Here is a 60,569-nt window from a genome sequence, read left to right as displayed (position 1 = left end):
GTGAGATTCTTATCTCCAATTAACCACTCAAAAACCAGAAGTAGAGCTGTGGCTCAAAGTGGTAGAGCACTAGCCTTGAACAAAAGAATTCTAGCTTCATCACACACACACACACACACACACACACACACACACACACACACACACCAGGAATCAGAGGCTGTCCTCCCCACTAATTTATTGTGACTTTGCCAAATCCTTTTACCACGGTGAGCCTCAGTTTCTCTACCTGAAATATCAGGAGACTAAGCCCCATGTCATCTTGAAGCTCATAACCTTCCCTGTGTGCTGTCTCCAGTGTTCCCTTGGTTCAGTCAAGCATCTGGGTGGTCACAGAAAACTCTGCCTCACTTCCCCATGTCATTCAGGGCCCCACACCATGACACCATCTTAGGGATTGTCCCTTTTCTGCAGACTGGATTCCACAGAGGTCATCAGTGGCTTCTTACACCAATGAGACCCAAACCAGTGGCCTCTATGCTGCCTTCCTTCTGTCCCCATGTCCTCTCTGTGTCCCTCATGGTCTCTCAGCATCGTTGTCTGAGTGTTCCCTCTTCTTGCATCTTTCTGCATTACCCCATCTTGGTTTCCTCATCCCCTCTGGCTGCTGTTTCCCCTGGGGTTCTGGCCTTGCAAAAGGTAGCTTCGGGGGCCTTTCCTCTGTCTTTAGTCTTGTTGGGATGATCTCACCACATCAACAACTTCAAGCACCACATAGGTGAGTGGGTCTTGTTCCCACGTCCAGTCCAAATCTGCCCTTGCAGCCCTAGGTAAAACCCAGGCTAGGCCTCCCCTGCACTAAGTTCATAGAGAACTGAGCCTCTCTTCTTCTCAGGCCTCTCTCATCCCACCCCACCAATCCTTCTCCACTGTCCACCCCAAGCATGGCTTTCCAGGTGTTGATAACCCAGGACCAAAACCCTCAGCCACTCAGTGAGATGATTCTTCCTGCAACACCCAAACCTTTCTGAAGACCCCACTGGCCCCTTATTCATTCAAGGGATCTCCTCATGGACCTCTAGGCCTTGCATGGCTTCCATGAACTCCCTACAGACCTCCTTGCCTTTACTCTTTCCTTCCAGGGTGGCTTCAAATATGGGTCAACATCAGGGTCATCATTGGTATCACTGAGCAGTTACCATGTGTCAGGCCTGGAGGGTGTTAGCTGGATCTTCACTTATACATGTCTTCCTCACACCAACCATGTGGAAAAGGTCACAGCTGAGGAAAGTGAGGTGTAGAGTTGAAGTGATCCAATTGCAGTTATGCAGTTCCATAGTTAGCAAAATCTTAGAGCTGAGATTTGCCTGCATCATCTGGTCCAGCTACAGAGCATCTGCCCGGAATCACTCGCCACATTGCTGTTTGGGCTCCAAGCAGAACTAGCCATAAGATGAAGTCACTCCCCTTCCATCTGGCCTCTGAGGACCCTGCGGCATAGCTCAGACACATCTTTTCAGTCCTATCACCCCCTGTGCCCACCTGCCTCCCTTCTGCTTCTCCGTTCTCCCTGCCCCTGCTTGTACTTTAACAATACCAGCTTGAATGCCCATCCGCTCAACCCAACTTCCTCAAGCCCCCACACTCCATCCTTCACGCCACCTCCAGTGCTTTGTCCTTCGTGCAAGAGCAGAGGGTGCTATAAGCAGCCACCACCCTAGGAGATGGACTCGGGACTATGAGACAGGGGACCTGAGAACTTGCTTCTTGCCCTTTTGGACTGGAAGTAGGGAGTGCAGACCTCTCACTGTGAGCCTCAGATTCACCATGAGCAAGATGGAGAAGAAAGAATCAGATCATTTTGAGAAGCCTTTCTTGCCCTAAAAGTCCCTGTGTTTTCGAGAGGCCCTGAAATGGAGGTGAAATTGCCCTTTTAGGAATCCTTTTAACATTTACAGAATGAAGAAAATGTCAGGTCTGGGAAGAAGTTCAGAGGAAAAAAAGAAACCCGAATCCCACCCACTCCCTTTGCCCCCAGGGATGGCAACACCCAGGGAGGAGCAGAGGCCTGGCCAGCAGCTGGGGAGTGGTGAGAGGAAGGCCTCCTTGCTGCCCAGTGGAAGTCCCATCTCAGCAGGTCCCCAGCCTGCAGAGAATAGAGTAGGAGGAGCCCAGAAGGGCAAAAGCTGCCGAGCCTGGCTCTGGGCCTGGCGTGGCCTGTTCAGCTCAGGGAGGCCTCAGTAGTTTTCCATCACCAGCAGGCTAGCAGTCCTGGACATGTGCTCTTGTCTCCTCTTGCCCTCCACATTCCTCGGCACATTCAGGCAGCAAAGTGGCATTCAGGGGCCCAGTATGAGGGTGAAAGAAGATGAGGGCATAGGGGCAGAGACCTAGATAAACACAAAGACTTCCCGATAAGGGTCCCGCTGAAAACATACAGGCTGGGAGAGATTCTTCAGATCCTGATAAAGTGAAGGATCCCAGATAGCAACCACACACAGATACAATACAGCCACCCTCCCAGAGAGATCCCAGAGCCCTCGGAGGCATGTACACATTCCGTAGACAGAGATAGTCGCCTATGTGCAGACACGCAGGCACATTCCCACCTTGGGTCTGGGTAAGCAACCAGCAGATCCCTCTCAGGGCCCCCTGCCATGCTTTCTCCTGCTCCCGAGTTCCTGCTCGGCATAGCAATCACTGATGAGGGAATGGGGAGAAGTCCTCAGCTGCGAAGTCCTGCAGGCAGGACAAGAGTCAGACAACACCCAGGAGCCAGACACATACTTAGAGCACCAAGATGTCATTTTTTTTTTTAAATTCCAAAGAATCCACTGACAATCCCTACTCTGTTCCCAGGAGACCAGGAGCATATGACACACACACACACACACACACACACACACACACACACACACACACACACACACAGAGCCCTGTCTCCAGTGTTGTTCAGGCAGAGTAGAGGGGCATCAATAAAGTCATCTCCTTCATTCATGACCCTTCCAATTCCCGATGCACCTCCCCTGAACCCCTACCCATTTGCCCCCTCTAACCTCACCCCATTCCATGGCCTGCCTTCAGCCATACAGTAGTCATCTGAGAGAGTGATGAACATTTCTACTGGTGCCCCCATCTACAAAGCACCAGACACAAACCCTAAGCACCCTGAAGCCCATGCAGGAGCTTTCTATGAGTTGTGGGAGGCTGGTGGCAGGGGGAGGCTGCTAGGTGATTGCATGGCCATGGCTCTTGAGTGAGGGTGAGCTCCGGTCCCCCACCCCCCACCCCACCACCAGCCTTGCTGGCTCCTGGCTTGGGCAAGGTGGCTTCAACTCTTTGAGCCTCAGATCCCTACTTTCTACATTAGCGTGACAATCATGTCACTTGACCCTTGGCCTATGTATCATTGTCAAGAAGGCGAATTTAGAACCCTTGCTCAAGGGACTTTCAGGCTGGCAATTCTGCTTGTCCTAGTCTCCGTGTTTACCTATGTAGGAAATGATAACCCTTGCAAACCTGGGATGCTGAAACTCCAGAGGGGACCCCTACACCCAAGGGCCACCCTTCCTCCACACCCACCTTGCTCCCAATGCCACTACCAGTTCCCACGCCTTCCATCCCAGACGCAGGGCTGGCAGCCGGAAGGGATTTGCCGCCCGAGGAGATCAGCTGGGTGGACACAGAGGCCGCCTTGTCCCCAAGGGGCCCCCACAGTCACGTTGCTTTGGGGAGCCACCACGGTGCCAAGCACCCACCCCGCCCGACACACCGCTTCAAGGGCCAACTCCGGATTTCCTGGCCCCACGCCCAGCGCCCCACGGACTGTGTGGGGGCGCAGCAATGTGGGGGCTGTGTGGTCTCTGAGGTGTAGGAGACTGCCCAGTTCTGGGCTCTTCGCTGCCACTCCCACCTCAAATCTCCAAACTGGACCACCCTACTCCCCCAACAGGCAGTGCCTTGGTCTCCTGCTCCCTTCCCACCCATCTCAATGGATGGCAGCTTGGGACTTGGGAAGCCTCCCATGGTGGAGAGTGGGGAGGACGCATGGATGTCACGGCCCCTGGGTATCTGGGTCAGGTAGTAAGAGTCTAGTTGGGGTAGCCCCGAAGCAGTACAGGTGGACCTGGGGCAGGTGTTGGGATGGTCCTTCCGTCCCTGTGGTGTGAGGATTAGGTGGTGGGATCTGGATATTGGGGTTTTCCACTCTAGGCATCCACTACTGGGGTGTGGTAGAGCCTATCCGGATGGATCTGACCCCAGCACTGCCTCTGTTCTCCTTGTGCACAGGCCACACTGTGTTCTCTCTGTCAGCAACTTGGGGACCTTTGTAGTACTGGGGTTGGAGCCCAGCCAGTGCATATGGTGCGGGGGTGCCATCTTCTCTGGGCCTCCAGAGTCTGGGTTTGGATCTGCCCTGGTAGTCCTGGCCCAGAGATGGGCCACCACTCAAGGGTGGCTTGGGAATCACTGGATAGAAATGAGGTATCCACTTCCAGCCCCTACAATAGCAGCTGCCAGCCCCCTGCCCTAGTTCCTCAAGTCCCTCTGGACCAGCCAAAGAAGGGGCCACAGCAGCTCAGAGGGCCACCCCTCCACAGCCCCCATGGCAGCTCAGAGGGCCACCCCTCTGCAGCCCAAACACAGGGGGCAGATTTTACACTTAAGCTGGGAATCCCGCATGACCTCACTCTCACTTGATTTTAGTCAAAAGGTGGAGACCATCATGACTACACTCTGAACAGAGTGTAGCCTCAGTTTACTTACCAAAAAGATGTAAGAGTTGATCTAACATTCGCCAAGGATCCCATGCGCGTGCACACACACACACACACACACACACACACACTCCAGCCTTCCCACTTTCACCCATGCTGACCCTCCTGCCAGGAATGCTCTCATCTCTCCTTTCTCTACCATGTCTCCGCAAGTCCTGCAAGCTCTTCCTCCTCCCCCTCTTATAGGCCAGGGTTTGAGCTGCTCCCTGCCATAGGCCGCCACAGCACCAGCCTGACTGTCCATGGCTAGAAACTCTCCGAGGCCAGGTTCCTGTCTACTCCTGGCTCCTACTCTGAGACCTCCTTCCAGAAGGACATTGGGTTCCATGTTTGGCTCACCTACCATCCCATGCTGGCAGGTGACCCTTTAAGAAGAATCACTTTCGGCTCTAGTGCCCCGGATGTGGGGTGGTACTAATCGGATTTGGGGGCCTGTCTCCTGCTCACACCAATCCTCCTTTCCAGGCCACTGCACCCATGTGACAGCCAGCCTGGAACAGCAGGGAGTCTTCAGGATCACATGGGCTCTGGCCAGCAGCTGGGAGGCTGTCTGCTCTATTCTACCTCTTCTGGTACCCAGCATAGACACAAATAGAGGTCCCAAGGAGTAGGAATGATCTAGAGCAGTCACCTTCTTTCTCTCTGAGTCACCCAGTCCAGTCAAGCATGTGATCAAGACTGACCGCATGCAGGAATGCACACATACACATACACACACACGCACCTCTGCAGACAGGATCTGACGCAGATTCTGAGCAAGGTAGTTTATAAACAGTTCTGCAAAGGCCTTCAAAACAGCCTTGTAGGAATCATGAATGCCATCTGATAGAAGAGGAAATGGAGGCTCTGAGAGAGGAAGGGGCTGATGTGACACCACACAGCTGTTAAGGGTGAGATCAAAATTCTTGATCATGCTCCTTACACAGAACCACTCTGGTGGTGGGCACTGGTGGCTCACACCTGTAATCCTAGCTACTCAGGAGGCTGAGATCTGAGGGTCCCAGTGTAAAGCAAATTCAGACAGACAAATCTGAGAGACTGTCATCCCAAATTAACCACCAAAAAGCTGGAAGCAGAGATGTGGTTCAAGTAGAAGAGTGGCAGCCTTATGGAGAAAAGCTAAGGGATGGCACAAAGCCCTGAATTCAGGCACCAGTACTGGCACAAAACTAAATAAATAGATAAGTAGGTAGATGGATGAATGGATAGACACAGATAGGCAAACCACATTGGTGCTCACACATAGCCACACCCACAGAACAACACAACTTTCATACATTTGTGCTCAACACCTAAACTAGTCTTAAAATACCAGAACTAGAAGGAAACTGAAGGGATCATGTTGTCCCGAGAACACCATTTTATAGAAAGAGGGTGGGGAAGGGAGCTCTCAAGAATTAACCAAGGCTAGCATTCATATCTTAATAGTCACACAAACACACAATAGGCACACCTAATCATACATGATGCCCATCTATGTACACTCATTCACACACAATCCTGACTATTCTCCCACACATGCAGAGTGTACCCCTCCATGCTATCAACCCTCCTGCTGCAGAGAAGACAAGCCCATTGCCTATGCAGCCAAGGCAGGTAGGAGCTGGACCCTGAGCCTTTAAGAGGGGGTGCTCTAGAACCAGCTTGGCACTGCGTGGGTGTACCCTGGCATTGCCATCGGCAGCCATGGGCAATGTGTTCTACCATCAATTCCTCACAGGCCCAGGCAACTTGCCTTGCATTGTCTTGGCTAAGCCCAGCAGGTAGCCCCAGGAAGTAGCGAGTCATGGGCCAGGAGTAGCCAGGCCAGGATGGCAGCAGGGCCGGTCCCAGCTTGCTCACCAGGTGTCTTGTGCCTGTGGTTCCACCAAGGACTTCTCTTCCCTTAGAAGGCCAGACCCTGCCTGAGTCATGAGACCTCTTCCTATTCCCACTGGAGATGTCAGTCCACATTCTAGGATTTGGAGGCAAAGCACCCAGAACTACTAGTAGAATTTCCCAAAGTTTGCCAGTCTGCTAAATCAGGCTTTGAGATGTGGGTCAGTGAAGTGAAAAGTTTTTCCCAGTGACTGAAACACTATTAGTATAGGATAATGATTCTCAAAATCTAGTCATAGAATGGTGACAGCATTCAGTCTGTGAACACATGGATGTGGGACAGAATGGACGATCAGGATGGACTACAGATGGTGCTCACTGAGAAGCTTTCCAGCCAAAGGGAAAACTGTTTCAATAAATCAGAACAGCTTAAATGTGGGGTGAAGTCTAGGGTGGACTGAAGGTGCAGAAGTTGACATCAACTGGAGTCCACATTAAACAAATATTTGTCAACCATGTCTCTCAAGGAGCACAAGATGGGGGCCTTAAAGTCAAGTACTTCAGCGAGGCACCAGTAGCTCATGCCTGTAATCCTAATCAGAAGCCTGAGAACTGTGGTTCAAAGCCAGCCCAGCAAAGAAAGTGTGAGATTCTTTTTTTCTTTTTTTTTTCTTTTTTTGCTTTGTTGTGGGGTCTGAACTCAGGACCTGGGCATGGTCTCTGAGCTTCTTTTGCTCAAGGCTAGCACTCTACCACTTTGAGCCATAGTATCACTTCTAGTGTTCTGGTAGTTAATTGAGGATAAAAGTCTCATGAACTTTCCTGCCCGGGGTGGCTTTGAAACACAATCCTCAGATCTAAGCCTCCTGAATAGCTAGGATTACAGGTGCCTGGCTTTCTGTGAGGTTCTTTTCTTTTCTTTTTTTTTTTCCGGCCAGTCCCAGGCCTTGGACTCAGGGCCTGAGGACTGTCCCTGGCTTCTTTTTGCTCAAGGCTAGCACTCTGCCACTTGAGCCACAGCACCACTTCTGGCCATTTTCTGTATATGTGGTGCTGGGGAATCGAACCCAGGGCTTCATATATACGAGGCAAGCACTCTACCACTAGGCCATATACCCAGCTCCTCTGTGAGATTCTTATTTCCAATGAACTACAAAAAAGCTGGAAGTAGAATGGTGGCTCAAGTGGTAGGGTGCTAGCCTTGAGCAAAACAGAGTTCCAGGACAGTCCCCCAGACCCCCAGTTACAGCCCTAGGACTGGCACACACACAAAAAGCCAAGTACTTCAGGTGCTAGGCAAGCGATGCCAAGGAGTAAAAAAGGAGGATGCCAGGAGTCTTAAATCTAATAGGATGCTTCTAAAACATTTAGCTTCAAGAACACTTCAATCCTGTGGCAGCCAAGAAACCCCTTTCCATGTGGGGCCGAATTTACAAGCCTGGGTACTCCAGAATAAAACTCTAGAATTGGGAGGAAGCCAGATTTCATGTGGAGGTAAGAACCATTAGCCTCCCATGGGCCTGAGACCTGTGGGAGGCTCTTGTCATGAATGGACACTGCTCACAGGAGTCTCCCAGGACAAATCGTTCATGTTGCAGTCATTGCATCTTACAGGGCCTTTCCTAGCCTGGTCACAACAGCTTCCTAGCAAAGGCTGTTCTGTCCTTCTGCAATCCCTTGTCCTTTTGTCACTTCCCCTCCTCCTACCCATGCCCCCAAGTGCTCCTTTATCTACCCACAGCTGATACCAAAACAGGCTAGATGGGGTCCCGCTATATTCCCCACTCTGACAACATAACTACTACTAGTTCTACACACACACACACACACACACACACACACACACACACACACACACACACACTTCTATATAGGGGAGATGAAGAGATGTGCTATTCGGTCTCTGTTCCTGGCCTGCCCTGTATCTTGTAGGTCCTTTGTGGGGCAGGGGGCTCCACAGAAGCAGCCTCCATTCCACAGAGGTGGGGGACCTAGGAGGGAGGGAATCACTTGAGCTCACAAATGAACAACCTTGCCATTTGCTGGTGCTTATGGGATTGCTCCTCACCTTAAATTGAAAAGGTCCCTGGATTGGGATTCAAGACCTCTAGATTCTAAGCCTGGTTCTGCCTCTATTTTCCTAAGTAACCTTAGGAAGTTCCCTACCCTTCTGTGTGTCTCAGTTTTACTCTGTAAGGAGAGTAAGGTAGACTGGTTGGTCCGGACTGCTTCTGTGCATTCCATCTTGTGGATATATCAGAAGAGTCCTGAGGCCCAGGCTGGGATCCAGGTGTTGGTGGGGCATTCCCAGGTTCTGTTGCCATTTTCCCTTTGCACAGGAGATGAAAAGGTCATAGCTAAGCATCCAGGCCATCCAGCCTTCTCAACTCCCCAACAGACACACAGCCCTAGATGCCAGGCCACGGAGCCTGGGAGCAGACACCCCTTCCCACTCCCCGAGCAGCCAAGCTTTCCTCCTAGATTCTCATTAAATTATTCTGCCCCGCTGGTGCTGGGCTCAGGCTGCCTTTGATGTGTGCCCATCTAGCTTCTGCAGCCAAGACAGGCCCGTCACACCAGGCTAGGCTGATGGGCTCTGACAGCTTCCCTGGGGCCCCACGGTTGCAAGAATAGCAAAGGCTCATACTCACATGCCCAGATTCTTTCCCTCGCTCTGGTCCTTCTCCCACCCCCAACCCCTATCCACAACCCATCCAGCCTCACAATGACACACTGGGTCACCTACTCTGTAGCATGAACACCCGCACCCTGGCACACTCCTCTGCACTCCAGCCTATTCAGAAACATGCCCATATTCACCTAACAGCACAAGCACCCTCATAACTCGTAGTCCCCCCCAACTCACTGCCATGCAAGCTCTTCTAGGGGACCCACCTTGCTGACTTTTCCTTGCCTCTCCATTGTCATCACCCCTGGCCTCCTTACCTTTCTCATCTTATTTTTTTCACAATTGTATTTTTATGATCTTGACGTCGTTGCACAAAAGGGTTACCATTTGACAAAATCTGTTTATAAGCTCGACGAATCTTGATCTCTAGCACCTCTGTCATCGTCTTCCCCATTCTCATCTTTTAAAGGCCGTAGTTTTGTCATGGTGGGCACACACAGCCGGATTCAGGTCTTGAGTACCCCATTTGTAAGCTGTGCGTTGGTGGACAAGTTACTAACCTGTCTGAGCTCCTGTTGCCTCGCTTGTAGAGTGAAACAGTAATGGTGCCCTCTTAAGGGCATCCGAGTGTCTGAAATATAGTAAGAACTCAACAAATGTTGGCAGTTGGCATGAAGAGTGGTGGAACGCACCTGTAATCCCAGCCAGCCTGGGCTATAGGTGGTGAGACCCTGTATTCAAGAAGAGAAAAGGGGGGAAAAAAAAACATAAGGTTATTGTCTCTGGTCTCTTCCTGTCCATGCCTTTTGCCTCCACATCGTGGAATCTTTATGTTTCCTAAGGATGCTAGCCTGCTACCCGCTTCTGACCTTTTGCATACGGTGCTCCCTCTACTTGAAGCGTCTCCCGCTTCTCTGCTATCTACCTGGTGAACTCTCATTCTTTTTTTCCTTTCTTTTTTTGGTGCTTGTATTCCTCCTCCTCCTCCTCCTCCTCCTCCTCCTCCTCCTCATCCTCCTCCTCCTCCTCCTCCTCCTCCTCCTCCTCCTCCTCCTTTCTTTTTGGTTAATTGGAGATAAGAGTGTCGTGGAATTTCCTGCTCAGGTTGGCTTTAAACCAAAAGCCTCACATCTCAGCCTCCTAAGTAGCTAGAATTACAGGCATGAGGCAGCCCATTTCCAGCTTTTTGATAGTTAATTAGAAACAACAGTTTCACAGACCTTCCTGCCTCGACTGGCTTTGAACTGCAATCCTCAGATCTCAGCCTTGTGAGTAGCTAGGATTACAGGCATGAACCACTGGAACCTGGTTTCCCATTCTTTTAAAACCCAGGTGGCCCCACCCTGGAGGAGTCTCCCCTGCAACCCACCAGCTGAACCCATCTCTGACTCCTCAGAGTCAACTCCTGTCCTGAATTGTCTAAGTCTTCAGGCTGTGAGCTCATCCAGGACATGGGCCTTGTAAAATTTATCTCTTGAACCCAGTGCACAGCACTAGGCGTAGGTCCCAGGGAGCACAAGTGGTCTGTGAAAGGGTAAATTATGCTGATCGTGGCAGGTACAAGAGAACTCATGCAACCAATTGCTAACTGTTATGGAAACAGCAGAGCTTAGAGGGCAGCTATAAACAATAATCATGTGCCAGTAACGACAGCTGACTTTATTGAATGGGAACACTGGGCCGGCTCTGAATTAAGGGCTCTCTGTATAATGCTCTCAGTAATTCCGTCAGATTGTGGTAGAGATGTGTCCATCACTTGGGAAAATGAATGCATGCAGCATGCTGGATGCTTACGATAAAATACCATGGTGCAGCAGTAGAAGTAGATCTACACCCAGCCACAGGAGTGGATCTGAAAATCATGGCATTGACTAAGAAAAGTATAGACTAGAAAGCTTTGTAGCAGACGTAACTTATTTTTGTCTTTGTTTTTCAAATTAACCCCATCCATGCACATTTTATAAAGATATACAATTTTTTTCCTGTAAGTGCTGGTCCTGGGGATTGAACTCAGGTCCTGAGCACTGTCCTTGAGCTTTTTCACTTAAGGCTGGCATTCTACCACTTGAGCCATTGCTCTATTTCTAGATTTTTGCTGGTTAAGTGGAAATAAGAGTCTCACAGACTTTCTCACCCAGGCTGGCTTTGAACTGCAATTCTTAGCCTATTCAGTAGCTAGGATGATAGTCATGAGCCACTGGCTCCCAGCTGAAGTATATATTTTAAGATATATGGGAATGAGCAAAGGAATTAAGGCTGGAAATCTGGGGAAAAGAGGAACATTATCTCAGTAAAGAGGGACATGGGTGACTCCACTCTACGTAGCTAAAATCCAAACGGAAACAAAACCAATCAAGTCTATGGAAGTGAGTCACTTCAATCCCTTTTCTAGCTGAGGATATCAGTGACTTAAATACTCATTCTTTTCCTTTTTTTTTTTCTTTTTCTTTTTTTTTTTTTTTTTTTTTTGCCAGTTCTGGGGCTTGAACTATCCCTGGCTTCTTTTTGCTCAAGGCTAGCACTCTGCCACTTGAGCCACAGCACCACTTCTGGCCATTTTCTATATATGTGGTACTGGGGAATTGAACCCAGGGCTTCATGTATATGAGGCAAGCACTCTTGCCACTAGGCCATATTCCCAGCTCATTGTTTTCTTTAAATGTAAGTTTTTTAAAAAATATCTAAACAGCATCATTACTGTTTACCTTAATGCAAAAAAAAAGATTGCATTGTCACTTGATATGTTTGCTGTATCAAATTGCTTACATGCACCCATGCATTCAGTGGAGGCAGGATTGGAACAGGAGCTCCAGGGATGGAGCCCAGGACTTCCATGTCTTGTAGAGGAGTGAATAAATGCCTGCACAATGAAGGGAAGACAGAGGGGAAAGAAAGAAGAGGCTAGACATGATGGAATAGCATGGAAAAGATTCCAATAGGGGGTCTGAGTATAGGAAAGTCCCAGAAAACGCTCCCACCTTTTCTCTACCCTCCCCAGGGTGTGAGAGGTACCTTGTGGCAGGAGGAAGAGAACAAGGGGTTAGAAACAAGACTGTGGGTCTCAAAGCCCTCTGAGGAGATGCTTCTCTTATCAGCGGGGAGCAAGAGCTCACGCAAGACCCTGCATTTACATGATAGCTAGCTGCACCCCAAGGACCTCCTCCTGCCCCCCCATACCCCTACATAGCACACGGCCCTTGTTCCAGGGAAGAGCCCAGGACTAGCCTTTGAGCTAATAGCAACAAGTTGTTCTTGAAATTTGTCTCTTTCATCCATTTAATCTTTTTTTTTAATTCTCATATCATGTACACACATTAGGAACTATCCCCACTGTACAGATGAGAAAACCAAAGCCCACAGAGCCGCAGCATCTTGCTTGGTGATTCAGCTCTCAGAAGTTCCTTCAGCACCTTGTGGGCTTTAAACCGTCTTTCCTCACAGTGGTCTGTGTGCAGCACAGCTCACCCATGACCCAAGATGCACAGCTCATTGCAGTTAATGCATGGGAGACCTGGAAACTTAGATTCAACAGTCTGACTCGAGTTCACTAGCTCCACCTCAGGGCTGTGGCTGCTTTTTGCAAAGGAGAGCTGGAGTGTGAACACAAGGTCAACCAGCCATGTGGAGTGGGCTCTGTTGGGAATGGGGGAGGGTGGCCACATCCTTCATATTTGAGGAGCCTGGCCCCCTGCCAGTCAACTGGGGACCCATTGAGAATGACATAGAGGCCACATGGGGCCCCTTCTAGGCTCTGTGGTGTGTCTAGAGCTTTCCGAGGTGCCCCTAATCCTGGAGAGATAGGAGAGGCCACCTTCCTCCCCCTCTCCCAGCCAGAACCCTGTGAGCTAATCCAGGGAGAAGACAAGAGAATGGGTCCCAGCCTGCTCTGCTGAGTCAGCAGGAAGCGCAGCCCTGGCTCTGCCAGCTACGTGAGCCCCTGCACACCACCCGCCACCAGCCTCCCTGCCTCCCCCGGCAGCCCCCACCCCTGACATGCCCTCACCAGCCATTCCGCACTGACCCGCCCCCACAACGCTCTCCAGCTCAGCAATCCTGAGCCTCCCTGCCTGTCCACCTCCCCAGACACAGGCCTGCTTCTCATCACCACTCCACTTACCCCCAGAAAACAGACATCTCTCCTGCACAGAGAAAAAATTCCCAGCCAGGACTACAGCACGGGGGAAAGCAGAGCATGGGCAGCCATCTTCTCCCCCATTCCACTTAAGAGGAGAGCTACTGAGATCATTGCCACTAACTCCAACAGGGTCATCACCACCATCCTAGTCACCACTATCTTTGGCTCCACATCTGCCATCCCACTACTACCACCCTCCCTATTGCTGCTGCCATTGCCATGGCTACCAGCCACTGGTGCCACTACCAGCAGGCTACCAAAAGCAAGGCTACAGTCAACATCAGCATTAACATGGACTCTCACACCATTACCACGTCCACTCATGTCCCTAGGTCATCTTCTGTGGGTGTAACAAAATACTCAAGACTGGGAAACTTACAAAGAGTCGAGGTTTATGAAGCATAGGAGTTTATTTGGTTCCCAGCTCAAGAGAGTGGGGAACTCAAGAGCATGGTGCTGACATCCCGTGGCCAGACTAGGAAGACGTACTTGCTCAGGTCTCCCCTCCTCTTCTTACAAAGCCACAATGCCATCACAGGGGTCCTAGCCTAATGACCTCACCTAATCTTAGTTACCTCCCAAAGGCCCTACCTCCAAGTGCCATTAATGTATGATTTTTGAGGATTAAGTTTCTGACACATGACCTTCTGGGGAACACACCCAAACCACAGCAGTCACAACTAAGATGGGCAGGTGTCACCAACACGATCAAAATCAGAATCACCACTTGCTGGACACCAGTGCCACCATCATCATTGCCAAGACAAAGCACCCCTGAGATCATGTGGATGGACACCAAGAGCCATCTTTACTCCCAAGTCCCACATCTCTGTCACCACCATAAAATCATTGTCATTTTTTTTTTCCAGCAGCTGGGCTTGAACTCTGGGCCTGGGTGCGGTCCCCACTTCTGGTTTTCTGGTGGTTAATTGGAGATAAGAGTCTCATGGACTTTCCTGCCCAGGCTGCCTTTGAACCACAATCCTCAGATCTCAGCTTCCTGAGTAGCAAGGATTACAGGCATGAGCCATCAGCACCCAGCATCATTGTCATTTTACCACCAAAAAATACATCATTTACAATACCAACACCATCATCTTTACCATGGTCACCAATACCAAAATCATTATGTGCATGATCACGCCATTACCATAACATCACAACCAATGCCACGATTCCATTACCACCACCACATTCCTGGCTCCTTTCCCTTCTTACCATAGTTACAATCATCTAAGCTACACCAACACCATTACCCAAAATATAACCACCATCTAACTGTAACCAGCCCCTCCACCACTATGAATATCCCAGTATCCCCACCTTGTTACCACTACCATTACAATGAGAAACTTACTGATTATCTGTGCCTACTTCAGTGCCAAGTAGAATGTGAACACAACAGTTGGAGAAAAGTAAAGTGATTCTAAGCTGTTGCACAACATTATACCCACTCACTCCTCCTCAATGTCCCCCTCTAAACACACACATCAGTTTCACTAAGTTGGGCCACTTAGCAATTCACAGATGAACAGCCATGCATGTCTGGAAAACATAGGAGTGGTATAGAGTCACCCCAACCGCTTGTGACACCAAGAAGTCCAGTTCCCAGCTCTACACACCCTTCTCCCTCCCTCCTCCTTCCCAACAATCCCGGCAGCTACAGATTTGTCTGTAGAGCTTTCTCCCTTTGCTCTCTAAATTCTACCAATAGTCTGAGTCAGAGCCCAGAATCCTAGCCTTGGTCCCACCACTAACCGTTAGTGTGCTTTTGAGAAACTCACTTTCTCCTCTCCACCTGTTTTCCCAACTATCCTAGAGAAACAGCCTTTTAACTGTGGTGCTTTAAAGAATCTGTAGGTTGAGATACTCTTAGGCCTCAGGCCTTTTTTCCAGAAGGTTCTTTCAAATGGGAAAACAGATACCAAGTCAAATTGGCTCTCCCATGCCATCTCTTGGGCAGGGTGGAATCTGAAGGGTTAAACCAGGCAGGGTTTTGTGTGAGCAAGTATCTCAGATGAAAGGTTGGTCAGCAAGAGAACTCCATGTGGCTGTTGTGGTTGGCAGGTCAAGGGCAGTGGGACCAGGCTAGGTCCCGAAGGAAAGCCCCTCCTGCTCGCCCCAGAACAAAGTGGTGTTTTGCAAAAATGCCATTGTTCTTGGGCAAGTCTTTCCCATCTCAACATAAACCAGGAAGCAGTGCTTCCTTTCTTGGGCGAGACCCCAAGGTTCCCCCACACACACCAGTGGAGTGGGGGGAGAAGAACAGAGTTTTTCCTGGCCTGAATAATCAGCCACAAAGGTCTGGCTAAAGAGCAGAAGCCCCTAGCTGGCCAGATCCAAGGCTCTCCATGTTGTGTGTGTGTCATCTGTGTGTTTTTCACTTCATATCCCTTCAGGTAAACAGGTCATAGTCTCCCAGGAAAGAAAGTGCCATTTCCTTTTCAAGCGTGAATCAGAGCAGTCCCAGACCTCCAGCCAATCCATTTTCTATAAGGAAAAACTGAGGCTTACAGCATGGAAGATTCTGGTCAGAGCCAACCTGTAGTTGGTCAGTAGAAGAGCTGAACAGGAAATGAGTCTCCGGGCACCAAGACTCTGGACCAGGCCCATCACCTAGCTTCAACACTGAGGCACAACCTAGCTCCAACACTCTCACCTGCATGTACAGGACACAGCACATCCAGGTTTCTGCCTCTGACAGTATCCCGAAAGTCACCTAAGCCATATTCCATGCCTTCTGGAAAATGGACTCCCTGGAGGTCCAGGAGAGATTTTCCTTGGCTTTGCTGAGCACAGAAGTTCAGAAGCTGCCACCTCACCATCACCTCTGGGCTTTCCCATCCCTGTTGGTCACTTCGACACTGACAGGGGCCAGGTCGCCCCCTGGGGCAGCCCCGGTGGCCTAAGGGAGCCGCAGGCCCAGCAATTTTGCCATGAACTCCACTTTTCCTTTCTTGCAATCAACTGATCTATTTTCATGTCTACAGCTTTTGCTTAAACCATGAAGATTTATTTACTTAAATATTTGTCGGTGAACAAACAAAGGCTAGTAGTACTTCCTCATAGGGGCTGTTAGGAGAGTTATATGAGATGCGACCCTAATCTAAGGAGCTAATTAATTTAGGATCCCTTTGAAAGTATCAAGTGCTATACAAATACAAGTCTAGGCAATGGATTTCCATGTGGCTTCACTTACACATGTTTCTTAGTTATTCTGTAGAAAGGATGATAAAGTCCCATACAAAATTGATTTGCTTATAAACTCAGTGGTAGAGGCCTTGCCTAGCATGAGCAAGGCCCTGGATTTGGTCCCCAGCATTGCCAAAAAGAATAGAAAAGAAAAGAAAATATAAAAGAAAAATAAATGTTTTGAGGGCAACTGTAATTACTATGAAGAACAGGCTGGGGGAAGGGTGGTATTTTTGCTTGTTCGCTTGATTTTTTTTTCTATTCTTTACAAAATAATATATACTTGCAGGTAAAACATTAAGCAAGCCAAAGCAGTAGAGATGACCAAGTTGATACCAAACTCTGTTTACAAATTCAGGGAACCTCCTGGGAGGTAGAACAGTGCCTTTTCACCCCTCCAGGTTTTATCTCTTATCTGAGGCTGAGGTGGGTCTTGAAAGAATACCTAAAGGGGGAATTTTGTGCCCCCAGACAAGAACAGATAAGGAACAGATGAAATTCCAGCCCAAGAAATCAAGACAAACAGCTAGTTAAAGGGAAATAAACAGGGAGAGGAGGCCTCAACCTCCCAGCTCCAGACCCTCTCCGAAGATTATAAACAATGGATACCATGCCCAGGAATCTCTAACACCCCAGAAAAAGGAGAACCAATGGATTCCACTTGAGAATCCATCCCCAAACAAGAGGAGGGTCAACAACTCTTGAATTCCCATTAAGAAGACTCTTAACCTGGGTAGCTTCTATGACTTTATGATCAAAAACTCAAGTGTGCTGACCCTTCCAAATAAAATAAAAATTGATGGTGCAGCCCTTCACACTGGGTTCATGGAAATTGCAGGTCTGTTATTCTTAGGAGGGTCCCTGCTCTACAAGGGCCAGAATTCAGATAGCTCCTGTTGCACACTCTTTATTACTGAAAGTATAGTTTGAAGACCAGAAGCATCAGGGTCCCTGGGATCTTATAAAAATGCAGAATCTCAGGCCTCCACCCAGGCCCACTGAACCATACATACCCCACATTTTATCAGAATTCTCAGGGTTGTTTGTGTGCGCTTGAATGTTTGAGAAACACTGGACACTTCAAATCATGTTGGTCCTCTGTAAGCCCCCAAATTCTTCCAGTCTCCAACCCCAGGGCTGACAACCCTGTGACAATTGAGGTTCAAAGGGAAGATCAAAAGAACCTGGGTGCCTGGAGTCCCTCCTCCCCAGAAGGAAAGGACTAGATAATACCCTGTGGCATTCTTTCAAGACCCACCCATCCAACCCAACTCATTCCTTTCTCCTTTCTCCCAGCACAATCCCCTCAATAAACTCAAACCATCCATCAACATAAGCCTGAAAAACCAGTTGTCTGCTAAAGATTTCTGATCAGCACCCCAAAGGCATCACTCTGCTTGGAATGAAGAACAAAAAACACCATACAAAATAGCATCTCAATCTCAATCCATTAGCCTGCCACCGCATTCTTTAGCTCTTGCTCTCAATTATGTCTGGATTTAAGAGTGCAAAACAAAGGTTTAGGCTATAATTTTAATGGACTGTTTTTTATAGAGGGGAAAAATGAGTCTCAGAATCCTAGAAATGATTGCTTCTGGGGTTCACAAAGATTTAATGAGCTCCTAGTTTAGGGATTCTTTTCTTGCGATGACAATGGAAAATGTTTGCTGAAGTAGGAAGGTCTGTGTCAACAAAACCAAACAACATCCCATCCATTGCACAAAATCATTAGAGGTGATTTGATTGTAAGATGAGAGCACAGAAAATTACAATTGTATGGTTTTCTCTCCATCCCCTTAATAGGCCAGGTAGTAATTCAATTACCCCACCACTACCATTTATCCCCAGCTCAATGGAGTTAAGAGTAAAGGAACAACCCAATTGGCCATCCACCCAATACCCAAAAAGCCTTCTCTTGACCTCAAATCTCTCACCACTTATCACAACTCCTGAAAGAGAGGTTTTTTCAGGGCAACTAGATCATGACCCAGTAACACCTGGGTCTGGAAAATTCTTCCAATTCATCTGTCACTTGTGACCATTTCTATCCAAGAACTGCCTGTAAGGAACAGGCATATTTCTTCTTTCTCTTGATCTACAGAGGGGAATCCTTTCAGGAATCTCTTTTCCAGGTAAAACAGAAACTTTAATCCATGGGATGAATAAGTTGATGAATAAGTAAGTAAAGGAACATTCACTGGATCGTAGATGGGTGGGAGTGAGAAAAAAAGGAAGAGAAGGAACAATGGAATGAAGACTCTGGCCATACAGATATGTTCTAGCAGGCTGGGAATGTGGCTTAGTGGTAAAGTGTTCACCTTGTATACATGAAGCCCTGGGTTTGATTCCTCAGCACCACATATATAGAAAAAGGCAGAAGTGGCACTGTGGCTAAAGTGGTAGAGTGCTAGCCTTGAACAGAAAGAAGCCAGGGACAGTGCTCAGGCCCTGAGTTCAAGCCCCAGGACTGGCAAAAAAACAAACACAGATATGTTCTGGCTTGAAAATGGTTCACTTTAAATGTGACAGGTGATGCGGGGCACCGGTGGATCACACCTGTAATCTTAGCTACTTATGATCTAAGGATCGTGGTTTGATGTGAGCCTCTGTGGCTTAAAGTGATACTGCGCTAGCCTTGAGTGAAAAAGCTCAAATGGGACTGCACCTAGTCCCTGAGTTCAAACCCTGCCCCCCCCCAAAAAAAGTGATAGGTGAAAGAAAATTGTAAGCATTTGAAACCGAACACTTGTTGCGCAAGCTAGACAGTAGCTTGGTGTTTCATCAATTGCGGGCAATGAACTATTAGTGTAGTAAAATCAGCTTAAGAGCTCTCAATAAGAATTTTGCTTCATGAAAGAATAGCTCATAGATCATCAATTACCACTAAGATTAGGAATTTTTTTTTGGGGGGGGGGGCCAGTCCTGGGGCTTGGTCTCAGGTCCTGAGCACTGCCTCTGGCTTCTTTTTGCTCAAGGCTAGCACACTGCCACTTGAGCCACAGCACCACTTCTGGCCATTTTCTGTATATGTCGTGCTGGGGAATTGAACCCAGGGCTTCATGTATAAGAGGTAAGCACTCTTGCCACTAGGCCATATCCCCAGCCAAGATTAGGAATTTCTTAGACATTTTTTCATGTATTATGTGTACGTACACATCTACATATATGAATAGAGAGAGAGAGTATGTATGTATATGAATAATGTGTGTGTATGCTAGGTCTTGATGTAAAATGTATTTCTTACTATAGGTCACAATTTTTTCAAAATTCCATTTTGAAATACAGATCAAATGAGTTTTCTCAAGGTAAAGCTGAGCCTAGAATTTTCAACCTTTCTACTCCATGCTCCAACAAAAATGGCTAGGGCCAGGGACCAGTGGCTCACACCTGTAATCCTAACTACTCGGGAGGCTGAGATATGAGGATTGTGGGTCAAAGCCAACCCGGGCAGCAAGGTCCATGAGACTCTTAGCTGCAATTAACCTCCAGAAAAACGGAGTGGTGCTGTGGCTCAAAGTGGTAGAGACTAGCCTTGAGCAAAAAAAAAAAAAAAAAAAATCTCAGGAACAGCGTTCAGGCCCTAAGTTCAAGCCCCGTGACTGACCAAAAAGAAAAGAAAGGACTGGCTATGCTACCAGACATGGTGGCACGTGCCTGTAATCCCATCACTCTCTTGGCTGAGGCAAGAAGAATACAAGTTCGAGGCAAGTCTGGACTACATGGAGAGACTCTGTCTCAAAAAAAAAAAAAAAAAAAAAAAAGGCTGCACCACTTAAGCATGCACAGGCCCAGACTGGCAACCGGGGGTGGGGGGGGGGGCATGCAGGAGAGTTTTCTCTCACATGTTAGACACACACTCAGGGCACGCCCAGAGCAGACACCAGTGGGGGGTAGTGGAAGGCTCTTGTGACATATGTTTTGCCATGTTGGGATTCTTGTAAATCTAAGCAAGTTGGTATTTTAATGATGATGGATGTGACTGTACTTGAGCAACAAGGTTTTGTGTTGTTGTTACAACGGAATCAAGGAGCTGGCTGATAGCCACCTGGACAACTACACACCAGTGTACAGACAAGATAGTTGGTATCTGGGACCTTCTGCCCCTACACGGACAGGAGGAAGCTGAGATAGTAAGCATGGGGACCTGGAATATCAGTCAGTGCCTGCAGCCTAACCTCGGAGACACCTCTATCAACAACTCCACCCTTTGCTGCTATTCACTCTGAAAGAGCATTGGCATCAGGAGGCCCTGCCCCAGTCAACAGTCATTCGCTTCCCTGCAGACAATCTGGTGGCATTCCAACCTTCCAACTGTCACTTTAGAGGACTGGGATTGCATCCCACCCAGTGCACACAACTTTTCTGTAGATGCATGGTGTTTGGTTCATGACCAGCACTCTGCAATGAAACGATCTTCTTTTATTTACTATTGTCTTTTCCATAATTTTTTCCTTATTGTGTTTATTCAGCCTTTGTGTGCCTCACAGATTAACTCAGGAACTAATCCTTGGTATTAAATTGTTCTCAGGTGGAGAGGAACTGAGCCATCTTTGTCAGTCCAGCATGAGGAAGTGCTACACGGCTTGAGGCTCAGGTCCTGAAGGAGACAGAGCTCCACCTCACCCACAATCAGTTCCCAGTTGTCATGGCAAGAAGCCATGTTGGGGCTGAGCCACTCAAAGATTTCATTTCTATGTCTCCATCTATCCTCAAAGATTTGTGGGAGGACACTTCACAAACCTTATCTCAACAACCAAGTTGACCACAATGTCAGCCGTGCCTGACAAAGCCACCAGCCATTCTCAGACTTCAGACCTTCATGTAATGGATTCTAATTGATTGATAGATTGGTGTTTTTTGGTGTTGTGTTTTTTTTTAAGTAGAGTCTTACTATGCAGTGCAGGTTGACCTCAAAGTTAAGATCTTCCATGTTGGGCACTGGTAGCTGACACCCGTAATACTAGCTACTTAGGAGGCTAAGATTTGAGGATTGTGGTTTGAAGCCAGCCCAGGAATTCGAAGTGTGGCTCTAGTGCTAGTCTTTCTTTTTCTCTCTCTCCATTGTCATGGGGCTTGAACTCTGGACCTGGGTGCCCTGAGCATTTCAGCTCAAGGCTAGTGCTGTACCACTTGAGCCACAGCGCCACTTCCGGTTTTCTGGTGGTTAATTGCAGATAAGAGTCTCCCAGACTTTCCTGCCCAGGCTGGCTTTAAACCGTGATCCTCAGATCTCAACCTCCTGAGTAGCTAGGATTACAGGTGTGAGCCACCGGCACCCAGCTCTAGTGCCAATCTTGAGAGGAAAACACAAGCAAGAATGTGAGGCTTTGGGGCTGGGGATATAGCCTAGTGGCAAGAGTGCCTGCCTCGGATACACGAGGCCCTAGGTTCGATTCCCCAGCACCACATATACAGAAAACGGCCAGAAGTGGCGCTGTGGCTCAAGTGGCAGTGTGCTAGCCTTGAGCGGGAAGAAGCCAGGGACAGTGCTCAGGCCCTGAGTCCAAGGCCCAGGACTGGCCAAAAAAAAAAAAAAAAAAAGAATGTGAGGCTTTGAGTTCAAGCCCCAGTACTGGCAGACTCTCTCTCTCTCTCTCTCTCTCTCTCTCTCTCTCTCTCACACACACACACACACACACACACACTGGGCCTCTAATAGGCAAACTGTAAAGCCCATTTCAAGATCCTAAATACTTTATTGAGCTAATACTACCATCCCCTCTCAGATGTGTGTTACCAGTCATCGCTGTGCCAGAGTACTTCATCTTCTTTGGGTGTCCCCCAGGCCCCTCCTCCACGAAGTAACTTTTGGCATCACTCTGGTCCGCTCTGCTATAAAAGGCAGCCTATAATTTGGATCTAGACCCTGGCTGGTGAGTGCTCACTCTTATTCCTCAATGCTGTTCTTATAATGCCACCCTCTTATTTTTAAATTCTAATTCTGTGGTCCTTTCCCACAACATACTTCAATTAGCCTTCCTACAAGAGAAAACTGGGCAGTCTTAGTCTCGCCTTGACCTAAGAAAACACATCTTGGCTCCCAATAATCCCTGCTTAGAAAAGGAATTTCTGGAATTTTGCCTAAGATTGTCATAAGCTTACTGGACCATAATTTTTCCCATGCTTAAATGAAGGCAGCATTTTTCTGGCTTGAGCTTCTGGCAATTCTCATCTCCCATCCCTGCCAGGAGGTACCTTGAATGGAACAAAGGTGATTTGGGCAGCCATGACCCAGCCCTGCTTAGCCTTCTGTTTCCTGTGAACTACAATTCTTCTATGTCCTCTAGCTTAAAATCACTTTTGTATGGATATAGAGAACTTAGGGTTTGGGGGATATGTTCTGTTCATTCTAAATAGAGTTCAGAACGCCTCTTCCAACTTCCTTAAATCTCAGTATTTCAGGTTAGAGGAATCCTGCTGCATCTAGAAAGAACTTAAAATTTCAACACACCAAGGCTGGGGGTGCCAGTGGCACATACCTATAACCCTAGCTACTCAGGAGGCTGAGATCTGAGGCTTCCCATTCAAAGCCAGCATTGGCAAGAAAGTCCGTGATACCCTGATCTCCAACGAACCAACAAAAAGCCAGATGTGGAGATAGGGCTCAAGTGATGAGTGTTGACCTAAGCAAAAAAGCTAAGGGGCAGAGTCCTGGCCCTGAATTCAAACTTCAGTATTGGAACCGAAAAAATAAACCAAAGCTAAGGCACGAGGCAGAACTCTGAGTAGCTAGATCAAGGGAGGAGAAGGGGGAGACCTACTAGGCTAAGCACCCAATGGGGCGTCATCAGTCATTTGTAGGGGGGTATACATATTTGCATCAAGAGAAAAAAGAGAGAGTTTCAGAGTCACACTGACCTGGGTAGGGAATCCTGGCAATTCCTCTCTCTGCTGGATTAAATAAAATCTGTCATGTAGTAAGGATTTAACAAAAGGCAGCTGATCATTATCTTGACTTCTGCTATCCAGAGCGTTCTGGGCATCCCAAGCTCTGCAGGGAGCAGTCAGTGCAGGCCATGATTTCCCCGACTCTACAAACTCCTAATCTGGCTTCGCTGTGGCTCTGGCTCCCCAGCAATCAGCAATGGGTCAGGCTCCTCTGATTTCCATCCCCATTCTGCAGATCTGGGCAGTGAGCACACCCCATTGTACTGCACAGAGAGGGAATATGGAACTTGGAGACCCAAGGCTTCCAGTCTTACCAGGTCTTCCAACAGGCTTCTTGCCAGGCTTCAAAGGTGGTCATTTGCCCCATGGTGCCTAGCATGGAACCTGACACAAAGTAGAAACTCAAGAAAGGTTCCTTTATTTTACCTTGGGTGCCTGGCCTCCTTCTGAGAATGAAAGGGGACAGATACCCCGATGAAGAAGTGAGAGGCCAGGGAGAGGGTGGGTGATATGGGAAATGAAGACCTTTTCTTAACCATGCATGGACAGTTCGTAGCAGAAGATCTGTCCTTCTGGGATTCTGGCTAGACATATGGTGTGAATGGGAAGGGGAGAGATGAAAACGATGGCTCTTTCTTTAGAAAGCACAGAGAAAAGGCTCCATGGCCAGTCAATGAAGAAACCAAGATAAGGCCCCATGTGTATCTCACCTGGAAAGAAGCCTTTACACTTTCCCGAGGCTATCCAGGGAGAACAGTGCCTGCTGAAGGGGCCTGTGAATGACTCTCCCATGCCCCAGGTCCTTCACACAGGGGTCATCTGTGTGACTGCGGACTCCCAAAACTGCCTGGGATGTTTTCTGAATGTTCACTGGTCCTATGTTATGTGTGGGGGATGCAAAGTCATTGAGCAGGAGGATTTTAAGGATCCCCCCACATCCTCCCCTATGACTTGTGAGGACCAGTCACTCCTAAAAGCTGCCTACCACAAGACAAGGTTTTAAAGGCATTTCAGGTCTGAGTTCACGTCCTAGCTCCATCCTTTGAATTGCTCTGTGACTTGGAGCAAACCACATCACCTCTCCCCACCTCATGTATAGACCATTATGTCTGCTCCCAAGCTTCAAGAATGTGCTTTATTCCTCTCCTATGAGCCAAGATCATAGCTGAAACCCATATACACAACAACTGTGAACAAATAAATAACTCAAGCTGCCATTTATTAAGTGTTCCCCAAGTGCCAAGCAGTGTAGTGGGCACGTTGTATGCACACTTTAATTAAACTATCACCCTGACTTTTAGCAATGGCAGGCTTAGTAACATCTTTATTTTATAGATGGAGAACCTGAGATATAGATGGTTCAAGTCACTTACTTAAGACCACTATTAAAGAGTTTGTAGAAAAATAAAGATCCAGGCAGGTACCAGTAGCTCATGCCTGTAACCCTAGCTACTTAGGAGGCTGGCTATGAATATCATGGTTCTAAGTCTGCCTGGGCATTCTTTGTAGAGTCTGAACCTCTAACTTAGCAGATCTCAGAGTTATGGAGATGGGAAATTAAAAGTCCCCCCATTTGGACACTAGTGGCTCACACCTGTAATCCTAGTTACTCAGGAGACTGAGTTCTGAGAATTGCGGTTCGAAGCTAGCCCCAGCAGGAAAGTCCATGAGACTCTTATCTCCAATTAGCCCCCAGAAAACTGGAAGGGGGCACTGTGGCTCAAAGTGATAGAGCACTAGTTTTGAGCAAAAGACCCCAAGGACAGCACTTAGGCCCAGAGTTTGAGCTTTATCACCAAGAAAAAAAAATACTCCCTAGTGGGTCATTGGAAATGGTGCAAATCGGACCTACTTCCATCTTTCAGTTCCCACCTGGAAACCATGAAAGTGCATGAGGAGTTTTCTGAATCTGTCTGTATTCTGCACTCCATCTTTATAATCTTTTCTGTAGTGTTCAATGTAAAACTTTATTGTTCTGTAGTGCTCAATGTAAAACCTTTCTGAAGCCAGCCCCTGCTTTAAAGTTATGTAGATTGTATTCACCCAACTTGCTTTGAACTTGTTTTGCTCTGTATTGATCACACCTGTTAACCTCACCACCACCCCCAAAGTTTCATCCTGTTTTGCCAACTACTTGTTCCATGTTGTGACTGACACCTCTTGGAAGTAACAAGCCCCTTTTGGAAGTAACAAGCCCCTGTAGTTGACACCTATTGTTGAGACCCTATTGTTAAGCTAAAGGAAAAATTCCTGTCATTTTGGGGTACCTAAGCAGCCTTCTGAGATGGCCCGGGGCTGCATCTTGAGATCCGGAACTGCAGTCCTGGCGGGCCAGTACTGGACCATGTAACACCATAAAGTCTGTTTCACTTTGACATCTCCCAAGTCACCTGGGGATGGACGACTCTGGGGTCCCAGTGACAGGACTGCTTGCACTGCATGCAGCCTGGGCCTTCCGATCCTTCCCTCTGTGAGGCCCCACTCACAGCTAAGAGCTCTCCAAGTCTCCCGATGCCTGTGCTGGAGCAGCATTCTCAGATTTGGAATGTAAGCTGCCAGAATCCAGACCAGCCTGCCACAGTGCCTCCTTCTTCCTAGTGGCAGAAGCAGCATATGGCCACCTGTCATTTGCTTTGGACTGACTGCTCCAGCACTGCCCTGACTGGCAGACTCTTTTTTTTTGAATTTTTTTTTGTGGGGGGGGGGGGCCAGTACTGGGGCTTGGACTCAGGGCCTGAGCACTGTCCCTGGCTTCTTTTTGCTCAAGGCTAGCACTCTGCCTCTTGAGCCACAGCGCCACTTCTGGCCATTTTCTGTATATGTGGTGCTGGGGAATCGAACCCAGGGCCTCATGTATATGAGGCAGGCACTCTTGCCACTAGGCCATATCCCCAGCCCGTGGCAGACTCTTAAAGTAGTTATGGCTATGGCTGTCTTGAGAATCTTCACAGGGCTTATCTCCCACCCTATGGAATGCCCACATCTTATCAAGGGTTCCAGGGTTCTGGCCACTTGTTGCTCATCTTCCTGGTTAGCATAATGTCACCCATGTGATAGACCAATGTCAAGGTCCTGTGTGACAAGAAACAAGTGAATTAACACAGCCCTGGAGTAAAACAGTGAATGTATATTATTGTTCATTCTGTATGAATATAGTTGCTGTTGCTTTTTATCTTCTTTCTTGGCTAACGTAGAAAAGTAACACATTTACCAAATCAATAGCTGCTTTCTGTGCATCTGAAGCCATGGTAGTTTGTTCTGGTGAAGGGAGGAAGACAGACTATAGAGCCAGTGCTGGTGGCTCAGGCCATAATCCTGCTATCTAGGAGGCTGAGATCTGAAGGTCATGGTTCAAAGCCAACCTGGGTAAGAAAGTTCATGAGACTCTGATCTCTAATAAACTATTCAGAAAAAGCTGCAAGTAGTGCTTTGGCTCCAGTAGTAGAGCACTAGTCTTGGGCAAAAAGGAGCTTAGGGACAGTGCCTAGGTCCAGAGTCCAGAGTTTGAGTCCCAAGACCAACAAAACAAGCAAACAAACAAAAATAAGACTGTGTTGAGTGCTGGTATGTATGCATGTATGTATGTGTATGTGGATTGATTGATTGATTGATTGATTGATTGATTTGGTTGTGGGGCTTGAACTCAGGGCCTGGATACTCTCCCTGAGCTTTTCAGCTCAAGGCTAGCTAGCACTCTACTACTTTGAGTCACACCACCACTTCTGGTTTTCTGCTTCTTGATTCAAGGCTAGTGCTTTACCACTTGAGCCACAGCTTCACTTCCAGCTTTTTGGTGGTTAATTGGAGGTAAGAATCTCATGGACTTTGCTGCCTTGGCTGACTTCAAACTGTGATCCTCAGGTTTCAGCCTCTTGAGTGGCTAGAATCACAGGTATGAGCTTTGCTTGTTAGTGACACTGGGGTCTCTCTTCCATACTCTTTTCTTTTGCCAGTCCTAAGGCTTGAACTCAGGATCTGGGCACAGTCCCTGAGCTTCTTTTGTTTAAGGCTAGCACTCTTAACACTTGAGCCACAGCGCCATTTGCTGCTTTTTCTGTTTATGTGGTACTGAGGAATCGAACCCAGGGCTTCATGCATGCTAGGCAAGCACTCTACCACTAAGCCATATTCCCAGCCTTCTTCCATACTATTGATGAATTGGTGAATGATGTCTCTCAGGCCTTCCACAGACAAGTCCTGTAACCTTTCTTCAGGCCTCACATGATATATTCATTCTAGCATGCCCACTTCCCTGAGCATTTTAATCCCTTTCTCCACCATTTGCCAAAGCAATTCGAGAGTTTCAAGTTTGCTTGGAATAGGCTACCACTCTCTCTTGCCTTCTAGGAACCTCTCAAGCAGCAAACTTATACCATTCCTTGGATCTTTCACTGGGGTTAAATCCCAGTCTTTCTGAACATGACGGTACATACCTATAATCCTAGCTACTCAGGAGATAGAGATCAAGAGGATCACAGTTCAAGACCAGCCCAGAGAAAAAGTTCCTGAGACTCCCAGCACAACAATCTAGGCATGTTGGTACAAAGCTGTGATCTCAGCTACTTAGGAGGCATAGGTAGGAAGATTACAATCCAGGCTAGTCCAGACCCTGCCCCCCCAAAAGTAAAATGCTATTAGAAAAAGAAATAAATAAAGCAACCTCAAGTGACAGAGTGCCTCCCTAGCAAGCATAGGCCCTGCATGCAAATGTCATTCCTGGAAGAAAGGGAAAAAATCCCAGTCTTACGGTGAAAACCCCTTAAACTAACACCCTGAAAACATAGTCAACTGCACGTGCATGCTGCCTAACTCATGCTGTTCCTACGAAATCTAGTCACTTTCCTTCCAGATAAGATCTTATTTGAGTCATGAGCCACTTAATTCTCTGTCAGCCTGGCAGCTAGGAAAGGAGATGAGTAGGGGCCCCTAGAAGAGGCCTCTCTTGGGGCCCCTTTTGCCTGCTTGGGGGAGGAACCTCTCCAGTATCTTCTTCACAGACAAGATGGTGGGCACTATCTCTTAGTAGGAAGAGGTGGACCACTTCTGCATTTTCTGATAGCACCGAGGAGACGAGGGAGCCAAAACACATAAGTGCCCCCATCCCACGATCCCACACATCGGCTCTCAGATTTTTTTGGTCATGTGGTGGCATTGCTGGAGATCAGACACTGGACCTGGCAAATGTGAGGCATGTGCTCTGCCTCCCAGTTACACCCCAGGCTTCCAGGTCTTCAAAACCAGTTCCCTGACCTTGTATTGCCTAAGCATCCCATCAGCTAATATTCCAGACCATCGAGTCCTAACTTGCACATTACACTTCTCCTATTCTCCTTCTGCAGCCATTTAAAGAGTTTTTGAGCCACCCAAGAGTCTGTCTCTTCAGTCTCAATGTTTCCTCATTTATGCTTTTGTATTTGTGTGGTACTGAGAATTGTGCTAGGCAAGTGCTCTACCACTTGAGCTATATCTCCCTACTCCTCCCCCCAGCCCTTTTTTTTTCTTTAATTTCTTACTGATAAATAAATAAAATATATAACTATTATATTTATGTATTTTTCGAGGTAGGATCTTGCTAACTCTACCTAGGTGGGTCTCAAACTCATGAGCTTTCTATATCCACTTCCAAAATAGCTGGGGTTATAGGAACTCCTGGATTTTTTAAAAATTAGATGTCCTTAGCTTTCATGATCTCTCCATGAATCATTGTCTGGCTAGGGCATTCTCTCCATTGAAACCTTCTTCTAAGTCATTACAGGTGAAAGTTTCTAGCAACAGAGTCACTCTCTTGTGCCAAGCACTGCCTGTGCCCCAAGGGCCATGCTTTAGACATCCTTGAGGATGAAGTCATGATGGACAGCCAGGCGATCCTGCTTTCTCTGCCAGTTGTAATCCTTCAGAAAGCAGACACAGTGACAGAGTGAGGAGTGCAAAATGCCTATGGCGAAAGGATGCCTAAGAAGAATAAAGAGGGAGGAACAGGACAGGGTAGGAAGAGCCTTCAGACCATGAAACAGACCCGACCCAACGAAGCTCAGAACAAAGACGGATTATTTGAGGAGTCCACACTGAGCATAAATGACCAACCTTAACTCTCCTCTTGTGCCCACTCACTAGATGAGTGCTGTCTGGAGAGAGCGCTGCCACTCAAAGACAGCTGGAGGAGGTCCCTTCAAGGCACTCCAGTGGCATGATATGAGTTGAATTATGTCCCCTCAAAAAAAAAAAAAAGACAGGGCTGGGGATATGGCCCAGTGGCAAGAGTGCCTGCCACCTATACATGAGGCCCTGGGTTCAATTCCCCAGCACCACATATACAGAAAATGGCCAGAAGTGGCGCTGTGGCTCAAGTGGCAGAGTGCTAGCCTTGAGCAAAAAGAAGCCAGGGACAGTGCTCAGGCCCTGAGTCCAAGCCCCAGGACTGGCCAAAAAAACAAAACAAACAAAAAAGACATTCTGAAGTCCTAACCCCAACTACCTGTATGCTGTATGACTTTATTTGTCATGCAAATATACTTAGCTAAGATGAATTTATATTCCAGTAGAGCAGGCCCATCATCCAATATAACCAATGTCCTTGTAAGAAGATAGCCATAGGAGGCTAAGCACCAGTGGCTCACACCTGTAATCCTAGCTACTCAGGAGGCTGAGATCTGAGGGTCATGGTTTGATGCAAGCATGGACAGGAAAGCCCATGGGACTCTTATCTCTAATAAGCCAAAAGTAGAGCTGTGGCTCAAGTGGTAGATTGCTAGCCTGGAGCAAAGACGCTTAGGGACAGTGCCCTGGCCCTGAGTTCAAGGACCAGGACCAACACAAAATAATAATAAGTAAATAGATAAAGAAGGCAGCCATATGAAGACACAGACATAGGAAGAACTCCATGTGATGATCGGGGTGCTGCATCTGTAAAGCCAGGAACACTGGAGGCTACTAGGTGCCCGCAGAGAAGCAGAGAACAAATTCTTGCCTAGTACAATCGGAGTTTGGCCCTGCTGCTACACTGAGTTCAGACTCCTGGTTTCCAGACTGTAAGTCAATGGGTTTCTGTTATCTTAAGTTCTTAGTTGAAATGACAGCCTTGATGATGAAGGATGCTGGTGTGCCTTAGGAATCCCTGAGGATGGTTTTCAAGCAAAGAGGAAGAGAATTCCTGTATCCTGAGATCTCTGTGGATCATTTCCCCCCAGAATCTCATTTTCATTGTCCCCAAGTTCTAATTCCAGGTGCTCAGAGGGAAATGAATGGCCCTACTAAAGGGGGTTGAAGCTGAAGCTGAACCTGAGTCCAGTTTCCTGTTTGAGGATAAAACTCCTCAGTGATTAATCTTCCACATCCATTAAACTTGAATCATGTTTAATGAAGATCTTTGGTTGTATTTCCCAACTTACTTTTCTACTGTCAGGGAAAAAAATTGTGAAGACTTGGTGATGATATTACTGAAGACAGGATGTCCTAGCTACAGTTTGCTTTCAGCTCATTTCCATATTTTATTATCCTTGAGATATTTTACAACTTCCTAAATTGTAGGATATTGGTAATAATGAAAATTGTTCTTTTTTATAGAATAGAAATGAAAGTAAATTGTATCCAGAGAAATATAGTCAGTTATTGATCTATCGATCTAGATCCATTTTATAAATATCTTTAAATCTATCACCATTCTTAAACCCTATACATGTGCCTAATTCTTCTTTGAACTAGTTGTAACATCTCATAGACTCCTTCAGTTAATAAGTTAGATGACACATTATGTATGTATAGATATATCTAGACAGACAGACAGACGTATGGATGGATGACTGGGAAATCCATATTGCTGGGTTTTGACCCAAATATCTTAGTCATGACAAAGCTCTATATGCTTTACTTTATTTGTTTGTGCTGGTACTAGGCCTTGAACTCAGGGCCTGGGCACTGTCCCTTAGCTTTTTCACTCAAGGCTGGCACTCATCCACTTGAGTGATACCTCTACTTCTGGCTTTTTGTGGTTAATTAGAGATAAGAACTTACAGACTTTCCTGCCCAGACTGTCTTTGAACCACAGTCCTCAGATCTCAGCCTCCTAAATTAGCTAGGATTGTAGGCGTGAACCATCGGCATCCGGCTGGAAGTTCTGTCTGGAACAAGACTTTGTATTACTGAGATCTAGCTTTTTAAGACCTTCAGAGTCCATAAAGGGACATTCTCTACCCTGTTTTGTTTTTCCTTTACATTATTTGTATTACTATGTCCTGTCTTCTTCCTATTTATCTATGTGTATGTGTGTGTTGCATATGTGTGTTGCAACAAGAGCCATCAGCATGAACACACCTATGTCTCTTAGTGAAAAGGCATATGCACCAGCCAAAGCCACACGGGAGACATTTATTGACACTGTCACCTCCTCTGTTTACTCTCTCTCCAAGGACACACTGTAACCCAGCAGGATGGGAAGGGGCAGGAGGTTCAGGCTCTTCCGTGAACACTTGGACTCTGATAACAGGAAAGGCAGTAGGAGGCTCCAGGACCCCGAACCTGCTGGGCCAGTGTGAGCCAGACAGTCTGGCAGCTGGGGAGAGTGGACAGCTCTGATGAGGTGGAGGATCCATCAAATTTCTGGAAGATGATGTGATTGCTCCCTGTTGGTTCCCTGCCGGGACCCAGCTGGAGCTGAGCCCTAGCTGAAGGAAGGAAGTCATCCTGAAACCTGAAGTGCAGGATGGTTCTCTAGAGCTGTGTTTTCTTTGATGTCATACCATTCTCAGATAAAAATAATTTGAGGGGCTGGGAATATGGCCTAATGGCAAGAGTGCTTGCCTCATATACACGAAGCCCTAGGTTTGATTCTTCAGCACCACATATATACAAAAGGCAAGAAAAAATTTAATTAACAATAATAATCTGAGAGTTTAGCGCCAGTGATTTCTATAATCCTAGCTTTGCGGGAGGCTGGGATCTGAGGATCATGGTTCAAAATCAGCCTGGGCAAGGAAGTCTCTAATTAATCAACACAAAGCTTGGAAGTGGAGCTGTGTCTCAAGTGGTAGAGTGCCAGCCTTGAGTGACTCTGAGTTCAAGCCCAGTACTGGCACAAAAACAAAATAAAATAACCTGAGCATATAGTACATTTTTTCTATATCTTTTAGTATATTCATCTCTATTTTAAATAGTAGTAAAAATAAAGAATAAAGCATAGTAATTTTATAGTCAGACACTGGTGGCTCATGTCTATAATCCTAGCCACAGGAGACAGAGATCTGAGGATTGCTATTTGAAGACAGCCTGGACAGAAAAGTGTAAGACTCTTACCTCCAATTAACTACCAAAAAGCTGGAAGTGGAGCTGTGGTTCAAGTGGTAGAATGATAACTTTGAACAGAAAACATCAGGGACAGTGCCCAGGCCCTGAGTTCAAGCTGGAGAAGGAGGGGGGAGGAACGAAAGAAGGAAGGAAGAGAGGGAGGGAGAGAGGTAGGGAGAAAGGGAGACATATAACACATATCAAAGGAAGTTTTTGTCTAAAATTTAGATATTGGAAACTACTTTGCCCAGAAACAAGCTGTCTTCCAACAAGCAGGCCTGGGTTTTCTCTGTCCACTTTAAATTGCATTAGAGTGTCTGTCACCCTCACACCTCCTCTTTAGCATGAATACCAGTTTATATGGGAAAACACCATGGATTGTAGTTATTTCCTATGGAGTGTAATTTCCAGGCACTTGAAATGGTGGCGGGTTCTGTTTTGGTTTTTGTTTTTGTTTTGTTTATCAACAGTAGTCAAAGCCCTTGGGGCCAGAATGAAAGTTGAGGTCTAAACAAGGAGCATCCCCTGAGGATAACACCAGGGTGGTATAACTCACCACAGCAAAGTCCAGGAAATTACTGCAATCAGACCCTCTTCCAAGGAGTGAAAGAAGCTTGGTAAGAACAGAAGGATATAATTAGGGCTCCAGAATAAATGTCACCTTCTCTCCTTGCCTCCAGCAAATACCAAAAAAACAAAAAAAGAAAAGAAAAAGAAACACACCTCTACAGTGGTATTATTCACAGGAAGTACTTGTACTAACTACTACCACTTGGTAAGCACTCTTGATTCAGAATAGATGACACACATTATCTCATTTCATTTTAGAGCTCACCCAAGAGCAAACCATTTTAACTCACTTCACTTAGTGAGCCTAAGATTCAGAGAGGTTAAACCATGTGACCAACGTCACCTGGCCACTAAGTGCCAAGGCCAAGTTTCACAACCCGGGTACACTACCCCAAAACCAACTCTACTCCAGACTCCATTGGCCTTTGACTCTCTCTCTCTCGCTGCATCTGCGATCTTTGCTGAGTCCAAGGGGCAAAGCCCTTCCTTCTGTCCATCCCTATCAGGACTCCTTAGGCTGGGGTGGGGGGAGGGAGGGAGGGAAAAATAATTGATATTACAGCCTTGAATCTTAAAAGGACAAAGAAGGCCAGCATATGGGGAATGTAGACAGGGTTTTTATATTGCACTGTTGAGTCAAAATTGCTACTTCTTTTTATTCTATTTTTCTCTAAAGGCTTTGAACTGATTAGAGGAGGCTCACCTCCACATTGTGGAGGATGATCTGCTTTACTTAGTGGATCATAAATGTTGATCATATCCACAAAAACCTTCACAGCAGAAATCTAAGTCGAGTATTTGCCCAAAGAGCTAGGGACCATAGCCTCGCCAAAATGTCATAACAATTGGCATTGCAAACACTGGGCACTGTTCTGGGTGTGTGGATAATGTGAGTGAGAAAACTGGCAAAGGCGCCCTGGCCCAGCATAACTTACATTTTCATTGAGAGAGTCAATGAACAGAAGCCTTACTAGATAACTACCTTATGATAAGAGGGGGAAACAAAAACAAAAACAAAAAACACCGGGGAGGGGGGAAATGTGGGCTACCAGGGGTTCCATTCAGGAACTTGAGGGTGAGGCCCTGAAGAATGGAAGATGTAAGCCGTAGCTTGAAGGAGGCGAGGGGGCAGCCCTACTGCAGAGCGGCATCTGGCAGGATCTGGAACTCTCAGGAGGCCTGGGCGGCTGAGAACAGCAAGCAAAGGGGAGAACCTCAAGAGCTGCATTCCAAGACCATTGCCAAACAAGAAACATGGGAAACCTGGACTAAATCAGAGACCTGCCCGCCTAGTGCCTAGAATAGTTATTAGTACTAAGCAGGAGCCATCATATCACCGCTCCTTGTAGTACCCTAAGTCCTAGAGCCCAGCACAGGGACTGTGCGTTCTAGGCTATTTCCTCCCTGCTTCTTGGATTCCAAGTCCTAGATTCCAGTTTTACCCACTTCGTTCCCAGATGGACATTTTTGCAGCACCTGGACCATCAGGACAGTGTGGATCTCCAACAGTGCGTGCAGAATACTAAGAGCGAGCCACGTGAAGTGACCCCAAGACTGCCCTGGGGGCACAGGGATGGGGATGGGGTGGCCAGAGACACACAGACCTCTGCCCCCACCATCACCCTAACACTGACCATATGCCCAGGCCAAGCCCCATCCAGCTCTGTCCCAGGCTTTGTTCCTGAGTTTCCAAGGCCCCCCTTCCTGCCAAACAAAGCCCCCAGCTCCGGCCTGCCGCCCAGCAGTCACCTGGGGCCTTCCAGCCTGGGAATCAAAGCCTGTTTTGCAAAGGAGGCCCTGTGTTTGGAGAAACACCCATCCCCTGCTGCCCAGTCCTTCAAAGAACCGGCATTGTTCTGTGCTGAGAAGGCGCCTCTTGACGCGGGCAGGGCCCTGGCTGACGCGGGTGGACCTCTGATCTCAGGCCAGGCCCCCACGCCACTTGGGGGGGGGGGGACAAAGGGGCCAAGGCGGGAGCTGTCTGTCCTTGCGGCACTGTGCCCCTTTCCCGTACTCTGCCTACCTGGCTTTCCAATCCCTTGTATCCTCATTGAGGCCTAGGCCTAGGGACCTAGGCCCTTCCACCTATGACCACGGTCGAACAAGATGGGCCAGGACTAGAACTAAAGCAGAGATGAGACTTAAGTGACTAGAAGGAGGGATGTAAGTGTGCCAGAGAAACTAGGTTTGTTTGTTTGTTTTAAGAAAAAAAAAATGCTTGTTTTACAGATCACAAGACTGAGGCCAAACAAGAATTGGAACTGAGCCTACAGCCAAACTCAAGCTGAGAGCTGAGTACAATTTCATTACCAAAGCCTAGGATAACTTTTTTCCTTTCTCCCTTTCTTTCTTCCTTTTTTTCTTTCCTTCTTTCTCCCTTTCTTTCTTTCTTTCTTTTTTCCTTCCTTCCTTCCTTTCTTTCTTGGTGCTGGTCCTGGGGCTTGAACCCGGGGCCTGGTTACTGTCGGGGAGTTTTTCTGGTCAAGGCTAGCAGTCTACCACTTTGAGTCACAGTGCCACTTCTGGTTTTCTGGTGGTTCACTGGAGAGAAGAGTCTCATGGACTTTCCTGCCCAGGCTAGCTTTGAACCACCATGATCCTCAGATCTCAGCCTCCTGAGTAGTTACAATGACAAGTGTGAGCCATTAACACCTGGCTTAATTTTTCTTTCTTAAAGAAATATTTTCCACATATTCCTCTCCTACCTCCCTCCAGTATTGTTTCCATTGTATCTTAACTTTGGGTAGAGGTAAATGCCCTAAATCCACTCAGCAGAAAGCTGAGACCACAGATCTGGCAGCCCAGCTGGGTCCTGAGGGCTCACACAGCTCTGAGAGCCACCTTTGCTGCTTGATTTCCTTCTGTCTGCAGCTACTGGGGGGCAGGGTAGAGGTGGAGAGGTGGGAGGGCTCTTCACCTCTATTGTTCAAAGTCTCTCCAAGGCACAGAGAGGGTGTATTATCAGCTTGAAGTCATCTAGAAGATCAAGAACAAATTACTACTCAGAATCACATTTTGGGTGCTTTGTGTTTTTCCCTTCCAATTTTTTTTTCTTTGCCCATGTTGGGAATTGAGCCCATAGCATTGCACATACTTAGCCAAACATTTTACCAATTCTACCACCCAGCTACATCTCCAGCCCCTGAACATGCCTCTGAAGCAATGTCTTTCCAGGTCGTGTGCCTATGGTGCTCCTAGTGCCGACATTTAGTGCATAGTCTGGAAGAGTAAATTAAGAACAGAAGTTCGGTAAGCAGCTAGATTAGGGTCCAGTCCAGGTGCCTGTAACTTACTATATGACTTTAAGCAGACTGCTCACCTATTCTGAGCCTCAGTTTTCCTTCTCTGTCAAACAGGATCAAGGATGGCGCCCGATGTTAGAGGATACCAGGAAGATTAACTTGGCAGAAGACAGTCAAACACGTAACAACACCTAGTAATAAACCCTTCATAAGTATTGCCATGATAATTAGGAGATGATATCTGCGAAATCCTTAGTGCATAATAATAAACACTCAGTAAGTATTATTTATTACTCCACTTTCACTGGGAAAGGAGGAGCCAGGGTAAGGTGTGGACTGGTCTGTTTGTGCCAGTGCTTCCTGCAGCAGACAGTAATACAGCTCCTTCCTGTCAGGCTCATGGGAGAAGGAAGGGGCCGGAAGGGATGTGCCTGGGATTTGGGGGCAGGGTTGTGCAGAGAGACTTCTGATCCACTGCCTGGGTTCTTGCATTTTTACCTACTTGGCCTTTGGGGCATTGAGTGTGAGTCTTGACTGTCAGGATGTTGTTGTCTTTGTCATCTCCGTCAAACATCTAAGGACCACAGAGGTCATATCCAGCTCCAAAATCATGGAAAATTCCACAAGGCTGACCGGGAAGGTAGTGTGATAGGGGAAAAACATTTGCTTACAACTTAAACTAGCCATTTAGTTTCTCTGAGTCTTGAGTGAGAGACAGGCAGGCGCCATGGTCCAAGATTGCAATCCTAGCCCTCCCATTGGTCAATTGTGTGAGTGTTGAAAGTCTCTTCATCCTGGAACATCTCCATTTTTATCTCACTCAACAAGGACAGTTGTAACCAAGCAATATGTGTGTTGAAGCTATGCTCTGTGCCATGCTTGTCAGAGCCTCATGATGCCCAAAATGCCAATACCCCAAAATGGACCAACTGCCTGCATAGCCAATCTACAACAGGTGGTGTTTTCACACAGTTAACAAATAGTGCCCTTTGAAGCAAGACAGAGTGTAGACTCATGAGCAGGTCACTACAGTTATTCATTATATGATTCCTCATCTGTAGGTTAGGAATTAAGTTCTTTTTCTTTATTGTTTTAGTAATAGCAGCTTGTGTTTGTTGAACATTCTTTGTATACATTGTTCATTAATCCATCTTTTTAACATTTCTATAAAGAGGTGTTTTATGCCCCTTTTACAGATAAGGGAATTAAGGTACCAAAGGCACTAAAAGTTCTGAGAATCAATGGCACAGGTAGCTGACACCACAGCTCTACTTCTTCTGGGCATTCACTGCTGACCATTGGGCTCTTGCAGGACAAGCAGCACATTCCCTTCAACAGATGTTGGCGCCCTTCCTGCCTTGCTAAAGAAAGAGCCATTTCAGCTAGGCGCCAGTGGCTCATGCCTGTAATCCTAGCTACTCAGAGGGCTGAGATCTAAGGATCGCAGTTCAAAGCCAGCCCAGGCAGGAAAAACTGTGAGACTCTTATCTCCAGTTAACTACCCGAAAAACTGGAAGTGGTGCTGTGGCTCAAGTGGTAGAGTGCTAGCCTTGAGATGATGAGCTCAGGGACAATGCAGAGTTCAAGCCCCACGACTAAGCGAGCCATTTCAAATACTGAGAAACAGAACTGATGAAACCACTACTAATATGGATGATTAAATGTTCACTCTGTGTGTGTGTGTGTATGTATGTGTGTTGGTACCAGGGTTTGAACTCAGAACATCAAGCTCTCACTTTCTTGTTCATGGCTGGCAGTCTACTACTTGAGCCACTCTCCTCCATTTTGACATTTTGCTGGTAAATTGGAGGCTCAAGGACTTTTTGCTCGAGCTGGCTTTCCCCCTCAATCCTCCAGGTCTCAGCCTACTGAATAGCTAGGATTATAGGAATGAGTTACTATCATCCAACTATGCTTGCTTTAAAAAAAAAAAAAATCCTGGATGTACTGATAAAATTACAGGAAAACTTGGAAAGAGACCAAATCTCTCCATCTTACCTCCCTAGTAGAGTCAACCATGAGCACTTGGTATAAGGGAAGAGGAGGTATTTGGGTATGAATTTGGTATCAATCACAAGAGAGAAGATCGGTAGCTATCACAAGTTCTCTTGCAAAAGAACATGGAGCCAAGGTGGAGCTTCTGAGCTCTGAGTAATGAAAGGCCACCTATCAAGTGGGAATTCTGCAGTAAGAAATCAGATGTTTTTAAATTGTGCATCTAGTCAGGCAAGGTAGCACACACCTGTATTCCCACCGCTCAACAAACTGAGACAGAAGAATCTCAAGTTTGAAGGCAGCCTGGACTACAGACTGAAACCCTGTCACAATAAATCAAAGACAGACAAACAAATAAATGGTAAAATTTAGATGTTTGCAGAAGAATAAAAGTGGGTCTCCCAAAGAGACTCATTCAGTGAACAAATGCTTATTTACATTCTACTAAATAATACTTCTTGCTAGGTGCCGGTGGCTCAAGCCTGTAATCCTAGTTACTCAGGAGGCTGAGATCTGAGGATCATGGTTTGAAGCCATCCCAGGCAGGAAACTCTATAAGACGCTTATCTCCAATGAACCACTAGAAAACTGGAAGTGGCGCTGTAGCTCAAAGTGGTAGAGCTCTAGCCTTGAGAGAAAAAGCTCAGGGACAATGCTCAGATCCGACAGAATAATAATAATAATAGTTATTATTATTATAACACTTCTGAGTGCTTATTAAGGGCTGGACACATCTAGTATGAAGTACTGACGGGAGGTAATGACATGGAGTTCCAACATTATTAGATGTTCTGACCCATTTGTCCTCATACATGCACTACTACTTACCAACTCATTCTTCTATTTAAGAGATGGTGCCACGACTCTACTATGCCACCCCAAGTCAGCACTGGGACCTAATCCAGATGCCTTGGTCCCAGACTCCACTTCCAAGGAGTTTACAGTATTGGACACAATCACAGTCCAGCCAGATCAAAGCCACAGCAGAGGATGCAAGCACTGAGGAGGCGCCACTGCCAGAGATCAGAAAAGCCTCCTGGAAGAGGGGACAGACAAGCCCAAGGTGCAGAACATTCCTTCAGGATGGCTGCAGAATTTCCTCATCTACTGAGATTCCTGGACGGGGTAGGTCTTGCTGCTCAGAGAAGGAGAGAGTGAGAGATGAGAGTTACTGAGTTCAAGAACCAGAAACAAGTTGTAACCATTTGCATTAAAAACCGTCAAATGTGCACATCCTTTGACCCAGTTATTCTACATGTAGCACTCTTAGCAAGAAGTGACTATGGCAAAGGATTGGCCACAGGTGTGTGCCTTTGATTGCTGAGAGACAGGAGAATGAACAAGTGAAGCCCATACATTGCCTAGATTTCAACCAGGTCCCCTCACCGAATTCACTAGCTGTGGGACCTTAAACAAACCATTTACTCCTCTCTCTCTATGTATGTATCTCTGCCTCTGTCTCCTTTCATTTACATGTCTCCATTTTTAAAATAGGGACAGTGATAGTACTCAATTCCTAAGATCTCAGTAGAGATCAAATGAATTCACACATCTACTTAGAACAGTAGAATGGTAAACATCAAAGATATTAGAAACAACCTAAATATCCAAGAGTAGAGATTTGTTTATTGTCATTCACACAATGCCATGCAAATATTTTTTTTCAAAAATCTAAAAAAGTCTTTTTCATTGGCATGAAGAGACACCCAGAATGTTATTAAGTCAAGAAAAAGAAATGAATAAATCCGATCTCCAAACAGTGAACCTCAACTGATACTTAAGAGGATCTAGGCAGCAAATTCTTAACACGATGATTGAGTATCAAATGGGAATGGGAATATTATTGATTTCCTTTTGACCAGCTATATTTTCTAATGGTCTTATTTTTTTTTCAGAATTAGCATGTATTTAATTTTATAATTTTAAATGAGTGCCTTTGCTTCATCAGTTAAAGGAGGGAAAGAGTAACTTTTATGGTTTCTGACATTCATTTATTTACACAATAAATACTCAAGTACTCTACTGCATGCCAGGTGCTTGGCTTCATTCTTGCAGCTTGTCAGCAGCAAGTTCATTCAGTCTGAATCGCCATCACCAGGAAAAGGGGGAGAGGAAGGAGAGGTGGAACTCACTCAGGAGGAGTCAGATGACACCTGGAGACCCACCTCTTGCTGGAAAGTACACAGGCCTTGGGTCACAGTTTGGCATGCTGGGCCTTTTCTCTCCATAGTCATGTGGCTATGTGCCCATCCACAGGAACCAGCCTGTCCTTCCAAATGACTCACTGAGAGAGCTCGGGCCACCTGTGGTGGGATAGACAAAAAATATCTGTTGAGGGATCTGTATCCATGCTGGGAACTTTCCCTGCTGCCCACTCAACAAAGCCTCCCAAGGCAGCTAGCTCATCCCCACCATTGTCAAAGATAAGGCCCTGCCTGGACTGGGAGGCTCCAAGAAGGAGAGACACCTGTGTAAGGTGATGCTACCAGACAAGGCAAGCTGGGACTTGAGCCTGGTTCCTCTGTCAGAGATTGCCTTCCCCGTCTACTGCAGGAACCCTTGCCTCTCTTCATACTTCAACCCCAGTTATCCGAAGCCCTCTGTGCAGAACACACAGCTAAGGGCAGTGTCCAGCTCGTCTTCTCTTTCTCCGCACCTGGAGGTCAAGATATGAACTAGGTGTTATTTACCGAGGAGGAGACACTCAGAGAAGTCACACCCTGCCCCGGGTCACAGCAGCCCTGGAGTGGTGGGGCTGAGACAACCTGCCCTACTGGTTCCAGAGTCTGCACCTCACTACCCTGCTCTCCTTCTGTCCACACTCAGCTCCTCTAAAGGGACTCAGAGCACCTTTGGGGTAGACATTAAAAAGCCATAGCTTCTTTGTGTGTGTACCAGCACTGGGGTTTGATCTCAAGACCTGGGTGCCATTCCTTAGCTTTTTGATCAAGGCTGGCTTTTGACCACTTGAGCCACAGCTTCACTTGCGGCTTTTTGGTGCTAATTGGTGGATAAGAGTCTCACAGACATTCCTTGCCTAAATTGGCCTCAAACTGCCATCCTGAAATCTCAGCCTCCAGACTTGCTAAGATGATACGCATAGCCCCACTTTCTCTTGCCTTTTACAACATTCCTTGTCCCGCAGCAGGGAGGAGTCAATATAATTGTCAAGAGAAGAATATATATGGAAAGAATACAGAGAGGAATGCAGTCAATACAGAAAGAATACAGAGAGGAATATAGTCAATATAACTGTGGAGAGAGGAATATAGAAGGAAGACGGGGGAATACAGGAAAAGGGAAGCTGAAGGAGGAGTGTCTGTCAATGTATCAAGCCATAAGCATCAACTGTTCATTCATAGGAAGTGAAATTCTGTTTCTGAAAACAGCATACACAGGGGTACAGAAAGAACATGGATAACAGGTGTCTTTGAACCAAGTTGTTGGAGGTATAGTTAAAGGAAGTAGACACATTTCACCTGGAGAAAAGTCCTTTTGTTCATTCAACCACAAATATGTATAAGGGGGCTGGGAATGTGGCTTGGTGGTAGAGTGCTTGTCTAGCATGCATGAAGCCCTGGGTTTGATTCCTCAGTACCACATAAACAGAAAAAGCGGGAACTGGCACTGTCGCTCAAGGTGATAGAGTGTTAGCCTTGAGCAAAAAGAAGCCAGGGACAGTGCTCAAGCCCTGAGTTTAAGCCCTAGGACTAGCAAAAGTATAAGGCTTTTCCTCTAGAGAAAGTGTTACGCAATTGCACAACCACAGAAGCAGATCAGATACAGCCATGGCTCCTGTCCTCATGGAACCTAAGATAGGTTTTTCTGCCTTTCAGACAAAACAGGGATTGTTAGATAGATGCCTCAGTAAGTAGATTTCCTCCCCCCAAAGGAGGAAAAACATTTCTTCCAAGATGGATAGGATCCCTCAGGGAAGTGGTAAAGCTCCTTATCAGGAGAGGAAAGCAAAAGTCAGCCATGTGAGGAGACATAGAAAGGCCGTATAAGTCAGCTTGGTCTGCTGTAACAAAATGCCATGGCCTGGCTGACTTAAACAACAGAATCTTTTATCCAGTGTTTCATGCACATTAGGCCAGCACTGTAGCACTCTGAAGCCCCTAAGTAATAGGAATTTATTTTCACAGTTCTGAGAGCCGGGAAGAGGGAGACGCCAACAGGTCTGGTTCTGGCTGAAGGCCCTCTTCCTTTCTCCCTGTGTTCTTTCCCCCATGGCTTTCTGCGTTTTGTGAGATGAGATAAACAGAAGCATGTTCTGGTGGCTCTTATAAAGACACAAATCCCAACCTAAGTCCATCCCCATGACCTCATCTAACCTTATCTCCCGAAGTCTCACCTCCAAACACCACAACGTGGGGTTCTGACTGAAAGAGAACTTTGAGGGGACACAACCATGCTGTCTGTAACAAGGGCGGGGCTAGTGAGCCCACTGCAGGAATCAGCCCCTGCTGCTGATCTCAGTGGTGTATCCACCTTCAACTTGACAGAGAGACAAGACTGTCCTGCTTATCAGTTCCCACTCACACATGCCCACACGTGCATGCATGCGCACACGTGCAGTCAAGCACAAGATCCATGCACACACACGCACATATGCACACACTCTCTCTCCTTCCTCCTTTCTGTTTTACTATGGGAACTAAGGCCAATTCTCCTGGATTTTAGCATCATCCTTTCCTCCTTTCTTGGGAGCCTTGTGTTTTGTTTCTGTTGGCTTTTGTTAACTGGAGACAGAGTCTGGCTATATCTCTAGGCTGCCCTCGAACTTACCATCCCCCTGCTTCCACTTCCCAAGGGACAGAGTTACAGGTGTACACCATCATGACTGGCTGGGAACTTTGTACTTCTAAATACCCCTACTTTCCCTTAGATCTATTTCTACTTCTTAGTCTACTTCTTATTGATCTGTGGTCAAATTGTTAACAAAATCAATAAATTGGGATCTCCCATCACAGGGTTTTACAGATGTACTTGATTTGGAATGTTCTTCCCATTTAAGTTTCAGATACTGGCTCAATTACCACCACTTCCTCAGTCCCTAAATTGGTCAAATTATCTTGTCCCATTCTTGCTTATTGTTTTGTATCTCGTCTTGTAATGTATGACGCAGATATGATTTTATTATCTATATGCCTATTGGTTTCCCTCATAATTCCGTGTGTGCACACACAAACATGCACATGTGTGCACATAGATACTAGGTACTGGGGCTTGAATTCAGGGCCTGGCTGCTGTCCCTTAGCTTTTTTACTCAAGGCTGGTGCTCTACCACTTGAGCCACACCTCCTCTACCAGCTTTTTGGTGGCTAATTGAAGAGTGTCATGGACTTTCCCACAGGGCTGGCTTCAAATCCTGGTCCTCAAGATCTCAGCCTGCTGAGTAGCTAGGACTATATGCACAAGCCACTGGCACCCCACTACTTCTTGTAATTCTTTTCCCTTACTGAATTCTTAGGGAAGGAATCAAGTTTTCTCGCCATGCTATCTTCAATGTACCTAGAAGAGGTAGCCCCTGTGTGAATTTTATGAGTATATGGTGAGTGTCTGCTAGAGGCGATGCTTTTCTGTATATTTAGTTGCATTTATTCCTCATTGTCAATTTTTCTGGGAAGGAAGGGGAGCGATTTTGCTCTTTACAGAGGGGATCATCTAAGCTCAGAGAAGCTGAGAAACCTGATTCTGGTCACACAACTAGAAGGCACCAATGCAGCATTCTTGTCAGCTTTCAGAGCTGTCTGGAAGAGGCAGAGGCAATTGTCTATCTACTCCAGTGCTCTCTAGGCACACGCCTAATGCGCTGCTTTACAGCTCTGGCCCAGTTCCCTGTGTGCAGCCTGTGAGCTGCTGTCTGTGCTTCCCCAAATACCATAATCTAGATACAGAGGGTCATATAAACAATCCAAAGTCACAACAAAACTGGGCTACCCATCTAGGGCATCAGTGTGTGTGTGTGTGTGTCTGTGTGTGCGTGTGTGTGTGTCAGTTCTAGAGCTTAAAATCAGGGTCTGGGCACTGCCCCTGAGCTTTTGTGCTTAAGGCTAGAGCTCTAACATCTGAGCCACAGCTCTACTTCCAGCTTTTTCTTGGTATTTTTAATTGGAGATGAGTCTCACAAACTTTTCCTACTTGCTCTGGCTTTGAACTGTGATCCTTAGATCTCAGGCCTCCCGAGTAGCTAGGATTATGGATGCGAGCCACCAGTGCCCAGCTGGTGTCAGAGCTTAAGCTTTTCACACAGCACCAAGCACATTAGAACAGGACAGGAAAAGCATCTCTAGGATAATGTGGGATCATAACCCTCCCCAAAAAGAACTGGTTTTCTGGACTTCTTTTATTTTTGGTTTACACTCGCCATCCTGAGTCATCTTGGCTGGAGACATGCTCGTGCCTGGAACTGTTCTGTTGACCCATGACCTGGCACCAGGAAGGAGCCAATGAAGCGGAAGCAGGGGTAGGAGCCATGCCACATCCCTCGGGCCAATTTGAGGAGGCTCAAGATGGGAGGTGACAGCCTGTTCCAGGAGCTGATCTTTTAGCTCAGCTTAAAAATAAACTGTCTGGTGCTTAGGCTTTTCAAGGTCAGCCTGTGTCAGCCATCATTGTCCCTCCAGGGCATGACGTGGAAGCGTGGGGTAGGGCACTGATGAAGGAGAGTGTCAGGTGCCTACAGGCTCTGGGCAGAATCAGCCAAGATCCAGCTGGACTATCACCAAGAGCCCTAAGGCACTGGAGCTGCACAGGCTTGAGCCTTCCTCCCTGCCTTTCTTGGCTTGAGCTTTCCTACCTGCCTCTCTCATAGGTAGGAGAGGCAGCCTCTGGGACTCTGAAGACAGCTTCTCTTGGTTGGCCAAGTGACAAAATCACTCTGCCTTCCTGGGCCTCAGTGTGGAGAATATACTCAAGCCACCTTAGCTTCCTTTGCAAGCCCAGCAGGCCTCACGCCTTCCCTCTAGTAACTGATCTGAGCAAAGTTACCCAAATTACGTACACAACCCATCTCAGACTCCATTTTTTATGTCATGGCAATGCTAATGACTATACTCTGTTTCTAAAAATTGCTCACATTTTGGTATTCAACTCATTACAGGCAAGGAACAAAGCCATAACAGAGCAGTATAACCCAAGGACCACACTTTGAGTAGCAATGGATTACAAGGCCCATTATGGGTTCATGTTTGGGGTGAATGGAAAAAAAAAATCTTGTCTGCTGCCCTAGAAGAACAAAGACTCCTGAGAAAGACATATGAATTCAAAGCCTACCTGCCATTCTACCAACGAGGGATGTGACCCTTGGTAAAGCACTTCTAGCTGGGCGCTGATGGCTCAGGCCTATAACCCTAGCTACTCAGGAGGCTGAGAGCTGAGGATTGCTGTTCAAAGCCATCCCAAGCAGAAAAGGCTAGGCAAATCTTATCTCAACTAACTATCAGAAAACTGGAGTTGGTGCTATGGCCAAAGTGGTAGAGTGCTATGCTTGAGTAGAAGAGCTCAGGGACAGTGCCCAGGCCCCGAGCTCAAGCCTCACGACAGACCCCCCCCCCCAAAAAAATAGTACTTCTAATCACTGACCCTTAGTTTCTTTATCTGGAAAAAATGAGGGTACTTTTTATAAAAGATAAGATCGTTTTATACCTGTTTATAGAAATAATATTATCTAAAATCTTGTTTCTTTCTGCCCAGTATCTGACTTCCTTTTAGGTTTGAGTGAGCAGACCCCCTTCCCTTGGCTCCAGGGCTGGGTATTTAAACTAAGTGTGGCCCAAAAATCCTGGCTGGCTGTGAGATAGACACCTGTCAAGCTGCATGGGCGCCTGCCACACCTTCCTTGATACACTGGAGAAGAATGCTCTTTTCTGCTGAGATAGTAACACAAGAAACATCTTCTTAAACACAATGTCAATACAAAGGATGCTGAGCCAAAGAGGGAGAGAAACAATGCTTGAACCTAGATCCAGAGGAGCTCAGAGCTGAACTGAACTGTGGAGTTTTCAATTGAGTACTATACATATTTTTTAAATATTTGCTTGTTTGTTTATTATTGGTGTCAGTCCTAGGCTTGAACACAATGCTTAGGTGCTGTCCCATAGCTTTTGTCATTCAGGGCTAGTGTTCTACCAATTGAGGTACAGCTCCACTTTCAGAATTGTGCTGGTTAATTGAAAATAAAGAGTGTGATGGACTTTTCTACCCAACCTGGCTTCAAACCATGATCCTCAGATCTCAGCACTCCTGAGTAGCTAGGATTACAGCCACTGGTGGCCGGATTAGTTTCTAAAAAAAATTTTTTTGTCAGTACTAGGGCTTGAACTCAGGGTTTTGCTCTTCCTAGGTTTTGAACTCAGGGCCTGGACACTGTCCCTGAACTTTTGTGCTTAAGGATAGCATTCTCTACCACTTGAGCCACAGCTCCACTTCTGGCTTTTTGTAGTTAATTGGAGATAGGAGTCTCACAGACTTCCCTGCCCTGGCTGGCTTCTAATGGCAATCCTCAGATCTCAGCGGCACGAGTAGCTAGGATTACAGGTGTAAACCATTCCATGTTGGGTTGCTGCTGCAGCTGCTTCTGCTTCTGCTTCCTCTTCTTCCTCTTCCTCTTCTTTTTCTCCTTCCCCTTCTCCTTTCCCTCCTCCTCCTCCTTCTATTTCTCCTCCTCCTCTTTCCCTTCCCTCCTCCTCCTCTTTCTCCTCCTCCTCCTCCTTCCCTCCTCCTCCTCCTTCCCTCCTCCTCCTCCTTCCCTCCTCCTCCTCCTCCTCCTCCTCCTCCTCCTCCTCCTCCTCCTCCTCCTCCTCCTCCTCCTCCTCCTCCTCCTCCCTCCCTCCCTCCCTCCCTCCCCTCCCCCTCCTCTTCCCCCTCTTCCTCTTCTTTTCTTCCCGTTTGCGTTTAATTTTGTCACCTGCAACACGTTTCTCCTCACCTATGTTGAGACCAGGTCATGTACGAGTCATATACGAAGAGGGCTTCCCGCCATGCCTGACGCAGAGGGACCGCTCAATAATCGGACATTGTCTTCATCACGTCCATCACCAGAATGCCCGGAGCGCGTCTTCTGCGCTGCGGGGCCGCAGCTATGCAGGGACCACCAGTAACATCCATGTCCTCAACGTGAACACCTCTGGCGTTCCCGGTGGCTAGTGCCCCCTCCCTGGCTTCCCTGCCACGCCCAGAGAGGAAGACATTGTGCCTGGCACCCAGCCACCAGCCTGGGGACCCCATGCAGCCCGCGCTGCAGGAGAGAAAGCAGTGGGCTGGAGCCAGGGGACAGGGTAGGCGGAGGGCTGCGGGCACCCCTGCGCCTTGGAGCCAGCCTCCACTCTGCCATCCATCGTGGCATCTGGACCTTGCAGAGGACCTCTCACCCAAGGAGCCTTCCAACTGCTTAGCTCCCTGTATTTGTGGCCCAGAGGGCTGAAGCAGTCCGTGGCTAGCCTCTCTCCTGGGCCTTCCTGCCACATTGAAGAACAGAGGGGCTTTGGGGAAAAGGGTTTCCGGGCCAGCCATGTCTTGGTGCCAGGTGGCCCTGTTCCTGAGCATTATCATCCTCTATTCCCATTTTATCCTCTACTGCATCATCTGGGGAGCCCACTACTATTGGATGTCCCTCAAGCAGTTCAAGCCCAGAAAGGCTTTCCAGACTTGCTCTTCAGTTCCCGTCTTCGCACCTCTTCTGACATTTCCACAGACCTATCCTTTTCTGTGTAAAGATGATTTTAAACAGATTACTTCCTCTTTTGATGAAGATCAGTTTGATTTGCCCTACGGGGTGAGAAGAGCACAGGGCTATTTTACATATGTCCTTTCCAAACTAAACAATTGTGAGCTCTTTGATAAGTTTGACAACGTGTCATGTAAAAAGTGTGTGGTGGTGGGCAATGGAGGAGTTTTGAGGAATAAGAAGTTAAGAGTAATAATCGACTCCTATGATGTAGTCATAAGGATGAACAGCGGGCCGGTGTTAGGGTATGAAGAGGAAGTCGGGACACGGACAACCTTCCGACTTTTTTATCCAGAATCTGTTTTCTCAAATAGCAGTCACAAGGATCCTAACACAATAGCCATTTTCGTGGCTTTTAAGCTATACGATTTGGAATGGATGCTGAAGTTGCTGGGCAATGGTCGTATACACCGAACTAATTTTTGGAAGCCACCAGCCTCGAAGTTGATCTATATACCACATCAAATCAGAGTATTAGATCCTTTTCTTATCAGGGAAACAGCTTACGAACTGCTTCATTTTCCCAAAAAGAGGAAACACAAGCACCCAACCATGGGAATGATTGCCATCACATTGGCATTTCACATCTGTCATGAAGTTCACATAGCTGGTTTTAAGTACAACTTTTCTGACTTCATGAGCCCTTTGCACTACTATGGGAATGCCACCATGTCTTCGATGAAAGCGAACATATATCACGATGTGACTGCAGAACAACTGTTTTTGAAAAAACTTATAGAAAAAAACTTTGTCATTAACTTGACTCAAGACTGACCATAGAGACTGAAAAGATGATGATAACAGTATTCGTTTTATATGGTAATTTTTAAGAGAGAGAGAGAGAGTGTGTGTGTGTGTGTGTGTGTGTGTGCGCACGCACGCGCGCGCACATATGCACTGGTACTGCGTCTTGAACTCAGGGCCTAGGTAGTGTCTCTTAGCTTTTTTACTCATTGCTGGTACTCTACCACTTGAGCCACACACCCACTTCTGGCTTTTGGTTGGTTAATTGAAGGTAAGAATCTCATGAACTTTCCTGACTAGGCTGGCTTTGAACCACGTTGATTGTCAGATCTCAGTCTCTTGAGTAACTAGGATTACAGGCATGAGCCACCAGAGCCAGGCTTTATTTTTAAATATATTTAATTCATAAAATAAGTTTGTATATTGTATATCATAACCACCAGCTTAATCTCTGTGAATATGAATATATATAGTGTGTGTGAGTGTGTGTGTGTGTGTGTATGAACTCAGGACATCTGACACTGTCACTTAAGTTCTACTTCCACATCCAGCTTTTTGCTGGTTAATTGGAGATAAGGGTCTTTCAGATTTGTCTTCCTGAGGTAGCTTCCTATCTCAATCCTTAGCTCTCACCCTCCTCAATAACTAGGATTATAGGTGTGAACCACCAGCACCTGGCTCTGCAAATATATTTAAGAAGACCAAGAAACCTTTAGATAAAGTATCAGGGAAATAAGTAAAGTTTTGATTGTATTGTATTTTTTAAATAAGTTAGTTTTTTTAACTGCTTTTAAACCTTTTTACTTCATCTTAAACTTTTGAGGATGTGATCTCCTAGGAGGAAAATTTAGTGTACCACAAGTTTGACTATTAACACATCATTTTGAGAGGTATAGTTGTCTACTGTTATACCTAGTAGGTGACCAATTGGCATGTGATTGTACCTGGATTTAGCAAAATGGAACCACTCAGCTGTAGAGTCTAAGTTCATACTGGCCTTAATTAAACTTCTTCCTTCCACAATTAATTAAACCATGATTATAATGAGGAATTTAAAAAAGAAAAAGCAGCTCCCAGCCTATGAAGTGATAAGAATCCCATAGGAACCAGCAGAAAAGTCCATGAGACTGGAGAGTTATTGCAGCAAGCACATTGCAGGAGCTTCCATCATCTCTCTACCTTGTCCCAGTCCACTGTCCTAGGCCAGACCCCATCAGTCCTCCTTCTCCTATCTGATCTCCCTGCTGACAAATGCACTCCGCATAGGTAAGGTCCAGGAACACACACAGAAAAATGAGGTTAAGAGATAAGGACTCGCTATGGGATATTGTTTTGCAGGTTTTTGTTTGTGTGGCTTTGTTATGTCAGTACTGGAGCTTGAACTCGGGGCCTTTTTGTTCTTCCCCTGCTTTTTCACTCCAGGCTGGAACTCTACCACTTGAGTCACACCTTTACTTCTGGCCTTTTGCTAGTTAGATGGAGATAAGAATTGTTCAGATTGGTCTGCCCAGGCTGGCTTAGAACCACAATCCTCAGATCTCAGCCTCCTGAGTAGCTAGGATATGTACAGGCATGAACCAACAATGTGTGGCTTTAGCTATGAGACTTTAGAAAAGCTACTTCATGATCCTAGATTTGTGTCCTCATCTGTGAAATGAGAATGCTGTCTGTCTCTGGCCCTGAAGGACTCTGCATAGTCATAGAAGGTTGAAGTACTGGGCATTTACCCAGATCTGTTACTGGTAGTTGACTGATTTTCCTGAGGCCATTTAACAAGTTCAAACAGAGAAAGAGCTTTGTCAAAATGAGCTCCACTTACCAGCTAGGTGACACTTAGCCCATAGTTTACTCTCTGAGTTCTTATCCCCGCCCCCTTCCAAAGTGAGGAAGGTGGGGTTGGGGATTTAGCTCAGTGGAAACTAGCCTGGCAAGTGCAAGGCCTGAGTTTGGTCTCAACTACACACACACACACACACACACACACACACACACATCAACAAAGTGAGGATGGTAACAGTATCTAGTAGCCAATATGGCTATGGAGAGTGGCAATAATGTAGGAAGGGCATATGGCACTTAGCAGGTGCTTGAAAATGGACTTTTAAAATTCTTTTTAAGGAGATCACAGGGAGGGAAAAAGTCTGCTGACTAGGGCTCAGAAAAGTTTCTGGCCTGTCTGGTAGTAGCATTTCTCACCAGCCTTACTGGTTTGGAGTTTCCATAACAAGCTGTATCCTGAAGCTGTTAGTTCCGCCTGTCATGTACTCGCGCCATCTTCTTTCCCCAGAGCACCTCCCTCCCACACATCCAATCAGTTGCCAAATCCTTTCCACATACACTGCAACTGACTTTCCCCAAGCCATCCCTCCCTTCCATCATCCCACTTCCCTGACCTGCTGTACATCCGCCAACCTGTAGGCCCTCGGTCTCATCTTACCATTTCTCCTCTGCAGCACCTTTAAGAGCTGGTGGGAACTTTCTATTGCTGACAAATAATAAATCTCTAATAAGGGTTGTGTCAATCTTGTGAATCTACTCAGATCTTCCTTCTCTGACAAGTGCTATTGGTACTCCATCCATAACCTCTTAGCTCTTTCTATCTTCAATAGGTTTGGGGGAATTGGGAAGGGGGTTGCCTATACACTCTAGTGCTTTCACACCTCTGAGCTACTTTGTGGGGGTCATGGGACTTGAACTCAGGGCCTAGACACTGTCCCTGAGCTTTTCTGTTCAAGGTTAACACTCTACTACTTTGAGCCACAGCTCCACTTTGAGTTTGGAGATAAAAGTCTCATTAACTTTCCTGCCCAGGCTGGCTTCACCTGGCAATCCTCATATCTCAGCCTCCTGAGAAGCTAGGATTACAGACATGAGCTACCAGCACCCAGCTAGGGTACATATTTCTTTGCATAAGAAATTTGCTCATCTACTCAGGGAGGGACGACTAGCCAGAGTTAAATGCCCCTTGTGAGCAATCTTCAAGCACCCCAATTTCCTTTCCCTTCTGTGGGACAATTTTGAAACATGTTCTGCATAGTCACACAGCGGGTCTTCTGAGGAGCTGACCTCCAAGTCTCTCAGAGGTGCCTCTTTCACTGAGCTTTCTGAGAATATCCTCTCAAATGAAGCATGTAATCCTAAATCCTTGATTCAGCATCTGCTTTGCAACGTACCCAAATGAGGACACTTTGAAAGCTCAGTTCCCATCACATGCTTCCATATACCCTTAGTATAGTCAGCCTGAAACTCTATACAGCCTATGCTGTTGCCCTTCCTGTCTTTGTTCTTCCTGTACTCTTCACCTGGAATGCTTTCCTACCTCACATCTCTCATCTGTTTTTTTGTTTTTGTGTTTGGTGTTTTATTTATTTTTTATTTTTTTTTTTGAGAGAATCAGCTTGTGTTCCTTTCTTTAGTTTTTCCTGATAAGGACAAGAATTGATTGCTCAACTCTGAGCTCCCAAAGCAGTTTATGTCTTCCTTAAGTATGAACCATTGCCCTCCAGGTCTCCTGCCTAGCAGAATCTGTCGACAATCATCCCCTTCCATTTTTGTCTAGCTGACCATTCCCATGGTTACAATTTGACCTCATTACTCAGAATTGCTCCAATGCCAGAACCTTAGACTCTAGTGATCCTTAGGTGGCCACGGCCACCTTTAACTCTCATGTGCCTCATGAGGTCAGCAAGGTCTCCACGATCCTCCTCCCTCTCTGAAACCATCCCACGCTCAGCCAGACCTACACCATCTGCTCCATAGTGGAGATGCTTCCTCCCCAAATCACCAGTCTCTTGGCTCCCCCCTCTCCAACTATACAAAGCCCATCCTTTGGCCAGTTCACCCATCAGCCTCAGAGCCAGAGATATGAAGCAGTTAAAGTTACTGGGGTTGGAATCTTGGTTCCACCACTATGACCACTATGGGCAAAATGAGACAAGTTTCTAGCCTGCAGGCTCCTGTAAAAGAGAAAAATAATAAAGCGCATTGCTCATGCTGAGGGTTCAATGTTTAAATGCCAAGAGAGAGCCAATCCCTCAGTAACTGCTTTTCTTGATATTCTTTTTTTACTCTGTCTACTTTACTGGGTAGTTGGGGAAGAAACAAAACTGCATAGAAGATACAGAATTATACCTGGCCCAGGGCATGATTGTTAGTTGTTATAGCTATTACCACGTTAATTTCCTAGGGTTATCATGACAAATTACCACAAATTAGGTGGCTTAAAACAAGAGAAAAGAATTTCCTCACAGTTTAGAAGAGCAGAAGTTTGAAATCACAGCATTAGCAGGATTGGCTCCTCCTGAGGCTCTGAGAGAGAAAAATCTAGTTATTGCCTCTCTCCTGGTTTCTGGTGTCTGCTGACACTCTTTGGCAGCCTGGTCTGTTGCTGTACGATTCCATAACAGAACATAACCAGGCCATATAGACACAGCCTGGTTTCTGGTTACTGACTGGATTCTCCAGTCTCCTGCTGACTTTCTGTTATGAGGACCTCTGTCGTTCTAAATTTAGGATCCTTTCTACTTGAAATCCTTAACCATATCCACAAAGACTGTTTTTCCAAATAAGCTCATATTTGTAGGTTCCACAGGTTAGGACTTGTGCATGCCATTTTCAGGGCTACTGTTCAACCTACTACAATCTTTTATTAGAATTGTTATTATAAAGTACAGAAGGGTTGCAATTACATCAAGTAACGAGCACATTTTTTTTGGGGGGGGGACAATGTCACCTCTTCCCTCCGCTTTTCCCTTTTGTCACCACGCACAAGTTACATAGTTCATTTTCAACATAGTGTCCAGTGAGTACCAATGCTGCATTTGCCCACTGTTTGTCCTCCATTTCTATGTCCCTCCTTACCCTCCCAAAGACAGATTAACAAAACAAACAGAAAAATAAAAACAACAGAAAAAACCTGTTTCCAATTCCCGGAGTTCATTTTAATAAATATTTTATAGGCATTATGTCTTTGTGTTTGTTCCTCCTTTGTCCATTTACTATAATTTTTATTTTGAAGACTTCAGTGGAGAGATGAAAAGCCAGATTGCCGAAGGTGGAGAGACAAAAGGGAGATGAGGAAATATAGATGATTATTTGAGAAAATTGATTAAGAAGGAATCCAGATGGGAAGGAGCTTAGAGAAAGGCAGAAGAGGGATTTTTTGTTCCTGTGTTAAAAGATGGTAGATTTGTTGAATCTTTTGCAGGGGTCAGAGAGAGAAAGATGGTAGAAACAGGGAAAAACCTAAAGATCTTAAAGATTTATGGGAAATGGAAGCAATGGCTCCAGAATAATCATCAATAAATCAGAGCTGAATGAATGACTCAAAAAACCCCATATAGGTCAGCCATAGATCAACAGTAGACCAGGAAACAAGTCAGAATGGAGATGGAGCTGGAGGAGAGAAATGAGAGCCAAAGAATTACTGAAGACAAAAAAAAAAAAAAATTACCAACCCAGCCAAGCCTCTGTTGGAAGAGCCTGAGACTTATAAGAGCTGAATCAGAGCTGGGTGTCAGGTGCTGGTGGCTCACGCCTGTAATCCTAGCTCTCAGGAGGCTGTGATCCGAGGATCATGGTTCAAAATCAGTCCACGAGACTTATGTCCAATAACCAAAATGCTGGAAGTGGAGCTGTGGCTCAAGTAGCTAAAAAAAAACTAAGGGACAGTGCCGAGGCCCAGCGTTAAAGCCCCAGGACCTGTGTGTGTGTGTGTGTGTGTGTGTGTGTGTGTGTGTGTGTGTGTGTGTGTTTTGTCTGTCTGTACATACATACGTTCATGCCAGTACAATGACTTGAACTCCGGGCCTAGGAGCTGACCCTTAGTTTTTTTTGTTCAAGGCTAGCATAGCATTCCAGCACTTGAGCCACACCTCCATTTCCTGATCTCACATCTTTTCTGTCCAGGCTAGTTCTAACCCTGATCCTCAGATCTCAGCCTCCTGAGTAGCTAGGATTACAAGTATGGGCCACAGGTGCATGGCTCATGGTCTTCTTAAGTTACTAAAATAATTCCTTTGCTCAGCTCCCTAAAGATCTTGGCTCTTTTCCCATCTCTACTGAGTAACTCAGAAGTGGCAATCAAAGACTTCAATCGGGGGTTGGAGGTGTGGCTCAGTTGGTAGAGCGTCAGCCAATGAGCAAAAGTGTCAAGGTATCAAGTTTGAATCCTAGTCTTGGACAAAAACAAAAACAAAACAAAGAAAGGAAAAAAAGAAAGAAAGAGAGAGAGATGAGAAAGAAAGGAAGAAAGAGAGAGAAAGAAAGAAAGGAAGGAAGGAAGGAAGGAAGGAAGGAAGAAGAAAGAAAGAAAGAAAGAAAGAAAGAAAGAAAGAAAGAAAGAAAGAAAGAAAGAAAGAAAGAAAGAAAGAGAGAGAAAGACGAGGAGGAGGAAGAGGAGGGGGAGGGAAGGAGGGAAGGAGGGAAGAAAGAAAAGCTGTCTCCAGCTCTATTCTCCAGCCTTATAGCGACCTCACATACCTTCTATCTTGCAGCCACACAAACAATTTGCTATCCAAATGCTCCTCACCCTTGTCTAGGTTGTTTTTTCTCCTCTCCATTGAGGTCAGCCTAAAGCCAGCACAGGTATCTACTCCTCAAAGAAGCTTACCTAAGAGCTTTCAGTGGGGTTAACCCTCCCACTTCTTTGGTACCCTGCTTATGCTATAGGATGGTTGCTTACCTGTCTGTCTACCCACTAGGCCATGCAGAGATCTGTCTGGGCCTCCAGGAAGGATTCCAGGAGCTGACACAGACCCTGCTCTCAATGAATGTGTGCTGGACTGTGCTGAATTGTGGGAGTGGATTCCAATCTGCCATGCGCGACAGTTTGCTTATTCAATACACCCTTATTTCCCCTCTTTTTTTTTATGACATCATTGGCTCAAAATACTCTCCTACAAATAACTATTTTTGTTGTTGTTTTTCACCTTTGTATCATTTATTTGGAGTATACTTCCCAAACTGGTTTCACTTAGTCAAAGGTTGGACTTCAGTATGTGACTATTATTAAGCATTGACAAATAGTTCTCTAGAAGGACTACATTGATCCCTATCACAAGAACAGTTTTGTTTGTATGGTTCTCTGCAACTCTATCTGCACTGGGTTTCACTATTTCTCTGCATATATTCTTTTTTCTACTTTAAGAGACACGGTCTCTTCTTTCAGGGTCTTCTTTGGTCCTAGTAAGGTATTTTTCCTGGAGAGTAATGAGACAGGGTAGCAGAGGGGAGTGTGGAAACCCAGGTTGGGGCGAGGAGTCTAATTCAGGCCGTGATGTTCAAGGAAAAATTCATAAAGGAGATGGTGCCTAACTCAGACCCACCAAGCTGATATTCTTAGTTGCCTCCTGCCTTCTGTAACTCTCTTAACCTAAGATGGGTTTTGCAATCTTACCTTTACACCTTGTAGCTAGTCTGCCTTCATCTCCTGTGGTGGCATTCCCAAATCCCAGGGATAGTAAACCTCAATAAGCCAAGGGGAAGGAAAATTTTTCCCATCTCCCAAAATGGGAAGCTAGAGAGGGAACTAGAACTTGCATCCTGGCCTCTAGGATTGTCTCTGAGTCAGTATTCCCCCTTGCTATTATTATGCCTCTGGAGAAAGGTCAAGGGAGAAAGACACCTCCTGAGAAAGAAATGTCATCCCCATGTTCTCCCCAACCTTGCTATCTCTGAATGTGGTATAATCTACTTACCCAATTCCCTTTCTTTGAACTGGTGCAATCACCAGCTTTTAGGATACTAAAGAGAGTTGCTAACTTAAAGCAGATCCTTGTCCCAAAACCTAGAATAAAATACCAGCCTTCGTTTCCAAAGACAGAAAGAGTAAGCCTAGAGTGGACAATGTCTGCAAGGTCAAATAGTAGGCAACTCCAGGGAGACCCAGAATGGCCAGCAACAGAGACTGGATCACATAAGAGGGCTTCCTACCAATACCTCTCTGCCACACTCTTCCCAGAAGGAACACACTGATTCATCAATGTCAGGGTGAACCTGTGTCCCCCACCCCAATTCAGATGTTGAACTCTTAATCCCTTCCATATATATACTTCAGAATATGATCTTCTTTGGAGATGAGGTCATTATAGAAGTAATCAAGTTAAAATGAGATCATTAGGGTGAGCCCCAATCCAATGACTAGTGTCTTTATAAAAAGGGGAAATTTGGACACAGAGAGAAACATGCAGAGAGGAGAGAAGGTGTGCAGAGATACAAGAAGAAACAAGACCAAGAAAGCCTGGGGCTACCAGAAGGTAGGAGAGAGGCCAGAGTAGAGCATAGCCTCAGAAAGAACCACTCTGCCAACTCCTTGATCTCAAACCTGCAGCTTCCAGAACTGTGAGAACACAAATTGCTGTTGAAGTGACCCAGTTTGTGGCACTTTGTTCTGGAAGTCCCAGCAAATTAACACAAAGAGAAAGTTGCTGCCCACTCCCAACATAGAGGCTCCTGAAAATATTTTTGAACAAATGATTTTTGTGATTTCAAAATTTCTAAATGCTTTTGTTGAATTGAGAAAAGATTACAAAAGATTAAAAAAAATTAAAAACACATGCTAACCCAGTTCAATATTAGCACGGTGGATTGCTTTACAGTTGGTTTCTGGTTTTGTTTTCGCAGTTGCTAGAATCTTCCCTTCAGGGCTGCTGGGAAGCTTGAATGAAAGCCTAAGTAAAGTTCTTAGCATACAATCCAGCACCTAACTCAGCACTAATATGGTCGAAAATTACGCATATTTATATAGACATTGTATAAAATGAGAGTCATGCTGTTTTATAACTTCCTCTTTTCACCTACCAGCTTATCTTGAGTGTTTGCCCATATAATTAATAAATATTCTTCCCCAGCATGACATTTCATGTCTGAACAGCCTTCCATCTCTGAATGTGGTATACTTACCCAATTCCCTTGCATTGAACTCTTACACAATCTCCAATTTTTCCCAGCTACAAATAAGGCCGAGATTAATCATCTTCAATTTTAGGATACTTAAAAAAGAAAGAGTTGCTAAATCAAAGCATAACTCTTCACAAAGCTTTTGTGGGGGCTGAAAATGGTCCTGGGGAGAGGCCATGCAATTTACCTCCTCCCGGGTGAGTGAAGGGCTCACTTCCTTCCCAACATCTTACCCTTACCGACATCTGCTGTTTTTTCTGTTGTTTGGACGAAGTCTAGAGAGGAAAACCTAGAATCTCCTTTTCATTTGTACTTTGGGACTTCTGATGTTTTTACAACGTTTTTGTATTTCTTCAGTGAACTACATTAATCATCCTCTGTCCGTTTTTTTTTTTTTTGTGTTTTTTTTTTTTTTTGTCCACTGGTCAGTTCCTCTCATTGTTAGGGGTTTATGGGACTTGAAAGAACAGCTGCAGATGGGCGCCCACAGTAGCTTCCTTCCCGCCCTCCCGACCCTCCTCCCGCTTTCCCATCCTCTAGAGTCTTCCTTTGCTCTCCAGGGAACCTTTGTCATTCAAACTGGCCCTGGCTTCCCAGGACCCTGGGAAAGTCATCTCTCGGGGCCCTTCTCACCTTTTGCTACTTTCTCTCTCAAGCCTCCAGCATTCTTTCTGCTCTCCACACCTCTTCCTCACGCCCTGCACGTCCTACCTCGAAATTCTTCAGGGAAGCTCCAAACCACAGGGGATCCAGACTGACCGAGCCCCAGAGCCAAGAATCCCACCCCACCCAGCTCTGACTGGAAAGGTGGAAAGGTTCAGAGGAGAGCAGTTAGACCCCTCTCACCACACCCCCACCAAGGCTTGGGAGAGAAAGGCTACAGTGGGAGAAAAAGAACCTGTGTTTGCTGCTGTTGTTGTATTTTGACATATCTTCTTAGAAGAGAGCTCAATCCTAGGTCAACCACCAGCAAACAGGCTGTCACCCCATTACTTTTCAGGCTCATACTGAGGTGGTGAAATGCAATGTTCTATGTAAAAACCAAGAAGTCAGGTGCACCTAGGCACTGAGGGCTTGTAGCTGGAATCCTCACTATTCAGGAGGCTGATACCCAAGCATCCGGGTTCGAAGCCAGCTGGGGCAGATAAATCCCTAGATGCAACAAAAAAGCAAAAAGCTGAAACTGGAGATATGGCACAAGTGGTAGAGCATCATCTTTGGGAAGGGAGGAGGTGGGGGACCAGGGAACTAAGCAAGAGCTAGAGGGTCTGAGTTTAAGCACCAGTAGACTGACACCCCTCTCTCTCTCTCTCTCTCTCTCTCTCTCTCTCTCTCTCTCTCTCTCTCTCTCTCTCTCTCTCTCGCTCTCTCACACACACACACACACACACACACACACACACACAATCAGGTGTATAGGATCACCACAGAGCCCAACAGGCCTGGCTTGTGCAGGAGAGATGGGCCTTGGGCAGGGCACGTTTACACCTGGGGCCCGGGAGAGAGCACAATAGGTAGAAGGAACAGCCTGGGGAAGTCTGGGGGAGCGGTACAGGTGATCTAAGTGGCCCAGTTGGGTCTGGAAATGAAGGGCTACAGTACGTGCAAGATGCCCCAAGGGTCAGCCTTTGAGAGTGAAAAGGGAGCTTGGACTCCAAGCTGGGTTGGGTTTTAATTTGTGCACCTCCATTCTATGACCCACTGAAGACTGTCCTATGCCAGTGAGCGGGCCCCGCCCTAAACCCTGGGGGTGGGGGAGAAGCTGGGGGGAAGGGGGGGGGGAGACAAGCCAGGACCAGAGCATCAGAGCCCCAAGGAGAGTGACTAAAAGTGGGAGTCAAAGGACGCTTCCCACAGGTAGCCTTTGGGGCCTAGGGGTGCGGAGTCGGTCAAGCCAGGGAGAATGCAGAAAACAGGTACTGCATTAGGAGGGTCGCTAAACCCAGTACAGAAGGTGGTGGGGTGCGGCTCTCTGGAGGGTGGAGGAGACGCCCATGAGGGCGGCCTGGACCCCGAAATTGAAGTTTAGGCGAGGCGCGCCAGCAGCGAGATTTACACAGATTGGGCTGGAGCGGTTGGTTGGCAGCTCTGGGCCGAGCTGTATGAAGAGGGGGCAGGGTGGCTCTCCCACCCCCTCCCGACGCCCCCCACCCCCCCCGCCCCGCCCCGCCCCCGCGGGGCCGCACGTAGCCCTCGTAGGCTGTGCGCGCCGGGGCAGGTAACAAAGCGGCCAGTGTGGGTCGGGCGCCAGGGCGGGTCCTGCCCGCAACCTGCTGCTGGTGGGGGCCGGGGCCCCAGGGGGAGGCTGGGGGTGGGAGAGCCAGGGGGGTGGGGGGTAGGGTGGGGCCTGAAGACAGGATCTGCGCGCCAGGGCTGTGTCCTCCACCCGAGGAAGGCGCCACGGTCCCAGACTCGCAGACACATGAAAGGGACGGGTCCCTGGGGCTCCAGGTTACGGGGAGGGGGGAGGCGATGGGGTGGGGGTCTAGGGAAGGCGGTGCTCATTCTTGTCCCCAAAGACATTCCCCTCCCAAGGTGTGTGGAGCGAGCGGAATTCGACCTGGGAATCCTCGGGTGCTGGGCTTCCCTGGGAGGAGGAGGGGTGTCCACCTGGATGGGCCGGTTCCCCAGCTGCCGTTTAAGCCAGGCTCTTATCGGACGGGGGAAGGGGAGCTTCGCGGCGACACCCTGCAGGTCCCCGTGTCCCTCCCCCCCCACACGCTCTGTATCT

At 46.8% G+C, this 60,569-nt stretch overlaps 1 protein-coding gene across 1 annotated transcript; it reads left to right on the top strand.

Moving 5' to 3' along the window:
* Nucleotides 1–48,283: 48,283 nt before the first annotated feature.
* Nucleotides 48,284–48,970, top strand: LOC125355038 (type 2 lactosamine alpha-2,3-sialyltransferase-like). Its single transcript, XM_048351105.1, has 2 exons — nucleotides 48,284–48,336; nucleotides 48,418–48,970. Exon 2 carries the CDS (start codon nucleotides 48,419–48,421, stop codon nucleotides 48,968–48,970), a length of 552 nt encoding a protein of 183 aa, XP_048207062.1. The 5' UTR covers nucleotides 48,284–48,336; nucleotide 48,418.
* Nucleotides 48,971–60,569: the final 11,599 nt, after the last annotated feature.

Source organism: Perognathus longimembris, chromosome 7, assembly GCF_023159225.1.
Source record: "Perognathus longimembris pacificus isolate PPM17 chromosome 7, ASM2315922v1, whole genome shotgun sequence".
Classification (NCBI taxonomy): Eukaryota; Metazoa; Chordata; class Mammalia; order Rodentia; family Heteromyidae; genus Perognathus; species Perognathus longimembris.
This window is presented reverse-complemented; position numbering and strand designations above follow the sequence as displayed.

Excerpts from the sequence above, each read along its gene's own strand:
- LOC125355038 (XM_048351105.1), top strand. The coding sequence starts at position 48,419 with ATGAACAGCGGGCCGGTGTTAGGGTATGAAGAGGAAGTCGGGACACGG.